Here is a 52,992-nt window from a genome sequence, read left to right on the forward strand (position 1 = left end):
ATAAAATAGGTAGACCCCATCAAAAAATAACTTTTAAAGTATATTTATAAAAATACATCCTCTGTCATTGTAATAAAATATAGGGTAAAGTGCAAAAAAAACCCCCTGATCTTTACTCTCTCTCCCAAGAAACCCCCCTGAACTTCTGTTTTTTAAGTAAATCCCCTGAACTATCGCAATTTTTGCAAAAATCCCCCAATCGTTAATGTTCTGTTAGTTTGTCCACCTGAAATTGGTATGTGACATAAGCAAAAATTGAAAATAACAAAGATACCCTTAGTACAATAAGGTTAATAAATGAATTTTTTAACCCCATATCAATGGACAGTGATGATGCACTGCCTCTCGCCGAACACCACCTCCTCCTCCTCAGCCAATCTCACCAACCATTTGTCCATTCTCCGGCGACACACTCCGCTGCTTCCGCCGAAATAAGGGTATCTTTTCAAGAACGAAAAAAATCAACTCCATTCTCTGTAATTGATTCGTTCTCAATTGTTGTGATCTGCAATCGATTTACACACACACACACATATATATATGAACGTATATAAGACGTTCAAATTTGTGAGAAAATCAATTATTTAACTACTGGACTCTGACTCTCTCATTCATTTACCTCATCGTATTTTCCATCTTCCTTGTTCTTCCTCTATATCACCATTAATGGAGAAAGACACGCACCAAATCCAATCAACCCCCAGTTGTTCTTTGCCGAAACTCAAGACCCAAGTCCTCTTCTGCAATCTTTGGTTTATCTCACGATTGTAGCATCCGTCAATGGAAAGAAACGTTGTCAATCAACCCCAACATCATCGTCAATGGAGAGACCCACCACGCACCAAATTCGATCAACCCCGATATACAACCTGTTTAAATTGGAACCCATTTTGATATTTTGATAGTGTCACCTTACAATTTCCTCTCAGTTTCTTCAATTGCTTGTCAGTGCCAGAGTTGTAGGTTGCGCTCTAATCTCAAACACTCCACCGCCGATTCTTTCTCTCCACCCTCCAAGAGTTGTCATCTTGCAATGAGTGATTTAGAATTTGCAGTGGGTGAGTTAGAGTGATTTCTGGCACAAGTGTTGGTGGTGTTTGGCCCTGAAACGGGATAATAGAAGCAAGATGGTGATAAGGTTTGATGCACTGTTTGATTTTCATTCATTGGGTATTAGGACTGTGGACGACACGTCAGCAACTGAAGGTAAAGAAACAATAAAATGGTCTCCTTCTGTTAAGGATAAATTGGTAATTTACTGTGTACTTAACGGAAACTTCACATTTTGTCCTTAAATGCACTTTTTTTTCATAGTTCAGGAGCAATTGTTAATACAGGGGGGTTTTGTGCAATCAGCTGATAGATCACGGTTTTTTTTTGCACTTTACCCTAAAATATAATAAAAGCAAGTGTGTGAATTTTATACTCACATCTATAGACACAGGTGGTATTAAATTAAGACTACTTTTATGGACAGAGAGTAGTCTTGTTCAATATTTTTTCTGTAAGCACTCTAATCAGGATGAAAATCGGAGATTTTTATCGTTGACATTGTTGATAAATGAAAATATATTACATTAATGATACACAAATAACTCCAATCCCAAACCCGCAGATCATCAATTTCTATTCACAGAGAAATATTTTTTCACAAACATATCATGAACCATATAATGAGAAACGCAGCGAACCAAAAACAAATTATGAAATACAATATAAAAGCAAGCAAGCCACACACAAAGAACCACAAAAATTTAGAGTGGTTCAGCATGGGTTGTGTCTACGTCCACAGTGATGATCCGGCAAAAGTTTTCACTATACAATCCCAGCTATAATGCGTCCACTGCATCAAATAAGTTTAAGAAGTTAATACATGGTTACATATATAAAATATGAACAACTAAAATGTGGTACAAAAAGATTCAGAAAATCACATTAAAGTTCTTATTCAATTAATAAAAGATTTACAATTACCATCTCCTTCAGTATGCGAACTATGGACATGAAGAAATATATATGTATGTAATATGTGTGTGTGTGTGAAATAAAAACCAGGAGTACAAAAACAGTGAACTGTAGCACAAACAGTGAACACTATCCTTGAGTTGACTGATTTTGTATATATAGAGTTCGTTCCCAGTGTTGGCACTTCACCTTTTTATAGGGTCTTATGACAAACAAAAGAATTCGATCAATTTAGTTCTTGTTTGATAAATGTTTTTGCTTCAAACAATATCTGATGATCATAATCAAACTTATAGTAATCATTTAGTTCTAGCGTATGTGCCAACCATTCATACAGAAATCATAAAATAATAATACAAGGGAAGTTGATGGTGTCACGCTCAACTCTCTCATTCATCAAATTGCAACGGAACTAATTTCTTTTGAAGTGGACAGTATAACATCAAACAATCCAAAATTTTCTTGAGTCTCTACTAAATAAATACTTAAAATGCACTAAGTTGTACCTTCCGAACATGAAAACAGCATCATACCGTCCACGGCTTGCACCATGCGAACGCTGTTTTAATCTTTTCAGTGATGGAGGCACTTCGAATGCATGAGTTTCTGCAAGACCACACAAAAGCATCTCAAATGACAGTAGTATGGACTAAAAATGGCACTGTCGAAAACCTAACCACCCCAACTTAGAAATAATACATAAGTAACATTCTGACTCTACTCCAACCTCAACCACGTTTGAAGTGCTTTACAATAACGTTCGCCATGGTCAGAAGGGTACTGATTTGTTGAGCTTGTCAGTAGCAATTCCATGTGTGAGAACTGTTTCTGTATGCTTTCTTGGCGCCATGCACGCCACAGGAATAGGGATGAGCAAGCCACCCATGATCCTGTGTCTTTAGAACCCCAATAATTTTAACCCTACACCACAACAACCAGCTTAGCACTTCATAGGGGTGCATGCCATTCCATATTCCTATTTCTACATGAAAGCAAGGAAAAAAGATGGGATCTTTGCTTTCACAAAAGTGTGACTAGGCTTGAAATCTCAAGTAAAATAGATAAATTAGTGATGCATTCATTTACAATAAAAGAAAGCAGCACCCAGTAGGGATTTATCAAAGCACAAACATCTATACGTATGCATATAGACTTGTAAACTATTTTTACAACACCTATGTATACTGCAGGCATGGGAAACAACGATAACATAAAAACCAAGAACTGACAAGACTGGGTGAATTTTGTATTTGACAGGACATACCTCACCTCTACCAGTACAATAGGCTGCTTCATAGGAGAAGAAGAAAGGAACATCTGAACCAATCTCGCTTGACCATTCTTGGAGTTCCTTTTCAGTGGCTACACAACCACCGCATTGATTTGCCGTCCATAGAGCAGTTGCAGCATTACTGCTTCCACCACCAAGCCCAGCCCCTGTAGGTACCTTTTCATCAACAAAAATCATATTCGTCTGCTTCTACCAAAGGACTAGAGGAGCCTTCAAGATTTTGTTTTCCATGTGGGACTTTTATCTTTTTGATGACATTGTCCAGCTTTATTGGAAAACAAAATCCAGGAGGACTAGTACTTTCCTCTGCTAATTCGCTTCTATCAAAGGTGGGTAATCCTTGGGTGGTCTCAGGATTCTCATTTACAAGGTAGAACTGGTAAACCATGTCTTCTAGTACCTCGCGAGTGACATCTTCTATCATATCAGCTTTGTAATTTAGGTTTTAGTTATGATTGTTGATATTGAGGTCTACAAAGCAACTTTATTTATTGCAAATTGTCAAAACTGCTATGCTTGGTGCTGTTGGAAAGACCGTCCAGCATTTGCTGCTTCAGATTTTAATTTCTGCTCACATATCAATGCTTCAAACAACAAAAGCAAGGCACATGCAATTATTTGTTATCCTTCTCTTCCCATTCTGCTTACTCTGTCACAATCTTCTTCACATACTTTTACTTGTCAACTGTTATAGGTTTTGTCTGAATACAAACCATATTTTATAACAATTGCGTAAAATAAATTTGATTGCATAACAACAACAACCACCACAACAGCAATAATAAAGGTAGTTGCAAATAAACCATACGTATTATCATATTCTTGCAATTAACCCCTCACGTGACAAAAAACCGTCAAGTTTGCAAGTTACTAAGGATGCGAAGTTACAATTTACTCATCATTAAACTATACTATAAGTTATACATTATAGTATGCCCTTCCTACAACATTGTGCCGCATGTCCAGGATTTTTTTTAATATATATATGTATAAGAAAAAAAAAACAAATAAATAACAACTTGGTATGACTCCTAAGACCAACCCCATTTCATCATCTTATTTTTCCTCCTCTACATATAAAAGCCCTATAATACATACACAAACACACCCCTACACATATATATACATATTAATTAATTAGTGCATACATCAACTTTATTCTCCCTATTTTTTCTGTTCGAATCAAATAATGTAAATGAGTTTCAATTGAATAACATCTTGAATCATGTTAAATTATCGAGGACCTACCAGTTGTTGGGATCTAAAATTACTGAAGACGCATGTCTTATTTGCAAAGGTAAATTATGATTCTGCGATAATTAGTCTAAAATTTCTCTCCAGAAATCAATATAGAATCGCCTTTATTTATTTTTTATTTTTCAAATCAAAGGCTCTTGGCTTCATATCAGATATGTAGGTATCGATGTAGAGAGTTTGAGGCTAGTGTTGTGGTTGGCTTCTTGTTGTTCACATGTAAGGACAGACCCAATAATAATAATAATAATAATAAAAGAGATAGATAGGGAGAGATTTATGCGAAAAGATAAATGTGTTGGTAATCAGTATATACAAAAAAAAAATAAAAAAAATAAAATTCAGGAATACCAAGGATTGAAAGATTCTCAATGGCTATGAAATTGGGGATTGTACAACCAGCTCTCCACTATTCTTTTTCTGTCCTAATGAATTAGGAATTTCTAATTTTACAGCTGAGAGCAACAGAAGATAGAGTAGTCAATAATGAACACTGTCAACAAGTAAAAAAAGAGGAACCCATCTAAAAAAATTTGAAAAATACCAAGATCATCTAATATTTATGACATTAGAGAAACTGAAAATGAACACTACTCAACCCTATCCATTTTTTCAGATGTAGAAGTTAAAATAACCAAATACTAGATTTCCCCTTAGCTTAAGAATGGCAACAAATTTTGCTAGATGAAAGGTACTGTGATGAAAGGTTAAGACAATAAGTGCAAATATTCTTAATAATGGAAAGTGAAAGTAAAAGTAAAAGAATAAAACAGAAATTATCAATATCATGTATCTAAGGATAAAACATAAATTAAGACAATAAGTTCAAATATTGAGAAGTACATTCACATGGCCTGCATTCCTATTCTTTTTCTTCTTCTTCTTCTTCTTCTTTGCTTGCTTTATCTTTCTTAGTCAATGCTCCCTCCTTGACTCTATCCTCGTCTTCAGTAAGGTAGTTACCATTACATGCTTGGCCCATTAGGACTTCATTTTTTCCTCCCAAGTAAAATGAGGCTTTCCATGTAAGTATACAAATGAAACGAGGACCAATTCCCATAGATTCCAGTTTCGACCACTTTTTTGCTCACGGGATCATATGAAACCAGCCCTCGATCATACTTCTCCACTAAAACTTCACCCGTTGTTCTAAATCCTAAAACCCTGTTTATTCCTCCTAGATCAACAGTGAACAATTTGGTCCAAGAACTTACTACACCATACTCTTTCATCACCCATACACAACAACTACTACTTCTGCCCCTAAATTCATTATCATAATGGATGAGAGAGAGAGATTCCCCAAAAGGTGCAATGGACACATCCCGCGTACAGTCATTAGCAATGCTGCTCGGAAGCATCATCTCCTTGAAAACCTCACTACCCATATCAAATGACAAAATCAAATACCTATATAATTCCTCATCCCGCAGCTCATTTGTGATCCAATGTGAAGCCCCATTCACAAAGACATGTGGCCGACAACATACAATCATGTGATTAGGAGGAGGAGTAGAAGCAATGCTTCTCCACAGACCTGTGCTAAGCTCATAAACATCAACCTCTGACCGAACTGCAAACGACCAGAAGCGAAAATAAATAATTCTCACAACCTTATAGTCATTAGTCCGAGAATCGAACCCAAACCCTAGAACGCAATCATGCGAGTCAGGTGTAACACTAAGTGTCACGGACTTGTCAATTGCTGGGTACCACAGAATGATAATGTTTGTATAACAATCATCGTCGCACAAGCAAATTAACCCATTACATGAACCCAGTATTATGAAGGGAGAGATTGGGTAGTAATTAAAAGGGCAGTTAAGTGGGACAAATGTTTCGTCAACGCAGTGTACTGAGTACTTGAGTAGTGCTTATTCTTGCCATTGTTGTACCCAAGGAGTAGTAATGGAGTGGTGTTGTGCGCAATGGTTCGATTGGTGTGTGTGGTGATGAAAGTAGGATTGTTGATTAGAGCATACCATGATTTGCAAACGCACCTCATCTGCACAAGAGTCGTGATGGGTAGTCTTGTGAAGATATCCATCAGCACTTCTTCAGGCAGATGGTCCGAAATTGTTGAACCTCTCTCTCTCTCTCTCTCATCGTAGTAAAACCCTAGAATTTGAGAAACTTTTTTTTGGAAGATTAGAATTTGAGAAACTTATCACAGTCATAGGCTCTGCTCAAATCAAAAGTTTTTTCCCTTTTTTTATTATTATTTTTTATTTATTTATTTATTTTTAAGGATCTTACTTCCCTTTCCCAAACCCAAATTTAACATAAATTTTGTAAAAAAAATTGGTATTCATAATAACAAAAATGTTGCTAAATCTAAAATTTTCATAAGAAAAATATATATATATATATATATATATATATATATATTAGCTAATAAAAATATTTATTTATATATTAATTATTAAACGGACCGGGTTCAAAAGCCTTACAGGTTTTAAATTCTATTCTCAAATTAGTCCCTAACCGAATTAAATTGAGGTGTCTATCCCTCACCATGAGTTTTTCTATTTTAACCAATAAATTAAAAGATGTATTAAGGGTTCGTTTGGTTAGTTAGAAGTACCAGGAAAGGAAAAGAAAATGAAAAATTTCAAATTTTTTAGATATTTGGTTAGAGTGAAAAATAAATTTTTGAGAAACTAGGATTCCGCAAGTACTTATTTTCCCCAAAATATTTCTAGTATAAAACGCATGAAAATTTACTTCCCTGCAGTGGTTGCTCCTTTTTTATTTTAGTTTCCTACTTTGCCATGTCATTTGTTTCTATTCTTCTGTGTAAATTAGACATTATTTTATTAATAGTCCATGGCTATTTTATTTAAACGTGCACTTTGTGTTTGGGAACTCCATGGAGACTGTGTGTGTTTGGTGGCCAACTACATTTATTAAGTGGTTGTGTTTAATGGAACTTCTTTAGATTAATGTTTGCGAAGGGTTGGTATTTGGTTTTTTATGACTTGTGCCTCACTAAAATATTATAACTTTCACTTATTACTTACTTGGAAAAAGAAAAAAAACATAAATTTTTTGTTATTTTTAATAGTCCATTATTTTATTTTTTGTTTACTAAAAATTATAAACAATCAGGTAAGAAAGAGATTCATCTAATAAATTTATTTATTTTTTTAATATTTAAAATTATAAGGATAGTTTTGGTAAGTATAATTATTTTTTTTTTCTTTCATGCTATCCAAACAAGCAAAACTAGATTTTTTCATAATTTTCTCCAAAAATTTTCTTCCTAACCAAATACAAGTTGGAAAGTTTGTTTTCTTTTACTTCACTTTTTTTCACTTTTATTTTTTATCATTAACTTTTACCAAATCAAACAGACCCTACCCTAAATGATCAATTTAAAATTTCACACATCTCAACAAACTTTCTCAGACAAAAACAAGTTTTGAGATAATTTGAAGATTTTGTTAACAATAAATTAGATGTTATTTTATGAGTAATACTTAGGTCTTTACTAGTGATGATCTACACCACCTTCACTAGTGATGTGGACAAATAATAAATAGATATGTCATTTTTAATAACTAAATTTAATATGGTAGGTAAATAATAACTAAATTTAATATGGTAGGTAAATACCCACTTACCAAATCAAGAGATGATGATTTATTATTAATCCACATCATTAGTGAAAATGGTGTAGATCTTCATTAGTGAGGATCTAAGTATCGTTATTATTTTATTGAGTAATAGAAGTGTTTTGATTAGATTTTAGAAGAGGACAGATGAAATTCAAAATGGAAGAAAATTTAGAAGGATTTCAAATATCAAGATAGTATCATGAAATTTTATGAAAATATGTTGGATTTTATGGAATTTGGAAACTACTCAATTTATCCAACTCAATCCAATAGTTTGTTTATATTTACGATACCTTTCGTTTCCTTTCACATTTTCCTTTTTGAACAATTCACCCATGTAAAAGAATAAGGTAGAGAGAGTATCAAATCTGGAAACCCTAAGTTTGAATTTTGCAAATGTTCTATGGTAAAGATTAAGTTATTATGTGTAACTTCAATGTGTTCCATTTAGGTGAACATAAAAGAAATGTGAGAAAATCAGTTTAATTCAGACATAGATTTCCGCCACTTCTTTCTTCTTCTCCCTTTTCTTGTATTTGATCCAACTTTCATTAAATTTCAACACTTTGTATCATTGTAACAAGTTAGATATCCACAAATATCACACTATTAATTGTACATGAACAGGAACAAGCAGAAACACGTATCTACTGAAACAAATCTACCAAGGGTCAATACTAATATGTATCAAATGAACAATGTGCATGTGTGCGCGCAAAGGAGTGCAACTAAAGCGCGCATCAATTGATTTCCCTTCATTCTCCATTGTGGAGAGAAATTTCTCCACCAATCATAATACACCACGTGTCAGCAAATATAAAGCTCACTTTTTTATCAAAATAGCCTTGAAACCCAGCAGAAGCCAGAGGCCCAACAAGGAAGAAGGTCAATTCGGCCCAACTAGTAAGGGAAGATCCACACAGCAGAAGCAAACTAAGGAATGGCCCAAAATCGGCCTTTTCAAACTTCCATAACGCCCACCATAAAGAGAGGGCACAATATAAGGGGGAATAAACGTTCACGTCCAAAAAATCTATTAGTAACAACTCCATGTAAATCTCTGTACAAGCTTATAAGTAGAGCATGAATAAGAGAAGGAATCGAATTCCTATCATATTGTTCTCTCTTATCAAAATTGTCCATTGTCTCTGCCTCTTGTTCGGGTGTAAAAAATTGCACCTACACCCATGTTTTCTATGTTGAGGCAGACAAAGGACACAGCAACTCCCTCCCCTTTATCTTTTGATTTCTCCAGAGGAGAGCAACTAGAATGCATAGCAATTGCCTTCCCTATATCCTCTGCCTTCTCCAGAGGTGGACAAGCACAAGTAACAGCAATTTCTTTCTTTTTATCCTTTGTTCTCTCCAAAGTAGTGCAACCAAAAGCCACAGCAACCGCCTTTCCTTTATCCTTCGATCTTTCAAGATGGCAATTAGAAGAGACTGCAATCGCCTTTCCTTTATTCTTCGTTTTCTTTGCTGCCTGTCTTTCACTGTAAACTACAGGAGACTCAAACATCTCAGTGTTCTTATAACCTTCCAAAACCAAAAATAACATATGTAACATGTGTGTGTGGGTGTGTGTTAGTCCCAAAAACAGTGTACACAATAGGACTCAAAAAAGAATCATACATCACAAATCAATTGAAAATCACATAACCTTTAATCTCACAAATTTAACAATTCAAATTCATATACTACAATTTAACATAGCTTCATTAATTCCAAATTGAACCATGAACAACAAATAGATAAAGATAACAACCAACTAGAAACACTAGAACAGTGTGAACAAATCCGAGGGGATGATAACAAGTAACATTTTCAAAGATAATTACCAAAATGATAGCCATTGATGTTCAATAAACAGAACAAAACCACAAACCCTAGTGTTTCCAAATTCAAAATCAAGTCAATGGATCTATTTCTTAAAGTGTCCGAAACAATTGAAGCAAACCACAAAAGCACACACACATATATGTTTCTGTCGTTGTTGGATGAATGGGACGCTCGTGAAGGATTTGGAGGAACTGTTGTCTGGTCCATTGGTTGATGGATTGTAGGGTTTCGAATTTGGTTTGCTTTTCGGGTTTGGCTTCGTAATTGGATTTGATTTTGGGGGTTTGACAAAGAGGGAAGACGGTCGCGAAAGGTAGTGGTGGTGGTGGGATTGAGATTGGTTCGATCTGATAAGGGTTTTCTCTTCACTGCTCTGCTTCTGTCAGCTTCCATTGCTTTCCATTTCAGAGGACTCCGAGTCCAAGAGAGAGATAGAAAGTATAGAAATTGTAGAGAGAGAGAGCGGGAATGTGGAAGAAGCTAGGTCCTGGTTTGGCGGGAAATCGGTGAATTTGGAATCCGAGAAAAGACAGAGGATCTGGACAAGACTGTGGATTATTGACGAGGCCCAAAGCCCAACCCAAACTTGGCCCATGAAGAATCAACTCACATTGGCCTGACACTAGTTCAATACAAACCCGGGATATTGATTGAAGTTAGAGGTAGATCCTTATTATTTTGTTTCTTAAGTTTTATATTATTTTTTTAATTAATTTATAATATATTTTAAATTACATTCAATTTCGTTCTTTTAAAATAATTATTACAAAACCACCATGCTACGTTCTAAAAGTATTCATTCCGTGTCTAAGTCACGTGTTCTAATCGTGTTTAAGAAGAAAAAATAAAAAAATAAAAAATTTAAAACACTTCTCGTCATGTACAACACGTATCCAAGTCGTATTCATATGTATGACATTCTCACAACACCTGTAATTGAGGTGTTAATACTTTCTAACCCACTAATCATTTTGAAATCTCAAATGATTTATTTCAATGAAGCTCGAAGCAATTAACTATTATGTTACAAATGCATGTCCAATTTCATTCCACTTTTTTAGATGAAATTAACTGTGTGTGTGTATATATATATGTGTGTGTGTGAGAACTCTCGCAACCACCGATCCTCTCCGACTAGCCCGCCTCACATTATAAGCAGCAAGGTAAATCAAAAATAATAAAAGAGGTGGGAAGGCTTAAACCTGTACATTGATAGCTAAAATCACTTTACCATCTCATCTCTTTATCATTGTTTTCCAAAAGTTAATATTAAAAACATATTCAAAGGGTATCTTCACTCGTCACTTGAAAAAAAGTAGTAAGGCACTAATCTAAGGCATAGAAAAGAGTGTCCTGAATCCTAATTAGCATAAATAATTGTATTCATTGTTTAAACGTAAAGAAACCCAAATCTAATCCCAAAACCACATGCTATACATACATATGATATAATAATTAGAGATACTCTAAATGTCTGTGTAACTGTCAAGGATCAAAACCAACAGCTAGCACAAATAACGTGGACATGTCAATTGGTGCACTAAACTGGTCAAGTGAAGCCAGTGGTTTCATCACTTGCATTTTGGTGGGTTCGGTAAAAAGTGAAAGAAACCAATGGGCTATCCAAACATCAATAGTACTAAATTGGAACTCTATATATACCAACACCTGGTCTTGCTTTCCACTTCAACGACTGCTATAAATAGTCTTTGCTGATTTCAAAAAAGAATTGTAGAATATGCCAAATTGTACCACAATTCTTCCGTGTATGTAGAAGTATTATCTAAAGATTTTGAATTTGTATAAAAAAATATTCCGAGACAAGATTTGGCATGAACCACTGCTATAAATAGTCTTTGCTGATTTCATTTGGAATCAATTCAACGAACATCAACTCACACATCAACTCACATGTCTGAAGTGTATTGCGAAAGTAACGCATCAAAACAATGCTTTTCGTTTTAATATTTTCTACATTTTTTTCTTTTTCTTTTCATATATTATTAATAAATAAAAATTACATCACTTAGGTAATATATGACGATATTATTGGGTCAGAAAAATAATTTCAGTAATACCTCTTAATAAATATGTTTTAAAACCTTATATTTTTAAGAGTTGGCTAGCATATTATTGGTATAAGTTAGATGTTTTTTACTTAAAGTTAATTCCATTGTGTAGGTTGAAAAAATAGATGATCAATTTACGTGATTGTAATTTTGATAATAAATTTACTTACATTATGAGTGAGTGTAATTTTTAAAAGTATTTGAACGAATTCTTTTTGTTATCAATTTAAAAATCACACGTATTCCTTTCATTTCATTTTTATTTATTTCTTTTCCATTTCCATAAAATTTTGAAAAAATTAAAGTTGTTATTTTGCGTGACTGAATTTTTGTAATCTCAATAAACTTTGTTTTTACTCGCATATTTTTAATTATATAAAAAATAAATTAAAAATAAGACAAGAATAAAATAGAGACTTAAATAGCACTAAAATAAAATTAGAAAATGGAAATGCTACTAGTGCCTTTCTCAACAATCTCGTTATTAATCACCCAATTTTGAAGAATCTCAAAAGTTGTAAATATTAGTATAAAATCAAGATATTCTCTCTTAAATTCTTAATCTTATGATTAGTGTAGAGAGCTCAGGGCTCCCATGAGATTGATCCGGACTGTAAGTTTTTTCATTAAAATATACTCTCTCCTTGTAGTGAATATAGTGAATATGATTTTAATATAAAAAATGAATTTTGATATAATAATTGGGTTTTACACATGTATTCTGTCCGCAAACTAAGAAAAAAAAAGAGAGAAACAAAGGAATTAGTATCCCAGGTTCGAATCCATCCATCGCCATTATAACGCTCGACTGAATTTGTTGCTGAGGTGTGGGGCTATCGACAGCATTCCCAGTTTGTAAGTTGGGGTGGGTCCCGAAGGGGCCCTGTTTAGGTGAGTTGCGGTACCAACCAAAAAAGAAAAAAGAAAAAAGAGAGAGATTGATATGGACATGTTTAGACGTATATTATTTGATAATTTCATTTAAATAGTATATGCCTAAATAAGTAAATAGTGTACATGTGTATATATATATGTATATATATATATATATATGTATATATATATATTTGTATAACTACAACAAATTTGTGCCTACCCCATTTGTTTGAATGTAAAATTATTATGTAGAAAATGCATGTATCTTTATAGGTAGACTTATTTGACATGTCAAACAAAATATTTTGGTGTTTGGTTGTTTTAAAATATTTACAAATAAAAAAACATATTACAATCTGAAGAGAAAAAAAAATAATAATAAAAAATAAAAAAAAAATAAAAATTTACACCCCAAACATTGAAAAAGCAAAAATAAAGAAAATATTTTAACTGAGAAAAATATTTTACGTGGAAACAAATAGAGCAAATGTAAAAGCAAAATTTTTTTTTCTTTCTCAAATTGTATGTTTGAGGCCAAAAGTGGTTCATCTATATTTTTTAACATAACATTCTTTTTTTGATGGGAAAAAATTGTTATAGAAAGTAAAATATGAGATCTCTGACATGATAATATTTATAAAATTCCTTAAAACAAAATCTTTCACAAAATGATTTAAAAATATTTTATAGCAGTTTGTCACGATTTAAAAAGTTAGTGGACAAAAAAGGATTTTTAAACAGGACGGACCAAGAATTTGGGTTGGGGGAGGGCGATATGAAAATTTAATAATTATATATAATTCAAAAAAGAAAAACTCACTATTATTAATAGTAAAAAATAAAATAATTCATGGGGAGCAGGGGGCAATTGGCCCTGCTAATGCATTGGTCCGTCCCTGCGATTAACTTTGTGCAAAAAAATTTTCTTGGTACACATGATATATATTCTCATATGCGAAAACAGGTTTATAAAATCCTAATTTTCTGAATTTTAAAATATATATCTACATTTTTTAAAAAACTGACAAATAAATACCATCTATCTAGTTGCACTTGTTTTGGCAGCAACTTTGCCCCCATTATGAAAATCTTCTTATATTTTTGTATAGAGGCGAATAAGAAATGAAGTGGTTTAGTGTTTGAGAATTCATCTCGTAGAAATTGAACAAGGAATGGAATGGTTTAGTGTTAGAGGGGGCTCATCTCACGGCGAATTCCAATAAAGAGAATGGAGAAATACCGTGATTACTAAATTTTTGAGTCAACAAGCAAAACATATTATACTTAGTATCAGGGATATAGTCAGGAAATTGTGTGAGAGAGGGCGATAGTGTAATTTTTTAGTAATTTTAGTAGGGGTAGTTGTGTAATTTTATAAGTATATATATCAAAATAAATAAAATAATAGGGCATATTACTACAAGTAAAAAAATTTCAATGGGGGCAATTGCCCCCACTGACTTATACATAGATCTGTCCCTGCTTAATGTTATATTTAGTGTTATAATTAGACTCTCACTTGGTGTTTAATTCAATGTTTGAGTTATTCACTGAATAAACGAGTTGGTCTAACTGCAAAGTTACAATTAACACTACCCACACAAATGTTATGGACCTTTTGGTCAAATAGACGTGGACCTTTTGGTCAAATAGACTACTTCAAGATTTCAACTCTCAAATTAGTGAATTACTAACACTGGTTTCAACTTCAGTATTTCTTAATTTTATCATTAATTTAATAAAAATAAAAAAAATAAAAAAAAACCTTGTTTTACTACCCTGGATAATTTTATCACAGTCAGATCCGTACTATCGGACCAAGTGGGAATCATGATTCGATCCATTCACTGACTCACAGTCACGAATTAAGTACGCATGTGCCTCTCACGTGCCAACTCAGGGTTCACTGGTCTTTCCCGATTAGCAACAGTTGACCCAGAAACAGAAAGAAGAAGAGAGTGGTGTCGTTGAACAAAGCAAAAAACACCCCTTAACTATGCTTACAGTACATATCACACCCTTCCCATACAAAAAACACCCCTCAAGTTTTAATTTGGTGTAATCAAGTCCCTCCAACACATTTAAAACCAAACTTAACTAAAGTACCCTTAGTCAACAATTTTATAAAATATATAAAAATTCAAAATTTTGTAAAAAGACCAAAACGGACAATAAACGGTGACTCGTTTTGCACACTCATTCTGCAATTATGAGAACAACGGTGAGTAGTGACCATGGGTATGAAATTGGTGATGTTAAGTGATAGTATAGAAGGCGGAGGGCAAATCGAAAAGCAAATTACCGTTTTTCTATTGAATTCCATGAATGAATTACCTTGTTCTTCTTCGATCAAATTAATGCTTGGTGCAAATCGAAAAACAATTGTTGTGAATTAATGAAATTAGGGTTTCACATTGAAGAATTACAAGCAGAGTTGAATTGCAAATGGATGGAAATTGCGATCCATGGTGCAAGCTGAATAACTGGTATGTGAGACGAGAAGATTAATTTCATTACTAAGAACAGAAATTGTGAACAGATCCAAAAAGAAACAAAGGCTGTGATGCCCTCACGCTTCTACCGTGTGTCGACCAGGTCGGCGGCGAAGGAGGTGGAGCTTCCAGTTTGAGAACCACTATGTACGACTCGCGAGTCTTTCGGACCGAAACCACCATGTACGACTTAGCAGATCGGGATTCACGAAGAGCCCCTGAAATTCTTCGATTCGGTTTCGGCCTCAGTTTCTTCATTCTCATCCATCTTCAGGATCAGAATGAATCGTCTCATGTCGTTGGCGACTGCAACATCTCTTTACGTCTTGTGAATGAATTGGAGGTGATGATTTTGGGTTCCACTTCTTAGATTTGAGGTGAACAAAGACAGTGCAGGGAACTTGGAATGGTGGTGCAGTGGCTGTGACAAAATGGACCGGCTGTGACCTTGCATCGCTGTAATGATCTTGATTTTTCCTTTTTCTGCCATTTTCTGGAATTTTTCGATTTTTTTTGGATCATTTTCATCTTATCTCATTTTGCTTCCCGAACATTGTGGGGTATGCCGGGTATGTTGCCAGGGTTGGTTGGAGCATTTTCTTGGGTGCAGGACTCTTAGAAATGCATTAGTGGCCATTTTAGCATTTTTTTTATTTTTCAGGCAGGGAGGTTCGAGGTGGGACCCACTACCGGGGTTCTTGAGCACGGGGGTTATGTCACGGGTCCGCTGCATTTCACGTATTATCATTTTGTATATGTTTAAATGGTTGTATGTTGGATTATGTGGTTGTAATTTGATTTGTGTGTGTGTATATATATATATATATTATGAAAGGTGAGATTTTTATAAGGCTAGTAGGACCTGCTTTGAGTATAAGCATTTTAATGACCCAAAGGGTCATTACAGACCCTCATTCTCACTTTCCCTCACGTCAGTTTTCTATCCTTCTCATTTTTTATTATTATTATTTTTTAATTTATTTATTTTTTCGAGTTTCAAGCTTCTCCTCCATTTTTCGACCGATCGGTCAAGTTTTCGGTCTTGATTTCTTGACAGAAAATGTTTCTCTCGTCGTTCTTTATCACATAGTTAAAGGATATAATTTTTGGAGGAATGGTAATTATTTTACGAATTTTTGAAGTTTTTGGATCTAAGACTTCGGATGGGATTTTGGGCCACTTGGAGTTGGATTCCGGAGCCGAGCCTTTGGAACAGTAAAATCTCCTCATCGTCGGCTACATTCCCACAGAACAGTTTTTCGTTCCGCTTCCGTTGACCGGCGTTGACTTTCTAGGCCGGGGATGCATTTTGGCTACTTTTGAGGTAGGGATGCCTAAACCGTCATGTTTTGACTTTTGTTGAGTTCGTTATTTGATTTCTTGCTAAGCATGCTTAAAATGACATATATCGGGATTGAATTGTTGATTATGTGTTTACATGCTTATGTGGCAAAACATGATCTAAATGACGTTAATTGTGTATATATATGTGTTTAGTTCCAAAGTTGTTTAATGAGCATGCCTTATGTTGAATTGTTCTCTTGAGGTTATATATATATACACGATGATGATGATGATGAGTATGTATGATTAAGTTGATAAAATACAATTATGTGTATTGTCATTTTCATTCATGTATGATTCCATTCATGTCATTGGCATGACTTGGGAAAAGTGAGGTTGAAATGATTCTTGTAAAGAAATGTGATTGAAAGGGAATTGTGAGAAAATGATTTAGAAACGAACCGGGTATCGCGAGCTCGGGGCTAACTTGACCTAAAATAGGCGCGACACAGTGTAAGGCGTGGAAAAGTTGACACTAAGAGTGTTAATCCTAGCTTGATAAAGTCAGTTAGCAACTAACGTGACCTAGAGTGGCCGTGGCTCGGTGTGGGGCGTGAAAAAGTTGACATTAAGAGTGTCAATCCAAGCTCAGTAAAGTCAGTTAGCGTAGGTGGATATTTGGGGTTGGTGTGAGACCAAGCACGGGATGGTTACGCAATGTATTGTATTTCATGACATTTTGGCACCTATGATTATGACTGATTATGTGATGATAATTTTTTTAAAAAATTGAATAACGTGGATTATGATTTTGATAGTTCCCGACATCTTTTTTCCGTTCTTTGGTTGTTGGCAAAGGAGTCCAAAACCGGTAATTTAGGAATTACCTATTGAGCAGTTGAGCTCACCCCATCACATTATTACATTTTCAAGTCACGAGAAGGAAGTAGCGGATGACGTTCCTCCAAAGGTTTGAATGGATTAGTGGACTGTTTTATCATCTTTTGTATTTGTAATCTCATCTGTTTTGTATAAGCTTTGGGAAGGCATGTATATTATGTATTGACCTTAGAATTTGCCATAGTGCCCTTAGACGACCTCAGGTTTGGGTAAGGACCCAATAAACAATTCGGACCCCAGGGTTTGGGTCGTTATAGTCGCGGTATCGACAGGCAAGGAAAAACTCAGCCGTGAGCGACTGCGAGCTCGACCGGTGGAATTGATGGCCGGCGAGCAAGGAAGGGCTCGGCAATGCAGCTACGGTGAAGGCAGACAGCTCAGCCGTGGGCGACGGGCTGTGGAGAGCCGTGGGTGACAGCTGTGGAGAGCTTGGCTGTTAGCTCAGCCGTGGTTGACTCTGTGGTGATGATGATAGTGTACTGTTTGTTTGCTCCTTTTTTTTTTTCTTTTTTTTTTTCCAAATGAAAAGTAATAAAATTGTTACATTGTTGATGTAATTACAAAAAAAATTTGTGAACCTAAGGTCGTATAACGATATTGAGAGCGGTAGTGGTGGTTGAAGAAGAAGAAGACGGTGATGAGAGAAGCTAGCAGTGATGGAAGAAAGAGTCGGTGGTGGAGAAGAAAGAGAAGATGGGTATTTTTGGAAGACTAAAAGGGCAAAATGGGTATTACAATAATAATTCATGTCAGGTTTTTGACAGAGGGGTAATTTTATACAATTTTGAAAGATTAGGGGTGTTTATTGCACACTTTTTCAAATAGGGTAAAAATGCTACTCAGAGTATACTTAAGGGGTGTTTTATGCACTTACCCCTTTTATATTCCAAACACAAAAATGTGATCCGATTACAATACCTTTCAATAAGGTAGAGAGAGAATCAAATTTGGAAACACTAAGTTTGAATTTTGCAAATGTTGTGACATATGAGTTTTTTTTAGGAGTGCTAATAGCAGTCGCGCGAGCGACTGTTTACAGTCGCTGTTAGGATTGGTTAGTTTTAAATGTATTAATTACTCCATCTGTCCCAAAAATGATGTCGTGTTTGGAAAACCGTGACTCACAATTTTAGGACAGAAGTAGTACTTAAGTTTCTATTTTTATGGACTTTACAAACATGGTTTTTTTAGACAAAAATACCCTTTTAAATTATCTAGCCTTTCTTATTCTTTTCTTTTCTTCTCTTTTAATTGATTCACATGGAAATGTGTGTGCGTGTGTGTGTGTGTGTGTGTATAATAACTAGTATTATGTGAATGGATTCTGAAAAAGAAAAAAAAGATAGATGGGATAATCCATTCATTAGATTCTAAAAAAAATAAAAGGAAGGAGAAAAAAAATAGAGATTGAAAAGAATAACAAGATGGATTCTGAGATCGAATTTTTTTTTTTTTTGTTTTTTTTTATAAAAAAAACAGACAAAACAAAATTAGTTGTTATATATATGTATATATATATACATATATATATTTCTTCTTACAACTATCCTTGAGTACTATCCTCGAGTGAATGAATTTTTTCCCTTTGTTTTTTCCTTTTTTGTTTTTTCCTATATATATGTTTCTTTTTGTTTTTATTTTTTATTTTTACAACTATCCATGTATAAGTGGATTTAAAAAATAAAAAAAAAAGAATTCATTCACCCAAGATAGTTGTAAAAAGAAATATATACGTGTGCGTGTATATATATATATAAAACTAATTTTGTAACTTTTTAAAAAAATCTCGGAATCCATCTTGTTTATGGATTATTTTCTTGCTCTTTATTTATTTATTTATTTATTTACTTTTCTTTGCGGATTTTTCCGTTCAGAATCCATCTCCTGCGAATGATTTATCCTATCTGACTTTTTTTTTCTTTCTTTTTTCAGAATCCATTCGCATAACATTAGTTATTTTATATATGTATAATTTACATGCATACATTCATATATAGATAGATTAAAAGAGGAGAGAAGAAGAAAAGATAATTTAAAAGGGTAATTTTGTCTAAAAAAGTCATGTTTGTAGAGTCCATTAAAATAGAAACTTAACTAATTAATGCATTTAAAACTAACCAATCTTAACAGCTACTGTGAAAGAACAGTCGCTTGCACGTAAACAATTAAATTGGATTCAGTTGGATGGTACCAACAAAATCGAGTGCTAACTCACTGTAATTAGCCCCCCTCTCTTTTTTTTGCCCTTAATATAATGGCCATCATTTTTTCGACTTTTTTTTGTTAATATTTGGAAGAATTTAGTTATGACAATAAAATATGAAATAAAAAAACTCTCAACGAGCTTTAAATGAATGAATCGAGCAAAGATAACTTGGCTCGAATTTGATTTCGAGCTCGATGAGCGAACACAAATAAATGAGAGGAGTTCGAAGTGAGCAAAACTCAGACTAGACTCATCTGCAATCCCTAATTCATGGAGGCCCCACATCACAATCAAAAAATTTCATAAGAGTAACTGGGGTGGGGCAAAAAATAGAGAATATTTTTATAATGTAGAGAGAAGGAGAGTCGGTGCGGGTAAAATGCGGAGTAGCAAAATGGTGGACCCCATTAGTTGTTCTCTATTGCATTGTCCATAGTTGGAGAATGTTATAGAGTATTATGGGTATTCAAATAATCCGTCAATCCGCTAAACCAAACCGATTCAATTTAATTTGTGTGGTACGATTTGGTTTTCTAGTGTCGTGGTTCGGTGATGGATTGAAAAATTAGTAATCCGTAGTGACCAGATCGGTTAATGGATTAGGTGCTGAAAAAACCGAACTGATCTGTGACCAATCCGTATCACTAATATACATATATTATATAATATATATAGTATATAGTAAATGCATAATACATTATTGATACAGTATTTTTGTTTTCTTTAAGTGTTAAGTTTTCAAAAGTTTTATTATTTTAGGAACCCAAGATGCTTTACTGCTTACACCTTTTAGTTCTTATTTTCCTTTCATTTGCATGCATATCTAGCCTCCCATCAAGTCTCATCTAAGCCCGCAAACCCACTGCTTTGCTCACACTCTCTTATGGAACCCAAACAAGTAAGCATCTCCAATTTACATCGGCCGATCATTTCCTCTTCATCTACATCTAATTTCCAGTGAGTTCATAAGTTTTTCATTATTTTCTTCTATGAATTTTTGTTCTTCTCTTCTAGAAAAAAAAATCTTGATTGCTCCATCTCGTCACCTAGTTTCAATTCTACCTTGTCATTTTCATAGCCCATTTATTAATATGTATAGTCTTTAGAAATTCATGCATGACTCAGACGAAAATAAAAATTTTGCCTCTAATTTCAATTTTCTTAATTGTGTTCTGTGAAACCCAATTCGTGGGAACTGAACCAAACCAATCCGTTATATCACGAATCGATTTGGTTCGGTTTGAGGGTCCCCACAGATCGGTTCGGTTTCAGATTTAACCAATCCGTGAGGACCAAATTGGTTTGAATTTTACTCAAAACCAAATCAATTCGTGATCCTCCCTAAGAGTATATCCATCCTTTTTGACACAATTGTTTAATCATTGGTCGTCCTTGTTTTATCTTTTTCTCTCACATTACTTCTAAATTAATTATATATTAATAAAGTAAACAGTATAATATAATCTAAAATACATATTATCTGTTTACTTTATTAAAATATGCCTGTTTAGTAGTTTACTATTTTAAAAGTAGATAGATAGTATGCTTATTGCATATTCGGCGTTTGTAATGTACTACTGATTTTACAAACACACACTGCTTCACCTATGAGCTTCTTGCTTTTCATATTCATCTCAACAAATATCCACCAAATTTGTAATTTATATTTTAGTTGATGGTGAGGTCTACAAAGCAACTTTATTTATTGCAGAAGTCTCAAAACTGCTATGATTTCTGCCGTTGGAAAGACTGTCAAGCAATTGCTTCATCATAGAAGCTGTAGTAAAAATGAAAAAAAAAAAATCATACAAGGCATTTCAACCTGAAAATATTATCACAAAATTTGTATGTATATATATATAAAGAGGGTATAAAACCTTCCAAACCAATCCTAATAGAGGAATGTACGCCCAAGAACAGGATTGGTTCTCCATCTTCTAAGTTCATAGGACATGGATCAGATCTCAAACTGGAACAAAATCTTTTAAATTCCAGAAAAAGAAGATATGCAAAGGCTATAAACTCATTGGGGTCAAACACTACATGATCTGGAAGCATTCTTTGTTTGCACTGAGTAGTCTTGTTTATCGTCAGCACTCCAAACAGGATGAAAATCCGACATTTTTACCGTTGACATTGTTGATAAATGAAAATATATTACATGAATGGAAGTCACACATCCACAACTCCTTCCCATTTCCCTTTTTGGAACGATCAACAGGAGAGCTATAAGAACTTGTCGAAACAGGTTCTCCGTACCACAGATTTTATGCCAAGGGTGATAAAGCTGGCTTCTGCATTGACAATGTAGCGGAGGGTCAGATCAAGTACTCATGGAGCAAAGTTGCTACTTGCTAACAACAGGAAAAATGAAACACACACACACACACACATGTATATAAAGTGTATGGTTCAAGTGTCATTTATAAGAGAATTTCTGTCACAAGAACACTAAAAAATTACAAGTTGGTTGGTCTAGAATGTCTTTTGTGGACCTCAAGGTTAACAATTCAGCAAACAGCTATTCATAGCCACTCACTCTAAATACCATCATGTCTAAGCCACAAGTAAGTCACTTTTAATTTAATTCTATTTTTAACAGGGACCAAGCGCCTTCACTGCAGCGTGGTGCCCTGCAAAAAGAACAGGCTTGCAATTGCAAAATTTACAGGAGCCAAAGCCAAACCCTGCAGACGGCCACTTTCTATTCACAAAAACACTTTTTCACAAACAGATCATGAACAAACCTTAGTAACATCCTTGAAATATGTTCCAGTTATAATGAATGTAGCCATGTTCCTGTCCTCATTCATTTATGAACTTTCCTTTTAAAACCAACATGACAAGTGTCCCAAATTAACTTCCCAAGTTTTTAGCAAATCAGTTAACCTCAATTTGATGGCCACGTAATTGGGAGGTTTTGTGTATATCACCTACCTTATCCATCATTCATATTCTGGCTTCCTTCGGGCTCACACAAGGCCTGTTACATGGCTGAATTAAAATGGCCAACTATACCCATTATTCGGCAGAATTAAAATGGCCACTTGTCCCTATTTCAATTCTGCCAGGTGTAATCCTCCGGCATATGCAATGTGTCACCACACTATGGGGCCATAATTTGGCCCACTTTTCTCTCTTTCATTTGTCCACGTGGACGCCAAAGTGACAGCCACTTAAGCTGCCATTTTTGTGTGTCAACAATTACATTATTGTTTAATAGGGCTAAATAGTAAGAAACAATATGGTTGATACTATATAAGAGAACTTGATTAGCACCATAGCATTCATCATGACATAACCAATGATAACTCTCTTACTGTGTAATATCCAACAATCACCATTAACTATGTCATCACTAATCACCTTCTAAGGCTAAGCCTAAGCAACTTGATGCGCCACATTTCCAATTATTTCCTTTCGTCGCTTTGCTAATTACCCATTTTAACCTTCTTCGACCTAGCATTAATGAACCTAAAACACATTGTTGTGGTTAACCAATGGTACTGATTTCCTGAGCTAGTCAGTAGCAATTCCATTTATGAGGATTCTGTCTGTATGCTTCCTTGCCCCCATGCACGCCACAGGGATAGGGATGAGCTAGCCACCCAGGCTTCTGTCTTTTGTTTGTTGGTTATATGGTATTACTATCACCAACCAAAATTTACAACCCCAGGCATTTTAACCTTGCACCTCAACCAGCTTAGCACTTCATAAGGGTGCATGTCATTCCATATTGTTATTTCTGCAAGAAAGCAAGGAAACAAGATGGGATCTTTGCTTTCACAGAAGTGTGAGTAGGCTTGAAACCCCAAGTAAATTGATGATTGGATGATGCATTCATTTACAGTGGAGGCATACCAGAAATTCCCCCTTTCACGTTGATTTACAGTGAATGAACCCTTTCGTATTCATTTGACTTGAGGCAAAAGAGAAGTCATATAAAGAAAGGTTCTTTCATGCAACACATAACGGGAGGGCCTCCTATGGATTCCTCCAACTCAATGAATGAAGGGAGAAGTATGAGGACGCCGGCTTTCTATATGAAGATTCAAACAAAAAGGAAACAATGAAGCTCAATTGAGAGTCAGCTTTAACCAATTCAAGCCAATGCTAGTCAATTCCAACCAAATGAGTTTCAAGAATAAGATATGAAATAAAAACAGAACCAAGTAGGGATTTATTAAAGCACAATCAGCAATATGTACGCATATAGACTCATAAACTATTTTTCCAACACCAATGTATACTGCAAGGCATGAGAAACAACAATAACATGGAAAGCCAAGAACTGACAAGATTGGGTGAATTTTGTATTTGACAGGACATAACTCACCTCAACCGCACAATAGGATGCTCCATGAGAGAAGAAGAAAGGAAAATCTGAACTAATCTCGCTTGACCACTCTTGGAGTTCCTTTCAGTGGCAAGACAACCACAGAATTGATTTGTGGCCCATAGAGCGTTGTAGCGTTATTGCTTCCACCACCAAGCCCAGCCCCCGTAGGTACCTGTTTATCAAGATGAATCTGCCATGGATTTAAAACGTGAATAAACAGTAAGGTTCAATATACAATATTCATCTCAATTACACTACCAAATTCATAAATTCATCACAATTGTTCTAGGTTTTACCCAAAATTAGTTTCACTTCCAGTCTTTTTCCTGTAAAGATTAAGGGATTTGATTATCTGCAGAGGTTGCAAAACCACGAGCCTCGCACGATAAAGAAAATAAAACATATAAGACAAATAAAGGAACAGAGGAGCTTGTGCCTTTACCAAATTTCGGTCATCAAGGGGAACTCCAGGCACATTGGTTGACAATCGATCCTTAGGTTTTGATGAGGCCAAAGAGAATCTAATTTTGTCTCCCAAACTTATTACCTGGAAGTGTAAAGTGGGTCATTAAAGTCTATTTTGAATAATAGAAGAAATTAAAACAAAAAATTTCCTATCTTATTTAGAATTTTCAACAAATTTCTTGTTCTACTTCTTTAAATTTTATAATTGTAGTTCAAAAGTAAAATTTTAGAGAAACTAACTACCAGTGAAAGAACTTACATGAAAGAAAGATGCCAAATCAAGAAACCCATCTTCCCTCTTGCTGGTTATTCATTAAAAAAAAAATTAATCTGCACCACTTAGAATAAAAATAAAAACCCAACCAAAAAAAAAAAAGGTTCATCAATTTCAATACCCAAAAGCAAAAGACTGATCTGCTTACCTTGCAAGGTGAAAACAGAGTGAGTCCTGAAAGTCCAGCATTCTTATCCCCTTCATCAGCTAATTTATTCAGTCTTTCATCTAGGTCATACACTATCTAATAGCCCCACCAACAAAAAACAAAAATAGTAATAAAAAATAAAAATAAAAACCCAAATTTTTTGATTCACTAACAATAATAACAGAAGGAATAAATGTACCTCTAATTGTTTTCTGCCAGTTTGTGGATCAGAAGCCATGCCTTTGATCAATTGGGTACTTCGAAATTGAGTTTTTTTTTTTTTTTCAAAAGAACATGAACCATGTGGCTTATATGAAGAACATAGACATTTTCTTGAAAATTTGTGTTCGTTTCTGCTATTGAGGGGAGTGTAGAGGTGTTGACTGCAGAGGAAATGGGAGGAAGCCATGGCTGCTGGAGTGTGTGATGTTATTGTAGACTTACATGCCATGGAAAAAGAATCAATTTGAAGGCAGGTGGAGGAGGAAGGCCACAACCTCAAGCTCAACCTGTATGTGTTTCATGTTTATATTATTTATTATTTTCTCAGTAGGTATGCGACCATGTGTATACATATATATTATTTATAGTGTTTGAAATAAGTGTATATACTGCATATATATATCGAACAGCTTTGCTCAAGTGGTATACATATTCTGTCTTTTCTAATTTTGAGTTCCTAAAACAAATGTGTGGGTATGTAATTTGCATAGTGAAAGAAAAATAAAATAGATGACGATAAGATGACATCATGTGCAAGAATTCTGATAACCTGTGTGAACTGTGAAGTGATCAGGGTCCTTTATGCTGTACAAAACATATAGACTCGTCGTATGTTTTAAGTGTCAAAACTGCTATGCTTGGTGCTGTTGGAAAGACTGTCCAGAATTTTCTTAATTAGATTTAAATTTTTACTCACATATCAAAAAAAAAAAAAAAAAAAAAAAAACCTAAGCACATGCAATTATATCTTATCCTTCTCTTTCCATTCTGCTTACTTTGTCACAATCTTCTTCACATACTTGTTAACTCTTTTATAGGCTTTGTCTGAATACAAACACCATTTTTTTTTAGTTAAAGTGAATACAAACACCATATTTTATAACTATTGCATCAAATAAATTTCATTGCATAACAACAATAACAATAATAACAAAGATAATTACCAAAAAAAAATACACTTATGAATCATCATATTCTTGCAATTAACCCTTCACAAGACAAAAAAAAAAGGTGAAGTTTACAAGTTAGGCCATAGCATTAGTTTGCAGTCACTAACAAATTATGTTGTCTTGGATAAGTTATACATTATAGTATGGCCTTCCAATAACATTGTGCCATTTTTTTTTTTAATAAAAAAGGAAACAAAACATATATATATATATATATATATAAAATAAAATAAAAACCTGGTATGATTTCTAAGACCCGCCCCATTTCATCATCTTCTTTTTCCTCTTCTACATATAAAAAGCCTTCTAATACATACACAAACACACCCTTACATGCTTAACAATGGCAACAAATTTTGCTAGATAAACGATACTCCGATGAAAAGTCAAGTTTTTTTAAGTTTATAGCAAGGTCAATCTCATGGATCTAAGGATAATACAGAAATTAAGACAAAAGGTGCAGATATTGCAAAGTACATTACATTCACATTGCCAGCCTTCCTATTCTTCTTTGCTTGCTTTAGCTTCTTAATTGATGCTCCTCGATGCTCCCTCTCCAACCTTTTCAGTTAGGGCATTACTATTTACATTATATGCTTGGCCCATTAGGTCTTCCACTTCATTTTTTCCTCCCAAGTAAAACCATGCTTTCCACGTAAGTATACAAATGAAACGAAGATCGATGCCCACGGATTCCGGTATCCACCACTTCTTTGGTCTCGGGATCATATGAAACCAGCCTTCCATTACGCTTTTCCACTAAAACTTCGCCCGTTTTCCTAAATCCTAAAACCTGGCATATTCCTCCTATATCAACAGTGCACAATTTGGTCCAAGAACTTGCCACGCCATATTCTTTCATCACCCATATGCAACAATGAATACTTGTGCTACTAAAACCATCATCATAACAGAACAGAGAAAGAGATTCCCCAAAAAGTGCAATGGACACCTTCAGCTCACAGCCATTAGCAATGCCGCTGGGAAGCATCATCTCCGTAAATACCTCAGTACCCATATCAAATGACAAAATCAAGTACCAAATTTTGTTCCACAACCCAACGCTGCCGTTCAAAGCAATCCAATGTGAAGCCCCATTCACAAAAACATGTGACCATTGACACAGAATGATGTGACACGGAGGAGGAGGAGCAGAACCAATGCCTCTTCTCCATCTTCTCCAGATACCTGTACTAAGCTCATAAACATCAACCTCGGGCCGAACTGAATAATCAAACGACGAGTCATGAACATAAACAAGTCTCACAACCTTGTAGTCATTAGTCCGAGAATCGAACCCAAACCCAAAAGCACACCCTTTGGAGTTTGATTCAATACGAAGTGTGACGGACTTGTCAATGGCGGGGTTCCACAGAATGATAATCTCTGTAGGACCATCACTGTCGTACAGGCAAATTAACCCATTACATGAACCCAGTATTCTGAAGTAAGAGATTGGGGAGTGATCAAAAGCGGAGTCAAGTGGCCTACACTGGACAAATGTTTCGTCGTCGCAGTGTACTGTGTAGTGCTCTTTGTTGTCAATGCAGTACCTAAGGAGCAGTAATGGAGGGGTGTTGTGTGCAAGGGTTCGATTGACGTGTTGGATGAAATTAGGGCTAGTGATTAGAGCGTACCATGATTTGCAAGCGCACCTGATTTGCAGAAGAGTCTTGATCGGCAGTCTTGTGAAGATATCGGTCAGGACTTCTTCAGGGAGATAGTCCGACATTGTTGAACCTCTCTCACTCTCTGATAATAGTAAAACCCTAGAATTTGAGAACTTGGAAGCTCTGCTCAAATGAGTGCAGACAAATCCCATTTTTTCATTTAAGAAGCATTAACAACCATTTTATTAAGATTTTTTTTTCTATTTAATTAACTTTTTTGTTTTGGGGAAAGGAATCTATGAGGTACGAAAAATATTTTACTAACGGAGCCCGTATTCATATGTAATGTAGAAATGTATTTGTAACCCCGTGGGGGCATAGTTAGGTGTTATAACGGTATTTGTAGGATATTTTTTTAGGATCGAAAAAATGATATAAATAGGTGAATATATAGTATTATTCAATAACTTAAATTTTTTTATAAATGAGTAAGAGTCCTGGTGAACCATCCGGATAGGCAAGGTGACCCGACCGTAATAAAAGCATTACGAATTTAGGTGGAAAAGAATGTTACGATGAGTATTTGTCAATTTGAATTAAACATGAAAGAAGTATAAATGAATTAGTATGTGACATTATCCAATAACTTAAACTATCCGTTACATTAAGAACTTATGAATTTCACGCCACATGTTCAACCAAAAAAAAATCACCAAATTTGTAATTTAGGTCTTAGTTATAATTGTTTATAACTAAATTTAGATCTTATCACGTTTTCTTTTTAATACTTACTAGACAATAAATGTAAGACTCGTGGCAAAAAAAGTATTAAATTAAGATTACTTGACATAATAAAAACAAAATCATTAAGATTTTATTAGGTTTTGATCCGATAATTGGGCCACAAAACCATTTAAGAAATTATATCTATATATAATCGAGCGGTACTATGCAGCCCGATTACTATTCACCCGACACTTATCGACTGTCATACGTGGCTGTCAACGTGGCAAATTTTTTTTTTCTTTTTTTGTCGAACCGATGCCCCTTCTCGCTCCCTCCTCTCTTTCTCTCTTTAACAATCAACAATGAATGTACCAAACATTCCACGACCACCGGTGAACCCATCTTCTCCGTCAAAACTATCTTTATCTCTCCATAAACTCTCTCTCTCTGAAACCAGTACCTGAAACAGAAACCCATTTTCATTGTTAGAAAAAAAAAATAAAAAATAAAAAATAAAAATTACAGAGACCCATTTAGTTTCTCAAACAGTTGATGAAATTGGGGTGATCGATCTAGGAGAGAGAGTTGCCTGAACCTTACTTCCATCAACCAAAAAATCTGATTCTTCTTTATCTAATGAGTAATGAAAAATAGCAACTTTTTCCTAATAGCGTTACGAGTAAATCTAATGAGGTAGGCAACTCTAGAGTGAGAGAGGGGAGAGAGAAAGAGGCGGGCCGGTTGGAAAAACAAAAAGATGGACCAGTCGCCGACAGTGACCAATTCTGATGAACCCATCTGAGCAAGAGGGGAAAGTATTGTGCGCGAATAACACCGTCGATTCCTTGGGTAGCCCTAACTCTTCCTCCAGACCATCCATCGGCAAAGAGGTGAGAGGATTGAAAGAGAGATGAGAGAATAAAGCGGAGACGAAGAAAGGGGAAGCGACCTCACCAGTTGGACCAATCTAGTATTGACACATGCTGTGGATTTTTTTGAGTGAATATTAGACGTCAAAATTAGCATTTTTCTATATAATCATACGTAACATTTCAACCTGAAAATATTATCAAAAAAATTGTGAAAACTCCTGTATAAAACCTTCCAAATCGGGCATTATCCAATGACCTAATTTGTAAAACGTCTAGCTTCCTGCGGGTGTGCTCCTATTCAAGTCCCCCTCTCACCTAGTTTGGCAAGAGATAAAAAAAAAAAAAAAAAAAAAAAATCCCCTTCCAAACTCCTCCTAACAGAGGCTTGCATACCCCAAAGAAACGGAGGTCGATTTTTCCTCCCTATACTTCATAGCACATGAATTAGTCTCAAGAGCTACCAACTACTAACCCAATATTCTGGACCAGCTCAAATACATGATCTGGAAGCATTCTTTCTTAATCAGAAACCGTAAGAACCTAGGCCCTAAAAGATGAAAACACAAAGGGTGACAAGTTCCAGGTGCTCTTTTTTTAAATAAAAAAAAAAAAAAATTCAGTTGACCCTATTCTTTGCATAGATTAGTCTTATTTAGTTTTTTACGGTCAGTATGAAAATAGGACATTTTTACTATTGACATTTGTTCGGCTCGCGGAAAAGCGCTAGTTCCGCTTTCCAGTTGAGTGGAAAGTAGGAGTGGATGTCGGGCATGCCAGGAACTACTGTCGTTCCAAAGTGAGTATCCGAACAACTATCCAATAAGAAATTGCAGGGATCAGGCGATTAAATAAAGGACTGGAATTACCACCTTCAAGGGTTCTTTTTGCCTTGAAAAAGGACTTTCGAACTGAACTATGGCTAGTGGAAAGGAAAGCGGTATTGAAAGTGCAGGACTTCAAAGTAAAGTGCTGGAAGTAGGAATAATAAGTGCAGGACTTGAATTAAACATATTGAAATTGCATTACATGAATGTAAAGATACATGAATGTAAGGAATTGAAGTGCTGTTTTGCTGTGTGATTTGAACAGGATTTGTAAGTGAAGCCTAAATGTTCTATTTATAGAGCTTTCCATGCATGCATTAACTAGGTGTGGCAACTTCAGCAGTTTCCACCTGGAATGGTTCCAGACTGCCACATGTCCCATGATTCCTCAATGGTTGTAACTTCTCCCATCTTATCCATCTTCTATTATAGACTTCAACCACGTCCTCTCTAGTCTTCAACGAATTTGCGTCATGGGTAGTTTCAGAATGAATTCCCACGTGTTCTCTTCGTGACTTGGCAAGTGTCCCATGATTTTATTCTTCTTCCTCACGTCGTCAACTCCTTTCCTTAATTTCAGACACGATTTCATCAACTGCTGCCCTGTCACCCATGACCCTTGAGAACTTCCCTTGGTTAGTGGTAGTTTCCTTATAGGTTTCCACCACTTTCAACCGATATATTCCTGTTTAGCCAAGTGTCCCATGATTTCTAGTAATCTTTCACTTCTGCTAGAACCTTCTTTTCATGACGTCGTGGTTTCTGACTTCTGATAAAACTCCTCATCGTGCATAACTTCCATCTTGAGACTTTCCTTCTGAAGTTTGGAGTTCATGGTGCCATGACCTCCTTAATTTTAGCAACTCCTCCATCGTGGGTAGTTTCCCATAGTATATTTGTACACATCTATATTTCTCCAACCTACCTCCCTTTCTTCTGTAGACCACGGTTTCCTTGATTTTAGGCTGAACCTTCTATGGCGTCATGGTCACCGAGTTTACATCGTGGGCGGGTGCGAGAGACACTGTCAGGCTATCACACTGGCGAGCTACGGGTGCACAGTACCACATCACCTGGGTAGAGGAAAGGTAAAGTGATTATATGTAAGTGTGTCATCTCCAATTGGTATGAGGCCTTTTGGGGTGAAGCCCAAGAGCAAAACCGTGCGGGCTTAGGCCCAAAGCGGACAATATCATACCATGTGGTGGAGTGGGTCGTTACAAATGGTATCAGAGCCTGACCCAGCTGGAAGTGTGCCGACGGGGACGTCGGGCCTCCAAGGGGGGTGGATTGTGATGACCCTGTGGGCGGGTGTGCCGTGGGCGGGTGCGAGAGACACTGTCAGGCTACCACACTGGCGAGCTACGGGTGCACAGTCCCACATCGCTTGGGGAGAAGAAAGGTGAAGTGCTTATATGTAAGTGTGTCATCTCCAATTGGTATGAGGCCTTTTGGGGTGAAGCCCAAGAGCAAAACCGTGCGGGCTCAGGCCCAAAGCGGACAATATCATACCATGTGGTGGAGTGGGTCGTTATAGTTATGGTTGTTGCTCTCTTCCATAATTTTAACAACTTCTCTTCAACCTTGACTTCCTCTGGATTTAGACCTCATGGCTTCATGGACTCCCTTTTTACGGTGATTCCTTCATCATGGGTTTAAGCCTAATATATATATATATATATATATATATATATATATATATATATATATATAAAGAAATAAATTAAATCCCACGTCTAGCTAAATTTTAGCAACAGAAGTTGACTTGGCTGAACCATTGTTGAAATCTCCTAAAAATAAGGAAAAGGTTGCCTTCACGTCCCCATGACTTAGTCAACTTTTATTTAATTGGTATCCTACTAAAATAGGATCTTCCAAATAAATTCAATTTTAACAAAATTAATCCATCGTGGCAAGTTTAATAAAGCTCGCCATGTGTCGATATATTATTGGTTGGCTAACTTTAGCCTTCTTATGAGATTGTACTCATGATAATAACTCCACGCCATTTTCTTTTCCTTTTAGGACATTATATCCTAAATTTGGTAAGTCCTAAAAGGACTCGCCACTTGTCTTTTAATTTCCATAATTTAAATATTCTAAGGTGGAATATTTATCAATATTGTACTCTAACATGGCAAGTTCCATTAGAACTTGCCATGTACCTCTTTTCTATTTAAGGAACCATATTAACAATTCCATGTCACACCCTATTTTCCTTGGACAATTAGAACATTAAATAATATGGTAAGCTTTGTCAAAACTCACCACTTGTCTCTTTTCCATTGGGTAAAATAATGGAATAAACATATGCCTCCCAAATTCCATGCCTTGTAGAACAACTTGAAAAATAAGGCGTGAGATTTGATTTCCGCCATCAGAATAGCATCATGGTCGCTTGATTTTCCAGCCCTAACCACAACTAATTTCTCGGCTTCCATTATATTAATTTCCTTTAATCACCAATCTCCTAGATGTCGTGTGCCCCTAAAAGACCTATTCGCTACTTCCCATAAAAATCTCTTTACTTTCCTTTTTTGAATTTCGAAATTCCAACTGAAACCCTTCCAATAGCACCCTTAGGTTTTTTTGAACACTCAAGACAATCATTAAAAGAAAACACGTAGCTGCTCCCCTTGTATTTTTTGATAATATCTCCAATCACTAATTTTCGTATCTTCAAGGAAATCCTAACCATTTATGGCATAGAGCCTTCAACCTTCTCAATCCTCATTATTTCCTTTTCCTTTTGAAAGTCCTCCTCTAACTACCCCTCCTGAAAAGGCGTCCTTGAACTTTAAAAGATTTCACCGTAAACGAATAAAATCTTCCACGTGTTATTCGGCTGGTCTCTTGATCCTACCACGTTAATCTTTCCAGCCGCCAAGCACATTCTGTCTCCCAATAAACCACTCATCCATTTATTACACCATCTAGCTTCCAAAACCTTTTAAGACTTCCTTTTGAATTTTTAAAACCCAACCACCCATCCTAGGAAAACGCCCTCAGCCTTTACTTCCTTCTTTATCGTTTCTATATATATATTCCCTCCATCCTTATCGTTTGCCACCAATTCTCCTTCTATCATCTTTCCTCCTTCTGAAACCCTAAAGAACATCTCTACCCATGAAAAATTATAGATCATGGCTCCCAAGAAACCTTCCAAACCAACTACTAGCTCATCCCTGCCAGCTCCTTCTATTCAAACCAAAACCAAAATTCGAAGCCATAGTCACCAAGTTCAAGTACTCTTAAAGTCTCTAAACCCTGTTAGGCTTCATCCTGAAACTCTGATCAACTTCAAAGACGACTCAGTTGGATTGGGTCCAGCTTTTGCCAACGTGGCCGCCTCTGAATTAGCCGAATTCTACCCTTCTAGTAAGTCTCCACTTCCTTTCGATTCAGAGTTCCCTCCTATTTCAAAGAAAGGGAAAAAAGTAAAACCCTCGTTCAGCATAAGAAACTAGCCAATATATCGTTCATCCTGGTCTTCATGGGTGAGTTGTCTTTCCAAGGACGAGAAAATTTCTTCACAGTGGAAGAAACAGGGCATCTATGACATTATCCAAATCAGTAAGTCCTCCATAACACTTGATCCGACCCTCCTCTTTCCAGCCCTTTTCTTTTGGTCTTCAACCACCAATTCTATGCATCTTAAATGTGGAATGATGTCTCCCACTTTGAGAGATATTTGTTGCATCACAGGTCTTAAGCCTCATGGAGATGACATAAGTGCCACTCTCTTTGTTGAACAATTCATCTTTCCAACCAAGACCACTGGAAATAAGAAGTTTATCTCCTCCTATCTCCCTTTTATTAAACAGTGTAAGCAAACTGGCCCAGTTCTAGAAGATGAGCACATTGCTTTCCTGATTTGTTGGCTTTCTGGCCACTTGTTATGCGTTCCATCTGGCCAAGTCACAAAAGACTTTGTTCAAGTGGCGGTTTCCTTAGCCAGAAATAGAGACTTAGCATTAGCTCCCCTTGTACTTTCTCATTTATACAGAGGTCTTCACGATCTCCTTACTTCCAGGTTTTCAAGGTTCCAAGGTCCTTTCTGGTTGTTCCAAATGTGGCTTAAAGTGTACTTCCAAAACAGAACTTCACCCCTAGTCACTCCAACTGGAAAATCCCTTCTGTGCCATTCTTTGGCAACCGCAGAACCCTCTCCTTTCAGCTTTGCTAAAAACTTTGAATATTTCTACAATCAATATGAGACTAGAAACGATGAGTAATTTTATTATTCATTCACTGCCATTGATCGCATGCCATCATGGTTGGTTCCATCTCCTGGAGTATCCACCAAGAAACATTTTGAAGATTGGAAAAATATTTGGGCCAGCTTCCTTATTGCTCGTGACCTCCATTACAGCACTGCTCAACCAACTTTGAAGAATAATTTCTGTGGAGTTGAGTTCTACAACCCAGCCCAACTAGCAAGGCAAATGGGCTTTACCCAAATGATTCCTTTGCTACCCTGCAAATCTTACAACAGATTCTTTGACCAACGTGTTCGTTTTACAAATACTGAACAATTTACAGCGATTGACAAAGCCTACGCAGTAGAAAGAACAGCTTTAATTTCAAAAGCCATACTAACAAGCCTCAATTAACCAATGAATTCGATGTATGGTGGTCAGCTTATATCTCCTCCACCCGAACCAAGAATCATAAGGCTGTCTGTGATTCCATACTGGCATCTTTTAAGCCTCTGTCTCCAGGTATTAATGTATTTACTATAAATTCCATTCCCTTTTGAAATCCATCAACCTCCATATGCTGAAACTTGGTTAATTTCATATGAAGAAGAGGAAATACTCGAAGAAAGTGAAGAGGAAGAAGGTGGAGAGAAAACCACCAAAATGGCTAGTAAAATTGAAGGTGTAGCCGAAAATGGTGATGTAGATATTGAAAGTTTTTCCTCAAGTGATGATGAAGAAGAGGAAGAAGAAGTGGAAGAGGAGGATGCTTTATACAAGGCAAAGGGAAAAGGAAAAACTTCTCAGGTATTTCAATGTAGCCGAACTTAACCGTTCCATATTCTAGACCTTACTTATACTTCCTCTTGCAGGGACTGGCCATTGTCAAAAAAGAATTTCAGGCCCAACTATCCTCTTCTGATGGTAAAGTTGGCATTTCCAAAGGGCGAACCACTACTCAACATTCCAGCAAAGCCCAAAAAATGCGTAGCCCTTCCAGAAAAGTTATTGGAAAGGCTAAAAGGAAAATCATGCCTGAACTGGAAAAAATAGAAAAGTTCAAACAAACCGGAGACTCCCCAAAACACAAGAAACCAAAGTCATCAAAAGAGCTTGTTTTGGTAAGTCTCAATCCCTATCCTTCTCCATCTCATTACTTTATATTTTAAAATGTTTGTAACTTCAACTTGACCAATAGGGCTCTACTATGGGACACAATTTCATGAATATCTACCTGGATCAACAAGTTGCACAAGGAGAGGATTTGGCCCTTCAAGCTTCAATTATGGAAAGTTTGACCATAAAGAATGAAAAAAGTCAGCCCATTCCAACTTCCACTATTGGAATATCCATTTCTTCCGGAACTGGTGGAACTTCTACTGGTCATACTCCTTCCATCCCAGAGGCAAGTCTTCATTCCTTTACACTTCGCCTCATTTCTTTCTTTCTATCTAATAGAAACTTGTTTCCATTTCAGGCAACTCCTTCTTTATCTACCTCAACCTCCTTTATGATGCAGATGAGAACCCTTCCAGCCTTAGCTGATCTTTACAAAGTGATCAGGGCCACTAAATCTTCCAGTACTTCTACTTCAAGTACAAGTGTCCTCACACTTCCAGGACCTTCAAATGATGCTATCATGGTGGCTAAAGAAAAGTTACTGTCTTATCTTACCCACGATGTGGAGGATGTAGTCTCTTTCCACTCAAGTCTAGCCAGTACTATTGTGACCCTCAAAAAACATCTGGAATTTCCTGATTCTATCCAGGCTTTTTTGACCAAGCTGCAACACCAACTCCAATTCATTGTTGCCTATGTGAGCTCCAGTACTTCTATAGTTTCCGAATATGAAAAAGAAGCCAAGCTCAGAGATAAAACTCTTGAGGATTTTCAACTCTCCTTAGAATCCTACCCAGAAATCAAGGATCGGGCTGAAAAGCTTATGATCAAGAAAGAAAAACTGAATGAAGAACTGGCCAAAGTTCAAAGGGAATTGGAACAAGTGGAACGTGAAGAACTTGAATTGGACCAAACAGCTATTGCCCTTGTCAATGCGTCCGAACCTTTAAGGAAAGAATGGGAAGAGCGAGTTAAAGCCTTTCCTAAATTTGAGGATGCAAAGGTTAGAGCAGTGGCTGTTCTTGAAGAAGTAAGGAAAATTTGGAATGAACTTGGAGGTGTTCTTGCCTCTATCTGATCTCATGTGTTTCTCTTTATGGTTATATCGTGTGGTTGTTTTTGGAAAACTTATAGATAAGAAATAAGTAATGGGTATTTTTGCATGGCCAATCCTAGGTTTAGGAGGCCATTTTTGATTTTTGTAATGAAATCCAGTATCTAATGAGATAACGCTCTATTTCCCAACCCTTTGCATGTGCCTTTTTCACAATTTATATGGAAAAGAAACTTCTAAGTCACTAAAACTGGAAAACTTCTTCACATATATTTACAATAAGGCATAGCCATATAATTTGTTGTCCATAACAAAGGAAATTCAAAGAAATAAAAGAAATTGCCATAATGGAAATGCATGTATATACAAGCAAGATGAACAATTTCCAGTATGATCAAAACCTGGAACACGTAGCGTAGCCAGTTCCTCAATGAAGTCTTCCATACTTAGGAAATCAGCTGATCTTGGAAATTCAGCTAAGTCCGCTTCATAACTTTAGCCAATGTACTTTTCCAAGTACTTAGCTTTTCCTTCTTGGAATGGCCGAATGGCCATTACGCTTCCTTTCCAACTTTCTGGTTTACTTGGAAAGGAAGATACCAGCCATTCTACATGGCCGGTTAAATGATTATGGATTTCCAATTTTTATAGATGGAAAGGTGGTACTCTTTCAAGTACACACCATTCACAGGATGCCTATGAGACCCTCTATCTATATCCATCAATCTATAAGCCGCTTTTCTAAGGACTCGTTCTACCAAATAAGGACCTTCCCAATTAGGAGTCCATTTTCCATACTCCAAACTTTTAACTCCAGGTGGAAATTTGACCTGCCATACCAAGTCTCCTTTTACAAATGACTTCGCCTTGACCTTCTTGTTGTATGCCCGCATGAATTTCTTCTTTTGAGCAATAATATGATCTAGAGCATTGAGACGAACTTCATCAAGGTCTTCTAATTCCACTAACATGGCATGGTTGTAATCTGTTGGAGTTAGCCTATTTTGGAAAGCCACCCTTGCAGACCTGATTGTCATCTCCATTGGAAGGACAGCATCATGTCCATATGTAAGCACATATGGTGTGATGCCTGTACTTGACCTTTTTGAATTTCTGTACGCCCAAAGAACTTCAGAAAGCAAGTGATGCCACTCCCTTGGATGATCCTCAATCATCTTTTCAAGGATGTTGAGAATTACTTTGTTGGAAGCTTCTGCCTGTCCATTTGCCTGGGCAAAATATAAAGTGGAACTGATCACTTGTACACCACACTCAGCACAATAATCCAAGACCTTGCCTCCAACAAAGGAAAGACCTATGTCAGTGGTGATAGTCTCTGGAATTCCAAACCTATGTATAATGTGCTTCTTGATAAAATCAATCACCTTTGACTGCTCACAAGTCTTTAGTGGAATGGCTTCCACCCATTTTGTGAAATAATCTGTTGCCACCACTATATGAGTATGGCCATCTGAAGATGGAGGCCTTTGTTTTCCAATAAAGTCCAAAGCCCACCCTCTAAATGGCTATATTTTTACTATCGGCTGTATATTAATAACTAGAACTCTTTGGATCGGGCCATGTTCTTGACATGCAGTACAAGTCTTGGCAAACTCTATGCAATCTTTCAATATGTCTTTCCAATAATAACCATACCTTCTAAGGAGCTACCTCATCTTGATTCCAACTTGATGTGCTCCACATATTCCAAGGTGTGATTCCGCCATTACGCTCATGGATTCATCTTTCCCGAGGCATCTTAACAAAATTCCATTTTCTTTACTCTTCTTGTAGAGGTCCCCATCAATCAAAATGTAATGTGGTGCCAAATGCTGAATTCTCTTGTCCACCTTAGAGCTAGGCTCTTGTAAGAATTGGATAATTGGTGTTCTCCAATCATCCAAATCTAATCCATCTATATCAATATTGAAAACCTCCCATGGCTTATTAGCAGGTTTGACTCTTTCTGGTTCTTCAGATTGGAAATGACTTGCCATCTCATACCGTAACTCTACCGAAGGAAGAGTTCTTCTTTTAACTGATATCAGAGCTTCTTCCACACCCGGTGGGACTTTCACTCGAGAGGCTAATTGTACTAGATCATCAGCCTCCATATTTAAATATCTAGGCCAATATTTGAGTTAGAAATCATCAAACTGGTAAAGTAAGTCTAAGGCCAAAGAGTGGAAAGGCCTCAAACGCCAGTTAAGACATCTATATTCTTCAGATAGTTGGCTAAGTATCAAGTTGGAATCTCCAATAATCTGGACCTTCTCCACCTTTAGCTATAGCAGAATCTCCAGCCCAATAATTAGTGCCTCGTACTCAGCTTGGTTGTTTGTACACTTGAAATCCAAGAAAAAAAAAAATTTGGGTTTCCTTCTTTTCGGAGAAATGATGACTATTCCAGCTCCACCTCCATCATGAGTGCTTGATCCATCAAACATGAGAGTCCAAGGTGTATAGTCAAGGTAGAGATTATCCACCTCATCACATATTTCTGAATCTATCTTAGTAGATGGATGATCTGCTAGAAATTCTGCTACCGCCCTTCCTTTGACTACCTTTTGTGGAATATACTTGAAGGAAAACTCCATTAAGGCCATTGACCACTTTCCAATACGTCCAGTGATCAAAGGCCTTGAAAGCATATACTTAATCAAATCTGTTTGAGAAATGATATATACGGCCACTGGCAACATATAGGTTCTCAACTTCATAGTCGTATAGTATAAGGAAAGACATAAATTTTCAATGGAAGTATACCTACATTCCATAGGAGTGAGCACCCTACTTAGATAATAGATGGCTTGCTCATTCCCCCATTCAGTATTCTGAGCTAATAGAGTTCTAATGGGCTCGTCGGCGGCCGATAAGTATAATCTTAAAGGTCGCTTCTTGATTTGAGGCATCAGCACTGAAAGGTTGGCCAGGTAGCTTTTCAAACCTTCAAAGGCTTGCTGGTGCTGTTCTGTCCACTTGAATTCCTCAGCACCCTTCAATTTCAGCAAAGGGGAGTAAGCATGAGTCTTTCCAGCATGGTTGGCAATGAACCTCCTTAAATATCCAACATGGCCGAGGAATCGCTGTAACTCTTTCTTAGTAGCCGGTGGCTTTGCTTCAATAATTGCCTTTGCTTTATTTTGATCTATCTCAATACCCCTTTAGTGGACCAAGAAACCTAGGAAATTTCCAGCTGAAACCTCAAAAGCACACTTCAAAGGATTCATCTTCAACTTGTGCTGCCTCATCCTTTCAAAAGCCATCTTCAAATTGTGGAGATATTAATCTTTAGCCGAGGACTTGATGACCACATCATCAATGTAGACTTCCAAGAAATGGCCAATCATGTCATGGAATATGGCATTCATGGCTCTTTGATATGTTGCTCCGGCATTCTTCAACCCAAATGGCATGACAACCCATTTAAAGGTTCCAATGGAACCTGGACATCTGAAGGCTGTCTTGGCAATGTCTTCTTCTGCAATGTAAATCTGGTTATACCCAGAATGTCCATCCATGAATGAAAGAATTTCATTCTTGGCAACAGAATCTACTAACTGGTCAGCAACAGGCATGGGATACTCATCTTTTGGAGTTGCAAGATTGATATTCCAGAAATCCACACATACCCTTAGCTTGCCATTTTTCTTAATAACTCGAACTATATTGGAAATCCAGTCAACATACCTGACGGTTCTTATAAAACCAGCCTTGTGTAATCTTTCTATATCTTCTTTGACCTTTAGAACAACTTCCTGGGACATCCTCCTTGGAGGCTGCTTAAAAGGCTTGAAACCTTCCTTAATTGGCAACTTATGCTCTACCAGCTCTCTAGAAAGTCCTGGCATTTCCTCATATGTCCATGCAAAGCAATCTTTGTATTCTTTAAGTAAAGAAATCAATTCATCTCTAAAGATTGGTTCCAAAAGCTTACTGATGTAGGTAGGCCGAGGGTCTTGCTCCGTTCCATGATTGATTTCCAACAAAGGATCTTGCACTTCGGCCTTAAGATCATCCAACTTCAATGGTGCTGCCTTTAAGTCTGTCAGTTGGATAACATCTAACTTGTCTTCAGCATCTTCCATAATCTACAAAACATTGGCTGAAAATGAAGTACCAGTAACAGCAGCCCTTTCCAACCGTAGTTCGGCTAGATGTGCTTTCAACCTGGCAAAGTAGCAGTTAACCGCCTGGCCAAGTATTCTATTTTCTTTAGGTTTCTCTTCTATAAAAACTTTTGTTTGAAATGCATTGCTGAATACCGGCCTTGGGTAAAATTGTTGGCCTTGGTGTTTCTTGGAAAAGCTCCCTTACATCTTCTTCCGTAAGAGTCCTTCTCATGGTGGCCTTCCTTGTATGGCCCTTGCTATCCTTTCCAATAAATCTGATTGGAACGAATTCTTCACTATACAACTCAGCATCTGCATGGTAAACTCTTGCCACAAATGGCTAGCTATCAGCTTCTACCACTTTTACCTCATCTCCATCCCAAAATATTAGCATTTGATGGAGCGAAAATGGAATGCAAAAATTTGGGTGAATCCATTCGCGGCCTAAAAGCAAGTTATAAGCCGCTGTGGACTCAATAACAAAGAAGGCTGTGATGGAGGTTTTATCTCCCACTGTTAACTCCAACGGTAGGATTCCTTGCGTCTTCATTATTCCTCCCATGAATCCACTAATGGGGATGTCTTCAAGCGACTTTCAAAGCATACGCATAACATTGGCTGGAACAACGTTCAACACTGAGCCATTATCTACCAGAACTCTTGCCAGGGGCTTCCCTTCCACCAGTACCTTGATATATAAAGGTTTAAGCTGCTGGGTCATGCCATATGGTGGCTTTTCTAATACAACTTTCTTTGGCCCCCTTTAATTTCTGGAGATGCTCAACTTCATCTTCAAAGACCTCCTCTATATGAATACCATTATTTGGTTCCATATTAATTGGCCCAGAACTAGACTGTTTAGGGCTTTCCATGGTAGAACTTGTATCTACTACATCTCCTTCCATTGAATTGGGCTGATTTGGCTGTGGCTCAAAAAATAAAGGAAGAACCACTACCATATTGCAAGTAAATTTACCTGGAAGGCTCCCAAAACAGATTTTCTTACTGCTACTGGAACTGCTGGGAATTTCCAAATCTATTTTATCTTTCATCAGAGGATTGTCTATAGTTACGGAATTTCCAACCTCTGAATCAATATCTAGCAAATCATCAGGATCTCTCTCTTTTCCTCTAGCTGGAAGCTCTGATAAGTCTGACGGCTTAGTAGTCTTCTTTGGCCAGCTGGACCAGCCATGGTCTTTCTCCCATAACCTTCTTCTATCAGCCCTCTTCCTTTGCTGTCTTTGCTTTTGTGTGCGAGTCATATAAGAGTCATCATGAATGGAAAACTTGGGATGATCAAGCCTTCTCTATCCCTCATCTTGATAGGTAAAAGGTCTAACCATTCTTGGTCGGAAAATGCTCACTCTCCCTTCTAACCCATACTTCCGAGGCCATTTTTGGCCTAGAATACCTGTCACCTTCAGAACAAATTTGTACACACAAATTTTGTAAGTCTGCAATAGAAACAAAATATGGAGCAAAATGGAATTTTATTAATTTATGAATGTGGAGTATAGTCCTTTGTAATATCTTTTACAAAAAAAGAATGGTCCTCTGATTCGATCTCCTTGTTTTTGGTTGGTTGGATCCAAGGGCTGCACGAGCTTGTTTTTTAATCACTGTGGAATTTGATGAAGAACGGCACGTTGTTGGATGTGCTTGGTGTTCTTCGCTTTTGGGTTTCGATTCTGAATTTGTGTCTGAATTCTGAGTCTCTGAACTTCTGAATTTGTGTCTGAATTTGTAGACTTCTGAATTCTGAATCCTCTCCCTTTCTTCCTGCAGGCCTCTATTTATAAGCTTCTTGGATTAATAAGATGATGACACGTGTCATCTCCTGATAAGGATAAAACTATAACTGGGCAGGGCCGGTTATATTGTGATAATTATCCGTAAAGATAATTATTCAAAATATATTTTATTAGGAATAATTATCGTTTCATTTAATTATCTGGGCTGGGCTAATTAAATAATTTAAGTGGACCAAGCCTGGTAAATTAAATAATTTATTTAAACATTAGGCCTATATTTAATGGGTCCATTCGTTAAAACCAAAGCCCACTAAATTTTAGTGTCTACAAATTGCTCCCACTTCAAGTCCCAATTTTGACAAGACTTGTCTCTTTTTCCCAGTGGGACTTGAAGTTTCCTTTTTCTTTTTCTTTTTTTTCATCTTAATTGTACTTTCCTATTTAAATTGAATTGTCCAAATCCCAATACAACTTGGAGGTATCTTGTTGCCTATATATACCCTCAATATTGTAGGGTTTGCTATCAATTCCAAAAAAAATCTCTGAAAACTTGTCAGATCACAAATAATTGGTACGTGTGTTTCTTCTTCTTCTTCTTCTTTTCTTTTCTTTTTTTTTTTTTTTTTTTTTTTCTCTCTCTCTCTCCACGCATGTAGGAGAATTTTTTTTTTTTTTTTTTTTTTTTTTCACGCATGTAGGAAAATTTTATTTGTTTATTTTTTTTTTCTCTCTCCACGCATGTAGGAGAAATTTTATTTTATTTTATTTTATTTTTTCTCTCTACACATGTAGGAGAATTTTTTTTTTTTTTCCTCTACCCATGTAGGAATTTTTTTTTTTTTTTTTTTTTCTCTAACCCCCTTTTTTTTTTTTCTTTGCAGGGCTTGATTGGGTATAACAACTTGATTTGTGTCAACCGTAGCAGAAATTGAGTCCTCCTTCTAGACAGCACCGATTTGAGCTTTGTTATCCATCATGGTGGTGTTCGAGTGTTTCGCAAAGCAAAAGCTGACTATCTTAGAGAGCGAAAATAGTCAACGAGTCTAAGGAACGACATTAAGTGTATATGACTCACTTTTTGGTCGCAATGCTATTCAAGTGCCTGATTCTAACAATAAATATTGTTCATCTCATTGGACATGCACGGCCACATGCGAACTCACCGACTTTAGTCCTGATCAGATTAATGAAGAATCTATTGTCTCTAAAGCCTTGATACTAAATTCTTCACTTCATGAGAGAGTTGTTGAAGAAAACCAGTTTTCATTATTGGGTCTTAATGTTCAGGCGAAGGAAATATCATGGAGTATTCCCTATAAACTTCCTGCTGAATTGCTATACACCAAACTATATTGGGGGTGGTTAGAAGATGTCTTGGCGCGTTTCCATGACTTTCTATCAAAACAACAACTATATGGTGCTTTATTCGCCTCCCTATTTTCCTATGATCGTCATGAAGATGTATTCAAAGCATTCCTTGAATGTTGGTGCCCAGCCACTAATACACTTCATTGTTCTATTGGCGAGCTATCAATTTCTCTTCGAGATCTATATATGCTAGGTGGTCTCCCTCACCAAGGAACAATTTATGATGAAGTTATTCCTTGTGCAGATGAACTATCAAGAGCTGGCAACAACAAAAATTCTATCCCTTTGAGTTGTCAACACCTATTTTTTGCCTTCCACAGACTTTCCAAGAAGTATAAAGGAGATCAGAATGTGAAGATATCTGACTGGATTAATTTCTGGTTTAAAGGTGCATCAAGACATGCCAAACCTTCAAAGAAATCAACAAAAAATGAAACATCGAGAGACACCACTTATCTAGCTGCTTTTTTAGCCTGTTGGCTCTGCAAATTTGCCTTACCTGCACACCCTGGCAACATAATTCGTCCTGGGACTTTCAAGGTAGCAAGCATGTTAGCAGATGGCTGCAACATTTGTCTTTCCATCCCGGTTCTGGCCAGTATTTACAGAGGCTTGAATGAGATTGTTTCCTCACCAGATCCTGGAAGCTGCTCTGCGATATTTCCTATTCACTATGTATTCGGATGGTTGAGTGAATATTTCAGAACTAATTTCACCATTCCTAATACCAACTATTGGCCTAGAATGACATTATATGCAGGCGAAGGAGAAGCAAGATACTTTGACCATTTTGAAGCCCAAAATTTATTCAGATCATGTAAAGGAATAAACTTCACTCGAATGGCTAAAAGATCTTCAAAAGAGCGACTTATTATAGATAATGGCGAGATGAAAAAGGCTGACTTTGACACCCTAATCAATCTTCGATCATGTTATTTGACATTGCGCCAAAATGACCGTCTTATCATTGAGTCGTATAGTCCACACAGATTTAGCCGACAATTTGGGTACCATTAAGATATTCCTGGAAAATTAAAAAATGACTTTCGTACTTGCACCTTAGAGGAATTTTTAAAGTATTGGAACTCATCCGTTCATTATTCTTCTGGTTGTGATGCGTTGCGTCCTTCAACCTTCAGCCACCAAAAATCCTCAGTTACCAGAGCATATGCCAAATGGTGGTCCAGCGTATATATTGATCCATTTACACAGAAAGAAACTACCTCAAAGCAATCTAAACGCACGATTTCCCCACCAAAGAAACCAACTAAAATCAGGAAGGTTTTAATTAAGGGGCTGAAGTCAAATCTCCCATCTAAGCCAGTGCCAAAGTTAACCATCAAATCTCATAATGATTGTGACGTTGTTGGAGGATGTAGTAGCCATCACCAAACAGCAAAAGATGTCCCACCACTAATCAATAACCGTCGCCGTCGTCAGTTGTCAATGGAGTTAGATGAGGATGTGAAAGCTTATGAGCTTATGATGAGGATCATAACTGGAAGCATGTCACCGACAAAGTGAGACTTGATTCAGTACAGGAATGTGTTGCCACTTCTCTTGATCAATTTTTTACTGGGGTACCTAGCAGTTCACAACCTATACAGGTAACTGTTATTTTATATATATATATATATATATATATATATATATTTTTTTTTTTTTCTTTTTCTTTTTTTTGTACTGCAAATTACCATTATTTATTATTATTATTATTGTTTTTTTTAATAGATAAAAGACAGCAAGGGATTTCTTGGGGAAGATGTCGTCATTGTTACTAACCCAACATGTAGTGAAGAATCTATTTATGGACCGTCTGCCTTAGAGTTGGCCACTGCGATAGGAAAAGGTACAGAGATTTCACTACAAAGAAGCAGAGTTAGTCAACACTCGGATGTTTTGGGGGTTGCTGAAGTGACTAGTCAAGGTATGGAGGTGGTTGAAAATATTGGTAAAGATCATGTAGTTATCCCTTCTTTGATTTTAAGAGAACAGGGTCCAACCTTGCATCGTGTTACCCCTTCTGAAATGTCAATTTTCAATGCGGAAGAGATCGTTCTTGATGTTCATCGTCGTGTTACTTTATTCTTTATTGATTTCATAAAGAATATCATACGCGATACTCCTACCGATAAAATACCGTCTCGAGCACCTAAACTTCAAACACTTTATGAAGGACTCGCAAGACTCCCTGGAGACCATTCAGCTTTGAAGAGTCGAATTGACTCATATACCAATAATGTGGCCAATTATATTGCTACATCTTCTTTATATGCCTATATGATGACTTCAGACTCTCAATCCCAACGATTGGCCAGTATTGATGCACAGCTCACCAACGCTAGGTCTATAGAAGATGATGGTGCTAAGCGTATAGAATCACTTCAATCTAGTTTGAGTGAAGCTGAATTTAAAGAAGCTAGATTAGTGAAAAAATTGCAAGAAGCCAGGGAAGAGACTCAAGGGCTTAAAGTCCTCATATCGACAATGGATGCACAGTTATCTCAGAAGAAGGAAGCCATCACTAAACTTTGGGAAGATCGAAAATCAATAGAAGAAGCTAACGTCATCTCGAATCGCGATCTTGAAGTAGTGAAGTAACTGGAAGAGATATTATGGCAAGAACGTGACGAAATTATCGCTATGGAATTTTAGTATTGATCATCATTTTTTCTTTTCAAAAACAAGGTTGTAATTTTGAATTTTAGCAATAAAACAAATGATTTATTATCTCCATTTTATTTACAAAGATGTTATCATTATTTATTTGTTTCACCATTCACAGTTTATACTCTTGCGGGCCAGGAGTTTATAAAGAATTTTTTTTTTTTTTTTTTTGGCAATCACAGTTTTAACTCATGTAGGCCAGGAGCATAGTGCAGTTTAAGCTCATATGATCAGGAGCATTGCCTTTATGGGTAGTAGCGCTTCAGGAATTTGCCATTAATGGGCCCCACTCTTACTCCGTCTTCATCAATAATGAGATATGCGCCGTTAGTATAAACTTCGTGAACAACATACGGTCCATCCCATTTGGATACAAATTTATTTCCCTTGTGATTTATGACAATCGGTCTACGAACAGCTAATACTAAGTCTCGAACTTGAAATGACCGAGGTTGAACTCTCTTATTGAACGCTTTAGAAAGTCGAGCTTGATAACACTCTAGCTGTTGTTGAGCTTCTAATCTCTTTCCATCCAATGCTTCCAGTTCTTGAAGACGTAAGATGGCATTTTCTTCACTTGTAAGACCTTCTTGTATGGCTATCCTTAATGATGGGATTTGTTGTTCCAATGGAAGAACTGCTTCTACGCCATAAACCAGATAATATGGAGTTGCTTGAGTAGGTGTCCGATGCGTAGTGCGGTATGCCCATAATGCTTCTTCCATTCGCTTATGCCTATCTCGCTTTATTTGGTTGACTACTTTCTTCAATAGCTCACATAGAGTCTTATTGAATGCTTCTGCGAGACCATTTGCAGGGGCATTGTATATGGAGGATTTACGTTGTTTGAATCCAAATTTCTCACAAAGGTCAGTTACTCAACTGTTTTTAAAATTCGTCCTGTTATCAGTGATGATGTATCGAGGGACACCATATCGATAAATAATGTTGGACTTGATGAAGTCAACCACTGTTTCCTTTTTCACATGTTTATAGGGTGCAGCTTCCGCCCATTTTGAAAAATAATTAGTTGCAGCCAAGATATATAAGTGGCCTTTTGAAGACTTTTCTAAAGGACCAACTACATCTAATCCCCATGCATCGAACGGCCATGACGTCACAGTAGGGTGTAATGGTTCCGGTGGTTGGTGTACGAAGTTGGTATAGAATTGACAGGCTTGACACCTTTTTGCATACTCCAAGCAATCTTTGACCATGGTGGGCCAATAATAACCCATTCTTTTGACGCGAAAGTGCAGCTTTGGACCAGATTGATAAGCTCCACAAATCCCAGAATGTGCCTCCTTTATTGCATGCGTTGCTTCATCATTTCCAAGGCAGCGAAGGAAAAGGCCCTCATAGGAACGCCTATACAATGTATCGTTGTAATAGATGAAACGAGGTGCTCGCCTTCGTATTTCAGTCTTATGGCGTAGGTCTTCGGGAAGCTTTCCATGTTTCAGATAATCAATGATAGGGATTCTCCAGTCTTCTTCCTCTTGTGTCCAACAAGAAACCACATTACTTTCTTCAAATTTATCCTCTAAGACTTGTGGCAAGACCCATCTTTGACATACAGGAACATCAACCAGGTCTTCATCAGTTAACGCCAATGTTGTAGCCAAATTTGCCAAAGCATCAGCTATCCGATTTTCTTTTCTTGGAATGTGCTCTAGTATGACGCTATCAAACCGTTCCAACAAATGAAAGGCATAACGATGGTACAGTACTAGATCATCTTTCTTAACCTCATATTCTTTAAGAAGTTGGTTGATCACCAACTTAGAATCTCCATATATTTCGAGGTCCGTGATGTTCATCTCATTCGCCATTTGAAGGCCGATAATCAAGGCTTGATACTCAGCTACATTATTTGAGCAGTTTTCAGCAAGTGCAAAAGAGTATGGAATGACATATCTCTTTGGAGAAACAAAAACTACACCTGCTCCAGCCCCATCTGATCGTGCTGCCCCATCGAAAAACATCATCCATGGAGGGAGGATGTCCACAAGGAAGACTTCTTCATTAGGAAAATCTTCAGAAATTTCCCAATTGGCTGGAATAGGATGGTCAGCTAATAAATCAGCTAAGACTTGTCCTTTTACTGCTTTTCGTGGCACATAGATAATTTCAAATTCGTTGAACAAAATTGACCATCTCGCCAATCGTCTGGAAAGGACCGGCTTAGACATGACATATTTGAGAGGATCTGCCCTTGCAACAAGATGTATCGTATAAGCCAAGAAATAATGCCTCAATTTCTTAGAAGCGAAGACAAGTGCGAGGCATGTTTTTTCAATTGGAGGATAATTTCGCTCCGTCGGGGTGAGTTTGCGACTTAAATAATACAATGCCTTCTCTTTATGTTCTTCATTATTCTGAGTAAGTAAGGCACCCAGCGATTCTTCTTGCACAGCAATGTAAAGTATGAGTGGCTTTCCAGGTACCGGTGCTCCCAATACTGGAGAATTGAGAAGGTACTTTTTGATGCTATCAAAAGCATTTTGGCATGATTGGTCCCAATTAAATGGAACATCTTTTTTTAGGAATCGGTTAAAAGGCGAACAACGACCCGCTAAATTTGAGATGAACCGACGAATGAACGCAAGTTGACCTTGTAAACTTCTAAGTTCACGTAAATTCTTTGGTGGCGGCATCTTTTGAATGGCCTCAATTTTATTAGGTTCAATCTCAATACCACGATGACGTATGACGTATCCCAGGAATTTCCCTGAAGTCACACCAAATGCACATTTAAGGGGATTCATCTTAAGTTGATATTTTCGAAGGCGATTAAAGACAGTACGTAAATCCTATAAATGATTTATTCGTTCTTTTGTCTTAACCACCAAGTCATCAACATAACATTCAACAATCTTGTGGAGTTTGTCGTCGAAGATCCTTTGCATAGCGCGCTGGTATGTTGCTCCCGCATTTTTTAGTCCAAAGGGCATAACTTTGTAACAATATATGCCTTTAGGAGTGCGAAAGGCAGTTAACTCCTCGTCCCTCGGAGTCATTCTTATCTGATTGTACCCAGAGTAACAATCCATAAAAGAGAGAGCTTCATGTCCAGTGGTTGCATCTACAGTGAGCTCAGGGATGGGAAGAGGAAAATCATCTTTTGGGCATGCCTCATTCAAATCACGAAAGTCCACACAGATTCGAATCTATCCATTTTTCTTCTTCACTGGAACAATGCTCGAAATCCATGTTGGATATTTGACCTCACGGACAAACCCTACTTCAATCAATTTGTTGAGTTATTCCTCTATCCTTGGAACTAGCTCTGGACGGAAGAAACGTTGAGACTGCTTAATCGGACGTGTCCCACGTTTGACAGTGAGATTGTGCACTGCAATTTTAGGATCAAGACCGAGCATCTGTTTGTATGTCCAAGCAGAGACATCCTTGTACTCAGACAATAATTGAAAGTAATCATTTTCTTCTGAGGGGTTTAGGAATGCACTAACAAAAACTGGTTTGGGTTGATCGTCAGTTCCTAAGTTGATTTCTTTGAGTTGATCAACAGTAGCCTACCCCCCGTCTTCTAGTGTTGGTGGAGCTTTCTCGATATCATCTAGTTATTCACAATCAGGTTCCTCTTCAACAGTGATGTGCTATTAAGTAACACAAGACGATTCGCCAGTGCCTTCTATTCTATCCACTTCTGCTGATTGATTAGTAAATACAATGGTTCGCCTTTGAGCTTTCAATGTAACATCATTGGTGACATCTATCTCTGTCTTACGTTTCATTCACAAAGGCATTAGGCTCTGAACCTCACTATTATTCACCACGTCGATGTTAGCTTCTTCTGACTTCACAATCTTGCTGTTTTTTAGTGGTGCATCATGGATAGTACCAATTCGAGAAAATACTGACTTTCGAGATTGAGGTTGTGCAGATTTTCTTCCTTGGTCATGAAAGCTCATTCTGTTAAAAACAGAGTTACGAGGCAAATTGCTGATATGAGAACTTGAAACATTTGATTCTCGGCTTGATAACCTGTTGAATACAGATGTTCGATCGCATGGAGCTCTTATACGGTCAAAGACTGATTTTTGATGCCCAGTCTGCTGATTTTGTTCATCCTCAACTTCTTCAAACCCAATGTATGAGGTGTTTGACTTATTATCCTTCTTTGTGATTTGAATTCGAAGTGGCTCAGAAGCTACGAAACCGAGACCAGACTTAGGTGGAATGATTTTATGCCCTTGCTCTTTCAACTTTTTCTGTGTCTCATTGAGGCCGTGCACCTTCTCACCGGTGACCTCAGCATTCAGTTTTCCAAGGCTTGCAGGATTTGTAAAATCATACCCCGACTTAGCCAAGAGTTAGTATGCTTTAGGATCGAATCCTTCGTTGGTCCTTTGTTTTGGAAGTGATAAATGATCAACCATAGATTGAGAAAGCCGCACGAACCCTTTTAACGGAGACTTGGAAGGCGAAGACTTCTAAATCTTAGGGAAATGAAGAGTTAACTCTCCTTTAAGTTTTTGCATATCTTCTTTTTCCTTAATTTGTGACATCTTTAATTTAAATTCCTTAGTTTCAATTATCTCGATAACAGGTGCCTGCCCTTCTTGTCGCTGAGATTTTGGAACATACTTTAAAATAGGTTTCATCCGATGTGCTTTTATCGAGACCCCTCGCGTTTTAGCTACCTTTACAATGTCGGTCACTGAAACGTCTAGTGGATCACTTAATGCTTCTTTTGCTTTTGTAGATTGAATCTCTTGTGTAGACGGAAGGCTTGGGATGGGCACTTCCGAAGGTGTATCATGATCGATATAAAACTTGGCATCGGCAAAATGAGATTCTGCCTCTGTAAATGGCTTATGATCCGCCACAACCGTTTGTACGCCATTTTTGTAGAATTTGAAGCACTGATGAAGAGTCGATGGAATGACGCCATTACTATGTATCCAAGGCCTTCCCAACAACAAATTGTAGGACGTCTTTGCATCAATCACATGGAATAAGGTTTCTGCTTGGAGCTCGCCAATAGTTAGCTTTACCCGAATCATGCCGATAGCTCTCTGTCCTCCTTGGTTAAAACCTTGAATAATAAGACGGCTATGCGATAACTCGTCAATTGTGATGCCAAGATTTTTCATCGTAAATTTTGGCATTAGATTCACCGCCGAGCCACCATTAACAAGAATACGAGTTACTCTTCGTTCTTTTATGTAACCGGAGACGAAGAGAGGACAATTGTGCGCTTCAAACCCAACTGAAGATCCTCGTTCGTGAAAACAATTGGTGCACAACATGACTCAAACGTACCTCTGACCACTTCATCATCATCAGATTTTTCAATGATGGCTGTATTATGGTTCTCTACAGTCTGGACTTCATCTTGATCCTCGTTCTTCTCATCATTAAGGTTTGTTTTCTTAGTTAAAACCATGTAAGTTGTTACAACTTTGTCATTTAGGTATCCTTTTGGAAAGAACTCTTGCAAAGTAATAGGCTTCTGACTCTTTTTGCTTATAGAGGTGTGTTTAGTTGACTGTGCCTTCTTGACCCATTTTCTGTTATGGCCAGACTGTTTATGGTGATATTTGGGTTTCTTCTTCCTTTGCCCTCTGTCAGAATAATTAGTCTGAAAAATATCAGCTTGTTGCTTCCGTGGTTTCTTTCTTGTCACCAGAGTCCATCCTTCTTCATCATCCTGAGGAAAAACCCTTCCAAATGTTGAAACGTCACGTACACTCCCTTGGCCAATATAGATTGGGATTGGTTCCAATGAACCAAACTGGATAGTTGTGCAAGATACCTCCGAAGTTAAAGGTTGAAAACGAGCACTCCCCATGACAGAGGTTGTCAAAGTAGCAGTAGTATGATTTGAAGTTACAACTTCGTCTGTATCCAACAAGATTTTTCCTTATTTTGCCAGATTCATCACCACCTCCTTGAAGATAAAACACTTCTCAATTGGATAACTGATAATGCGATGATATTTACAGTATTTTGGATCGTTGATACGTCCCATCTCTGGAGGACATTTGCATTCAGGGAGTTCTATAACTTTACTTTCAAGTAAACATTCCAAGATGCCAGGAACATCGGAATCGGGGAAGGGGTATTCTTTCTTCTCTAACTCCTTTAGCGTAGGACGCTGTCTCTCCCTCTCTTGAAACTGACGAGGCTTTTTATCATCCTTCTTGTCATCTTTAACAGATATCTTGATTGGGGTGGTTGAGATAGCCATTGAATCTTTAGCCGCATTTTTTGATGACTTGTCGCCCTTCTTCCAGTCCTTCTTATCTTTGCATGGTTCTATATTCACGGGACTTTTGCCGTCATAGGATTTCATACTGATCTCCATGTCATGGGCACGCGTAGCCAATTCCTCAAATGTGCGAGGTTTTATGCCTTGCAGAATGTAGAGCAGGCCCCAATGCATTCCCTGCATACATATCTCCACAGCAGATACTTCTGACAAACGGTCCTTGCAGTCAAGACTGAGGGCTCTCCACCGATTAATGTA

At 36.9% G+C, this 52,992-nt stretch overlaps 3 protein-coding genes across 5 annotated transcripts; all 3 read right to left on the reverse strand.

Annotated features, from left to right (window-relative positions):
* Positions 1-3,140: 3,140 nt before the first annotated feature.
* On the reverse strand, positions 3,141-3,680 carry LOC132314130 (4-diphosphocytidyl-2-C-methyl-D-erythritol kinase, chloroplastic/chromoplastic-like). The gene is made up of 3 exons (XM_059813028.1): positions 3,513-3,680; positions 3,230-3,412; positions 3,141-3,149 (listed from the first exon to the last, which is right to left on the reverse strand). Exons 1-3 carry the CDS (start codon positions 3,678-3,680, stop codon positions 3,141-3,143), a joined length of 360 nt encoding a protein of 119 aa, XP_059669011.1.
* Positions 3,681-3,766: 86 nt separating this feature from the next.
* Positions 3,767-6,557, reverse strand: LOC132314131 (F-box protein CPR1-like). Its single transcript, XM_059813030.1, has 3 exons — positions 6,374-6,557; positions 5,602-6,215; positions 3,767-3,823 (listed from the first exon to the last, which is right to left on the reverse strand). Exons 1-3 carry the CDS (start codon positions 6,555-6,557, stop codon positions 3,767-3,769), a joined length of 855 nt encoding a protein of 284 aa, XP_059669013.1.
* Positions 6,558-21,411: 14,854 nt separating this feature from the next.
* On the reverse strand, positions 21,412-28,197 carry LOC132311557 (F-box protein CPR1-like). 3 transcript variants are annotated; one of them, XM_059809510.1, is made up of 4 exons: positions 25,219-28,197; positions 24,857-25,115; positions 24,130-24,679; positions 21,413-22,087 (listed from the first exon to the last, which is right to left on the reverse strand). In XM_059809510.1, exon 1 carries the CDS (start codon positions 28,011-28,013, stop codon positions 26,811-26,813), a length of 1,203 nt encoding a protein of 400 aa, XP_059665493.1. In that variant the 5' UTR covers positions 28,014-28,197; the 3' UTR covers positions 21,413-22,087; positions 24,130-24,679; positions 24,857-25,115; positions 25,219-26,810. The 3 variants fall into 3 exon arrangements, with proteins under 3 accessions (XP_059665491.1, XP_059665493.1, XP_059665492.1); XM_059809509.1 differs by having other exon boundaries at positions 21,416-22,087; positions 24,130-24,304; positions 24,575-24,679; positions 24,857-28,197; XM_059809508.1 differs by having other exon boundaries at positions 21,412-22,087; positions 24,857-28,197.
* Between the last annotated feature and the right edge of the window lie 24,795 nt (positions 28,198-52,992).

Source organism: Cornus florida, unplaced genomic scaffold (genome assembly GCF_030987335.1).
Source record: "Cornus florida cultivar Cherokee Brave unplaced genomic scaffold, ASM3098733v1 CherokeeBrave_3.0.0_Hap2_Chr06, whole genome shotgun sequence".
NCBI classification, from domain to species: Eukaryota; Viridiplantae; Streptophyta; class Magnoliopsida; order Cornales; family Cornaceae; genus Cornus; species Cornus florida.

What these genes read in the sequence shown, in the direction of transcription:
- LOC132314130 (XM_059813028.1), bottom strand. Translation starts at nt 3,680, where the DNA reads ATGATAGAAGATGTCACTCGCGAGGTACTAGAAGACATGGTTTACCAG. An exon ending in TTCCAATAAAGCTGGACAAT is followed by an intron (nt 3,413 to 3,512) that starts GTCATCAAAAAG and finishes GTTGATGAAAAG; the next exon opens with GTACCTACAGGGGCTGGGCT.
- LOC132314131 (XM_059813030.1), bottom strand. Translation starts at nt 6,557, where the DNA reads ATGGATATCTTCACAAGACTACCCATCACGACTCTTGTGCAGATGAGG. An exon ending in CAAGAATAAGCACTACTCAA is followed by an intron (nt 6,216 to 6,373) that starts GTACTCAGTACA and finishes TGTGGTACCCAG; the next exon opens with CAATTGACAAGTCCGTGACA. An exon ending in GGCTGGTTTCATATGATCCC is followed by an intron (nt 3,824 to 5,601) that starts GTGAGCAAAAAA and finishes ATATGTGAGCAG; the next exon opens with AAATTAAAATCTGAAGCAGC.
- LOC132311557 (XM_059809508.1), bottom strand. Translation starts at nt 28,013, where the DNA reads ATGGGATTTGTCTGCACTCATTTGAGCAGAGCTTCCAAGTTCTCAAAT.